This window comes from Schistocerca serialis, chromosome 4 (genome assembly GCF_023864345.2).
Source record: "Schistocerca serialis cubense isolate TAMUIC-IGC-003099 chromosome 4, iqSchSeri2.2, whole genome shotgun sequence".
NCBI lineage: Eukaryota > Metazoa > Arthropoda > Insecta > Orthoptera > Acrididae > Schistocerca > Schistocerca serialis.
The window spans coordinates 588,915,039-588,987,127 of record NC_064641.1 but is presented as its reverse complement, the minus strand read 5'-3'; the positions used below and the strand labels follow the sequence as shown (position 1 = coordinate 588,987,127).

General features: G+C 42.0%; 1 protein-coding gene across 3 annotated transcripts; it reads right to left on the bottom strand.

The window, feature by feature from the left end:
* Positions 1–45,150: 45,150 nt before the first annotated feature.
* Positions 45,151–58,628, bottom strand: LOC126475342 (uncharacterized). 3 transcript variants are annotated; one of them, XM_050103150.1, is made up of 2 exons: positions 58,459–58,628; positions 45,151–48,245 (listed from the first exon to the last, which is right to left on the bottom strand). In XM_050103150.1, the coding sequence occupies exons 1-2, from the start codon at positions 58,482–58,484 to the stop codon at positions 47,075–47,077; spliced, it is 1,197 nt and encodes a 398-aa protein (XP_049959107.1). In that variant the 5' UTR covers positions 58,485–58,628; the 3' UTR covers positions 45,151–47,074. The 3 variants fall into 3 exon arrangements, with proteins under 3 accessions (XP_049959107.1, XP_049959105.1, XP_049959104.1); XM_050103148.1 differs by lacking the exon at positions 58,459–58,628 and adding an exon at positions 53,315–53,591; XM_050103147.1 differs by lacking the exon at positions 45,151–48,245 and adding an exon at positions 50,295–53,392.
* Positions 58,629–72,089: the final 13,461 nt, after the last annotated feature.

Sequence of the window (72,089 nt, the reverse complement as noted above, 5' to 3'; positions counted from 1 at the left end):
GTCGTATGAGCTGCAACTTTAGTTGAACGTAGGACTTCATTTTCTACAGCAGAACTGCACAACAGAGTGGTGGTCGAAATACTGGAAACTGTTTGGTAAACTGCACGAGTGTGTTCGTGGTCTAAGCGAGCGAACGAGGCTATATTCCGGCCATTTATCGTTTGTGTGTGGGATCCTGAACGTACTTATAAGAGAGAGCACACAAAGTTCGAATCTAATTAGTTCTATGGATCACACTGTCTTGTACTTAGAGGACATGCACAGTCCCTAACATGGATCCACGTTTGTGTTCTGGGAGCCGGGAGGGTCACGGTTTGCTATCTGCGCTGCCCCTCCCCCTCCCCCCGCCCTCACTCTCTTCCCCCATGTCACCCTCCAACAAAACTGTATCGTCGCGAGAGATATCTAAAAATTTAACAATACCGATAATAACAATAAAATACATATTATGTTTTAATGCGATAAAATCATTTGTCTACGTCAGTACTTGGTACATGACTGGAATGTAACTTTCAAAAAACTGCAGTTCAGAAAAATGCATCATTTGAAAATCATTCATCACAAAAGTTGAGAAACTGTCATGGTATTCACTTATCAAATTTAATGGCGACAAATTCTCACAACTTTGGCAACGTCACAGTTTGCACGATATAAAACTGATGTGTACAGTTGAAGTACCAGAATTTCTCTAAGCACTACTTTGTGAGCACAGATCTGCAGACTATGTCGATGCGAACACGTAAATGGGACACTATATTTCTTTTTCTTTCGGTTGTTACCGCTTAAGACTAGCCGTGTCTGTCTTTTTGTCAATTTTTTTCTCAGCGGAGGGTCTTTTCTCTTCTGTCTGAGTCAATTTTATGTGGAAAGCAATTTGTACCTGTTGAGTACGAACCGTGTGTACTTATTGTTGACAACAGGTATACAGGGTGTTACAAAAAGGTACGGCCAAACTTTCAGGAAACATTCCTCACACACAAATAAAGAAAATATGTTATGTGGACATGTGTCCGGAAACGCTTAATTTCCATGTTAGAGCTCATTTTAGTTTGGTCAGTATGTACTGTACTTCCTCGATTCACCGCCAGTTGGCCCAATTGAAGGAAGGTAATGTTGACTTCGGTGCTTGTGTTGACATGCGACTCATTGCTCTACAGTACTAGCAACAAGCACATCAGTACGTAGCATCAACAGGTTAGTGTTCATCACGAACGTGGTTTTGCAGTCAGTGCGATGTTTACAAATGCGGAGTTGGCAGATGCCAATTTGATGTATGGATTAGCACAGGGCAATAGCCGTGGCGCGGTCCGTTTGTATCGAGACATTTCCAGAACGAAGGTGTCTCGACAGGAAGACGTTCGAAGCAATTGACCGGCGTCTTAGGGAGCACGGAACATTCCAGCCTATGACTCGCGACTGGGGAAGACCTAGAACGACGAGGACACCTGCAATGGACGAGGCAATTCTTCGTGCAGTTGACGATAACCCTAATGTCAGCGTCAGAGAAGTTGCTGCTGTACAAGGTAACGTTGACCACGTCACTGTATGGAGAGTGCTACGGGAGAACCAGTTGTTTCCGTACCATGCACAGCGTGTGCAGGCACTATCAGCAGCTGATTGGCCTCCACGGGTACACTTCTGCGAATGGTTCATCCAACAATGTGTCAATCCTCATTTCAGTGCAAATGTTCTCTTTACGGATGAGGCTTCATTCCAACGTGATCAAATTGTAAATTTTCACAATCAACACGTGTGGACTGACGAGAATCCGTGCGCAATTGTGCAATCACACCATCAACACAGATTTTCTGTGAACGTTTGGGAAGGCATTGTTGCTGATGTCTTAATTGGGCCCATGTTCTTCCACCTACGCTCAATGGAGCACGTTATCATGATTTCATACGGGATACTCTACCTGTGCTGCTAGAACATGTGCCTTTACAAGTATGACACAACATGTGGTTCATGCACGATGGAGCTCCTGCACATTTCAGTCGAAGTGTTCGTACGCTTCTCAACAACAGATTCGATGATCAATGGATCGGTAGAGGCGGACCAATTCCATGGCCTCCACGCTCTCCTGGCCCCAACCCTTTTGACTTTCATTTATGAGGGCATTTGAAAGCTTTTGTCTACGCAACCCCGGTACCAAATGTAGAGACTCTTCTTGCTCGTATTGTGGACAGCTGTGATACAATACGCCATTCTCCAGGGCTGCATCAGCGCATCAGGGATTCCATGCGACGGAGGGTGGATGCATGTATTCTCGCTAACGGAGGGCATTTTGAACATTTCCTGTAACAAAGTGTTTGAAGTCACCCTGGTACGTTCTGTTGCTGTGTGTTTCCATTCCATGATTAATGTGATTTGAAGAGAAGTAATAAAATGAGCTCTAACATGGAAAGTAAGCGTTTCCGGACACATGTCCACATAAAATATTTTCTTTCTTTGTGTGTGAGGAATGTTTCCTGAAAGTTTGGCCGTACCTTTTTGTAACACCCTGTATAAACCTGTGAACGAAATATTTTCTACAGGCAGCAAGTCCATTCACTGGGGCTAGTCTTCAGGGACGCAGCTGAAAAGTATCGTGGGCTGAAAAATTGCTTGTAATTTTTATAGAATTGGTTGCCATTTTCACGTTACTTCGTTCCCGAAATGTTAGCTGAACAATTTGGAGACGGATGTATGTATATAAGAATAACTAGTAAAGGTCTAACACGCAGTTTCTTTTCCTCCCTTTGGTGGTGACTGATTTCGGTTATCAACGCAGGTCAGGAGCCAATGCTTGGAGCCACTGTATACTACCAAAAGATAGCGGATGAAAATAAAGATGTTGCGATTTAGATTGTTAATACTTCTTTTCTTAGTCATCAGTCTTCTGACTGGTTTCATGCGGACCGCTACCAGTTCCTCTGCACTGCGAACCTCTTAATAGCTGAGTACCAACTGCACCTAGTGTACTGAATTATTTGTTGGATGGATTCTAATCTTTGTATTGTCCCACAGTTTTTACCACCTACAGATCCCTCTAGTACCATGAAAGATGGAAGTTATAACCTCGTGTCTCAACACATGTTCTGTTATTTTGTCCCTTCTTCTTGTCACTGTTTTCCATACGTTCCTTTCTTTGCCGACTCTGCGGAGAACCTCCTCATTCCTTGTCAGTCCACCTAATTTTCAATATTCTTCTGTAGCATGGCACAGTGTACCTCAAACCACTTGCCTTGTGGACACATATCACGCATCTCCATTGCAGTGGTTCCCATTGCCCGCTGCAGCCTTACACTGTTGATCATTGGTAATACTGCCGACTTTTAGGGGGAATTTTTCACGCGAAGGGCAAGAGACTACCCTAAACCTTTGTCCACTCCTCCGTCCTCTTTGACAAGGCCGTTGGCAGAGCAAGGATGATTTCTTAAGCCGAAAGTCTCTCGTCCGCCATTGCCCATGTATGATACTTATTCAAAATGAATGCAGTGTCTGGGCTGCAACCCGAGGCCCATGAGGTTTTTGTTTACCGTGAAAGACGCTGTCTTTGGATCCCCCTCGCTGCTTATTCTTATATAAAATAAAAGTTTAGATAGTTGTAGCATGTTGTCAAAATTTCTGATACACAAGGTGAACCAGAATCCAACGACGAAGTATGGACCAAAATAAGAAAAAGTACATAATAAATACGAGCTTTAAAATGCATACCTTAAGGGCTAACAGCACTTATTCACCTTCAATAGTGTAAAACTCATTTCTTCTGCTGTACGAATTTGCTTCTCTTATTTTGGAAGGAAATAGTATAGATCAACACAAGAAAAAAATGTCCAGTAATCATGGAAACTGAAATGCGTACGTTAAGAGCTATGAGCACTTGTTCAGTAGAAGAGATGTGGTTCACAGTAGCAGCCGGCCAGTGTGGCCTAGCGGTTCTAGGCGCTTCAGTCTGGAACCGCGCGACCGCTATGGTCGCAGGTTCGAATCCTGCCTCCGGCATGGATGCGTGTGATGTCCGTAGGTTAGTTAGGTTTAAGTAGTTCTAAGTTCTAGGGGACTGATGACCTCTGATGTAAAGTCGCATGGTGCTAAGAGCCATTTGATTTTTTTTTTCACAGTAGCGAAGATGACCAAGTGATCATAGCCCCTAAAGTGTGAACTTAGGGGCTCATGTTTACTGAAATGGTTATCTTGTTTTGGTCCATACTACCTCATCCCAAATATGGAAAACAAAGCAATTGCAGTAGAAGAGATGTGTCTCGGAGTAGTGAAGATGACTGTGGATAGTCCATCTTTACGAAAGTGCTTTCTTCTTTTGGTCTATACTATGACATTTAGAAGTTTGTCAGTGATGTTCTAGTAGACTTTGTAAGTATGTATGTATAAACGAGTTTAGTAAAATAGTCTTTTGGGGAGGAGTTACATCCCTCATGACTCCCTTCTGCCTCCACCCGGCCCCCTCTTTTTTGGATCCGCAACACGAAACAACAGCGGGACATTTAAATTCGTAGTTATGTCAGATACGGAACTGTGATCGGCAACCTTCAGTTTACGACGCGACATTTAGTCTGGCAGTAAGTCTACTGTCTGGGGTTGTGAGTGAGAACTCAACACTCGGCTGCCAGTGGCCGATAAGCAAGCACGACTTTAATCGGGGCGAACTGTACCGAGTAAATTATATCATCTGGTTCGCGGAGATACACCTCATAAGCAGACGCAGAGCATTCCTAACCGAAGGAAGGAACAAGAGCGCGACACAAAAGGCGCTGGCTGCCTGCTGCCTGGGGGTTCGCCCCGAGACAGATGTTGGAGGGCACTCATCATTAGAGCAGCGGCGGCGGCGGGCGCACCACTTGCTACCACACTCGAGCATAATAGCCGCGCGACTTCTCCGGCAAACACGACAGCTTTCTGTCAACTCCGTCTCGGCAAAATAAAAGCAGAGGACGGTCGGGGAGGGGGGAGCGCGCAAGGTGGGGAATAAGCAAGGAATCGACCCTCCTGGACGACAATGCCAGGCATAGCTGTGGAACTCATCAGCGGAGAGGCCGCAGGAAAAACGCACGCACGCACGCACTCGTGTGGTGTGTGCCCGGCGGGTCGCCAGCCTGACGGCTGCCCCTGGGAAAGGGCACCGGAGCATCCCGGGGCGCGGCCGCCCCTGTGTACGTCACGCGCCAACAAAAGCGCCCATTGTCATCCGGCCGGCTGTTTTCTTCATTTTCATATTTCCGCCCCGCACACGCGAACCTGCTGCGAGCCCGGCTCGGCGCGCGGATGTATTATTGATCATAATGACACATCTCGTTCCGCGCGCTCCTGCTCCTGCTCCTCCATCTCCACCTCCTCCGCTCGGGAGTCGGCACCGGCGCCGCTTGTGACAAAACATAATATCGCAGACCGGCAAGGCGAAGCGAGGCCCGCACAAAGATTTTCCGCTCCCCGCCGCAACGCCGCATCATCTGGGCGTCGGCGGCGCCACCTCATCCAGCGCCGCTGCTCCTTTCTTCCCATTCTTCTCCTCCGCCTTCTTCCTGTTCTGGGCGAGGTAGCGCTGCGCCGCGCCGCGCTGCGGCTCGCCCGCTTCTTATCGATTCGGAGCCCGCGGCCCGGCCCGCTGTCCCGGCGCATAGGCGTGGTTCTTGTGAGAGACACTTGCCGCCCAGCTTTGATGCTGCCGACACCCCACCGCCACTCGCCTACCAATGTCACTCTGCCCGCAAAGCGATAAGGCTCAGCCAGGCGGCGCGCGGCCGCCGGGGAGGCGAGGCGGAACAAAGGAGAGCGGGAGGCGGGTGTGAAGATTGTCATATGCCATTTGTATGTCGAAAGGATCGGGATGTCGTGTTACGCACTGGGTGTCTAATTTTTTGGCTTTCCACTGTTATTTTCTCGGATCCACTGAGATCAAAACCAAAAAAATACACTACTGGCCATTAAAATTGCTACACCACGAAGATGACGTGCTAGAGATGAGAAATTTAACCGACAATAAGAAGAGGCTGTGATATGCAAATGATTAGCTTTCCAGAGCATTCACACAAGGTTGGCGCCGGTGGCGACACCTACAACGTGCTGACATACACAAACAGCAGTTGACCGGCGTTGCCTGGTGCAACGTTGTTGTGATGCCTCGTGTAAGGAGGAGCAATGCGTACCATCACGTTTCCGACTTCGATAAAGGTCGGATTGTAGCCCGTCGCGATTGCGGTTTATCGTATCGCGACATTGCTGCTCGCATTGATCGACATCCAATGACCGTTAGCAGAATATGGAATCTGTGGGTTCAGGAGGATAATACGGAAAGCTGTGCTGGATCCCAACGGCCTCGTATTACTACCAGTCGAGATGACAGGCATCTTATCCGCATGGCTGTAACGGATCGTGCAGCCACGTCTCGATCCCTGAGTCAACAGATGGGGACGTTTGCAAGACAACAACCATCTGCACGAACAGTTCGACGACGTTTGCAGCAGCGTGGACTATCAGCTCGGAGACCATGACTGCCGTTACCCTCGACGCTGCATCACAGACAGGAGCGCCTGCGATGGTGTACTCAACGACGAACCTGGTTGCACGAATGGCAAAATGTCATTTTTTTTCGGATGAATCCAGGTTCTGTTTACAGCATCACGATGGTCGCATCTGTGTTTGACGACATCGCGGTGAACGCACATTGGAAGCGTGTATTCGTCATCGCCATACTCGCGTATCACCCGGCGTGATGGTATGGGGTGCCATTGGTCACCTCTTGTTCGCATTGACGGCACTTTGAACAGTGGACGTTCCATTTCAGATGTATTACGACCCGTGACTCTACCCTTCAATCGGTCCCTGCGAAACCTTACATTTCAGCAGGATAATGCACGAACCATGTTGCAGGTCCTGTACGGGCCTTTCTGGATACAGAAAATGTTCGACTGCTGCCCTGGCCAGCACTTTCTCCAGCTCTCACAAACTGAAAACGTCTGGTCAATGGTGGCCGAGCAACTGGCTCATCACAATACGCCAGTCACTACTCTTGATGAACTGTGGTATCATGTTGAAGCTGCATGGGCAGCTGTAACTGTACACGCCATCCAAGCTCTGTTTGAGTCAATGCCCAGGCGTATCAAGGCCGTTATTACGGCCAGAGGTGGTTGTTCTGGGTACTGATTTCTCAGGATCTATGCACCCAAATTGCGTGAAAATGTAATCACATGTCAGTTCTAGTATAATATATTTGTCCAATGAATACCCGTTTATCATCTTCAATTCTTCCTGGTGTAGCAATTTTAATGGGCAGTAGTGTATAAACATCCCTTTGGCCAAAGATAAACACACAGGATGATTCTTACTAACGTCTAAAACCTCCGAAGCGACGTAGATGACGCTGAGAAATGTAATTTAAGACACACGGGGTCGCAAATGTCGGGAAATACCCCAAAGCGGGTGAGAAATGTTCGACATGTGACGTGAGGAGATGATTTACTTCGCTGCATGTATACCGGTTGAGCCCATCGGTGTGTCACACCTGATCATAACAACCCAAGGATTCACATCGGTGTAGCTCTGGGCCTACGCGCGTGACTTTAGTGTGTGGAATTCACGGTTCGAATCTTACATCTGGTACGCAGGATTTTTTTCATTGCAAGAGACAGTTACGTATTTACATTGAGGTAGAATTTATCATTTCATTTACAGGTCACTCGGTTTCCGCTGGTTTATTGCAAAGCACGGTACAACGAGGCCTACTGTACTGAGACACAAGTAAATGACGTCATCTGATGACGTCACTTGTACAACATTTCCCATCCATCTTTCGGGTATTTCTCGCCATTTGCGACCGTATGCATTTACGTCGCCTTCGGTGTTCTTAAATGTTGGTAAGAACCGCCCGGTTTGACTTTTTAGCCGCGGCGCTGGGCTCGTCCAATTCTCTATTGTGGAAGCCACAGTCAGTTTCCAGTTGGCAGGGGAGGTTTTGTTCAACCTGGGATGACACGGTCTTTCCCTAATATTTCTAAACCGGTAGTGGTCTGAGCATACTTGGCTGAATTCGAGGGCGACTAATTTTGCGATGACCGTCCAATTGTTGCAGTATGTGTTGTAAGTAGGCTGTTTAGGTTTTTATGTTGATAACGCCACGTAGTGCTCTGTATGAAAATCACTGACCGTGCGGTGTGCAGTCTGTGGCTGATTGGACTCATTGTTGGAATATTCGCTTGTGTAGTGTTGGGCAGTTGGATGTGAACAGCGCGTAGCTTTGGGCAATTGGAGGTGAGCCGCCAGCAGTGGTGGATGTGGAGAGAGAGAGATGCCAGAGTTTTGAGAGGTTACTATAAGAGGACGATCTGTACGTGTGTTCGCCAGAAAAAGGAACTCTGTACAGATGGATGTCATGAATTGATATGACATTAAGGTAAATACATTGTTTGTTCTCTATCAAAATCTTTCATTTGGTAACTATGCCTATCAGTAGTTAGTGCCTTCAGTAGTTAAAATCTTTTATTTAGCGGGCAGTATTGGCGCTCGCTGTATTGCAGTAGTTCGAGTAACAAAGATTTTTGTGAGGTAAGTGATTCATGAAAGGTATAGGTTATTGTTAGTCAGGGCTATTCTTTTGTAAGGATTATTGAAAGTCAGATTGCGTTGCGCTAAAAATATTGTGTGTCAGTTTAGTGATGATCAGAATAATAAAGAGAAATCTGCTTGAGTACGTTGAGTTTTGTTCAGCTGTTTGAAAATCAAATAACGTATAAGTTTACCAGCACATAATTTTTCTAAGGGGACGTTACAGTGTTCGAAAAACACTTCTGAAGCACCTGACAGGGTGCGCACCTTCTACAGATCTGCTATTTTTCAGCTTCAGGAACTGACCGATAAAAGTGCCTACAAACTACTTTGAAAGCTCAATGGCTGAAAAACTTGGGATGTTCGTGAAGCAGCTTATGACTCCAGAAATCGAGGAGTCGGCCAGCAGCACTCGCGGGGTGTAACGGTTCGCAAGCCCTCAGGGTCGGGTGTACTGTTTTCGTAGCGCATTTCTGAAGTCTAGAGTAGGTGATCCTTCTTGATCAACAAAGTTATCTCTTGCAATTCGGAACACTGAGAGTACCAGAAAGTGAGTTCCCGTGCGACGGCATGGACACCGAGTGTCATATCTGCTCTTCTTAGGCTAGTGACATGCCAATTAGTGAATGTGCAGTCGATTAATAAACAAAGCCCTAAGGTTGTGGAATCAAGTGGGTACATGGTCAGTTGTATTTGGTGAATCAGATGTACCTGCGGGATTTAATAGGAACCAATAACATTTATTTGTTTCGGCAAAAACCTAACGATGGTGTTTTTAGGGTTCCATATCTTAACCGTTTATAAGACCAATTTGTTGTCTTTCTGCCTGTATGTCTGTCTGTCCGACTGTTAAATACCCTTTTTCATAGGAACGGATAGACGTATAAAGTCGAAATTTGTATCACATATTGAGTCAACGGCCCCTTGGCAATGTAGAAAAGTGTACCTTCTAAATCAGATACAGCCATCGAAGTCACATATTTTGATATTCGCGGGCTCATTAACAAAACTTATAGGGTACTTCGCTTTCGTCAAGAATCATGAAATTTGCCAAGCAGCAAGCCAAAGGAAAAAATCCGACAATTGTTAATTTTAAATTATATCACACGAAAAAACATTTCTTTTGTCATTTGTTATCCGATTTCAAACTTGAAATTAAATCTCTGGGACCTATATCCTCTTAGTATCGGGAGGACGACGGTTCAATCCCGCGTCCGGCCATCCTGATTTAGGTTTTCCGTGATTTCCCTAAATCGCTTCAGGCAAATGCCGGGATGGTTCCTTTGAAAGGGCACGGCCGATTTCCTTCCCCATCCTTCCCTCACCCGAGCTTGCGCTCCGTCTCTAATGACCTCGTTGTCGACGGGACGTTAAACACTAATCTCCTCCTCCTCCTCCGCCTCCTCTTAGTATCGATCTCGATGATAGACACAAATCGTCGATTCCTTGGTTCCCAGAATGGATGAACTAGACAGTTATAATTAAGTTTGTACGGAGCCCTCAGCGCCCGAGTCCTACTAACACCTGGTCACATTTTTGTGTGAGTCTTTTCTTGTTGCCTTTGAGCTGTATTCCTGTTTTGTTGTTAAGGAGATTATAGGCAGATGTTGCTAGGAGCTGGTTGGAGTCCGTGTGTGAATTGTTAGCGGTATGCACGTTCCAGTACATTACGCAGAACTCGGAATCTTCCTGAGGATAATTAGATAGATACAAGCCTTTTAATTGTTTATTTTAGAGCAGTGGGAAGTCTTAACTCGTTCTCGTGGATCAAAGCGAGGTTGGCGACTATTCTTTAGACTGATATTTAGTAGTGTAGTACTGCCGAGCATTAATTCAGCTCGTCCAATAAGCATTTCCAAATGAATGCGCGGTATAGTAGGTCGCGTAATTTGTTTGACGCGTGCCACTTGTCGCCAAGATGGTGTGGGTTCTGGCTATGGCCGCAAGTGTGATTCCGCGCTATCGCGGAAGCTCTGAGGCGAGGACGAAAGGAAGGTTTCAGTTGGCAATGCGTGACGCAGAGCGGCCGCTGTTCCATCCTCTCATTGGACGGCACTTTCACTGGTGCTATCCCGGCTGTTAATGCAGTTTTCGAAAACGGAACCACTACTTCTTCTCGTTCTTCTTTTTTCTTCAAATGTTAGTCGTTTTCCTGTTATGTCCTCTTATTCAGTGCTTCTGTTGTTAGTTGTTAGCTACTGTTTGATCTCTCCATCTCATTCGTGGCCTACCTATTGACCTTTTCCTGTTGCTCTACAGTTCATTACCATTTTAGGTATTCTATTTTCATTGATTTCCGTGACATGACCTCTCTATTCATTTCTATACTCGCTGGTCTGTTCATTCATGCCTCTAAGTTTCTCTCTGACCGTTGCCATCCTACAACCAGTTGCTCTTCTTACAAATTCTGTAATTTCTATTCTTCGTCCATTACCAGCTCATGTTGTCCATCTCCTACAGTCGTCAGGTGCAGATGGCAATGCCAGTGACATATATATGCAGACTGAAGCGACGAACGAAAATTTGTACCAACACCGAGATTCTAACCCAAATCTCCTGCTCTAACCACCGTGCTGCCCTATCACAGTGACTTTGCACAGCTGCACCGATTATCTTATCATGCATTCCCCAATAGAAATTCCCATTTATGCCTCAACGCACTGGTATTCCCCTTAAACTCGAACAACACAGTAGACCGCTACGGTCGCAGGTTCGAATTCTGCCTCGGACATGGATGTGTGTGATGTCCTTAGGTTAGTTAGGTTTAAGTAGTTCTAAGTTCTAGGGGACTGATGACCTCAGAAGTTAAGTCCCATAGTGCTCAGAGCCAGTTGAACCATTTGAACACAGTAGAGGCTCTCCAACTGTATTTGAATAACACCTCAGCGTCGAACTAAACGGAGGATCCTGCTTGAAACCCAGGCATAGGTGCTTTACACAAAGGAAGCTGTACGTTCCTTCGATGCTGAGTTGTTATTTCGGATGGTTCAAATGGCTCTGAGTACTATGGGACTTAACATCTGAGGTCATCAGTCCCCTAGACTTAGAACTACATAAACCTAACTAAACTAAAGACAACACAAACATCCATGACCGAGGCAAGATTCGAACCGGCGACCGTACCAGCAGCGCGGTTCCGGACTGAAGCGCCTAGAACCACTCACCACAGCGGCCGGCTGCTATTTCAATACAGTTGGACAACCTCTACAGTGTTGCTCGAGTTTAGAGGAATACCAGTGGACTGAGGCGCGATTGAATCCTGACCTTCAAAAGCCGTGACTCTTGATTTTTCGGTCGAGACTGTCGCCTTATGGCTCTTGGCTTTTATATTTAACTTATATATGGCTTGTTGAAGGATGTCCTCATTGTCAGTTATAAGAAGTTTCTCACCAGCAAAGAATGTGTGGTATTAGGTAATTTCGTCGTTTTAAGTTATCGTCATAAAATTATACACTCCTGGAAATTGAAATAAGAACACCGTGAATTCATTGTCCCAGGAAGGGGAAACTTTATTGACACATTCCTGGGGTCAGATACATCACATGATCACACTGACAGAACCACAGGCGCATAGACACAGGCAACAGAGCATGCACAATGTCGGCACTAGTACAGTGTATATCCACCTTTCGCAGCAATGCAGGCTGCTATTCTCCCATGGAGACGATCGTAGAGATGCTGGATGTAGTCCTGTGGAACGGCTTGCCATGCCATTTCCACCTGGCGCCTCAGTTGGACCAGCGTTCGTGCTGGACGTGCAGACCGCGTGAGACGACGCTTCATCCAGTCCCAAACATGCTCAATGGGGGACAGATCCGGAGATCTTGCTGGCCAGGGTAGTTGACATACACCTTCTAGAGTACGTTGGGTGGCACGGGATACATGCGGACGTGCATTGTCCTGTTGGAACAGCAAGTTCCCTTGCCGGTCTAGGAATGGTAGAACGATGGGTTCGATGACGGTTTGGATGTACCGTGCACTATTCAGTGTCCCCTCGACGATCACCAGTGGTGTACGGCCAGTGTAGGAGATCGCTCCCCACACCATGATGCCGGGTGTTGGCCCTGTGTGCCTCGGTCGTATGCAGTCCTGATTGTGGCGCTCACCTGCACGGCGCCAAACACGCATACGACCATCATTGGCACCAAGGCAGAAGCGACTCTCATCGCTGAAGACGACACGTCTCCATTCGACCCTCCATTCACGCCTGTCGCGACACCACTGGGGGCGGGCTGCACGATGTTGGGGCGTGAGCGGAAGACGGCCTAACGGTGTGCGGGACCGTAGCCCAGCTTCATGGAGACGGTTGCGAATGGTCCTCGCCGATACCCCAGGAGCAACAGTGTCCCTAATTTGCTAGGAAGTGGCGGTGCGGTCCCCTACGGCATTGCGTAGGATCCTACGGTCTTGGCGTGCATACGTGCGTCGCTGCGGTCCGGTCCCAGGTCGACGGGCACGTGCACCTTCCGCCGACCACTGGCGACAACATCGATGTACTGTGGAGACCTCACGCCCCACGTGTTGAGCAATTCGGCGGTACGTCCACCCGGCCTCCCGCATGCCCACTATACGCCCTCGCTCAAGGTCCGTCAACTGCACATACGGTTCACGTCCACGCTGTCGCGGCATGCTGCCAGTGTTAAAGACTGCGATGGAGCTCCGTATGCCACGGCAAACTGGCTGACACTGACGGCGGCGGTGCACAAATGCTGCGCAGCTAGCGCCATTCGACGGCCAACACCGCGGTTCCTGGTGTGTCCGCTGTGCCGTGCGTGTGATCATTGCTTGTACAGCCCTCTCGCAGTGTCCGGAGCAAGTATGGTGGGTCTGACACACCGGTGTCAATGTGTTCTTTTTTCCATTTCCAGGAGTGTATTTGTTTTAGCCACTGTCTCAATATATTGTATTGTATTGAATGGAACTGGGGACCCAGAAACGACGGAGAGGCTTCGTCCCCGCCGTAGCCCTCAGTGGTGCACAACCCCACAACAGAATACAGCAGTCCACTCACCCCACCGTCGCCCCACACCTAACCCAGGGTTATTGTGCGGTTCAGCACCCAGTCGACCCCCCGGGAACGTCTCACACCAGATGAGTGTAACCCCAATGTTTGCGTAGTAGGGTAATTATGGTGTACGCGTACGTGGTGATAGTGTTTGCACAACAATCGCCGACGTAGAGCAACTGAGGCGTAATAAGGGGAACCAACCCGCATTCGCCGAGGCAGATGGAAAACCGCCTTAAAAACCATCCACAGACTTGCCGGCACACTGGACCTCGACACTAACCTGCTGGGCGAATTCGTGCCGGGGACCGACACGGCTGTCTCAATAGATCATCGACATTGGTATCAAATAATATCGTAGACAAAATGAATCCTCGTCGTAATCTTCATTTTAGTTGTATTAATACTGTAACTTACGGCAATGTTCTGTTTTCCATAATATTCTCCTGACTATATTCTCAAAAGATTTTAGGTAATAAATAAATAGCAGTAGCTACTCCGTTATATTCTACGTCCTTTTCAATTATTTTTCTGACGATAAATGTCTTGTCTGGACGGTAACTACTCTTACTGAACCTAGTTTGCTCATCCAACAAGATTTTTCTCAAATTACGGTAACTGTGTCATTATCTTCGAAAATGTTTTATGTCAAGTTTTAAGTAAATGCCCCTATAATTCTCCTGCGTCCTTTCTTACACATGACTTTTAATGTTGTTAATTTCTAGCTGTGCGGAATTTCTTGCATTGTCCAACATTTGTTGGCGATGAAACGGAACCTAGATTGAATAAGAGGAGATACAAACTTGATCAATTCTGTGTCTTTGCTTCCTGTTGTCTTCCTGCTTTTAATTTTTCATGCGTCCTCTTATTCTGTCATTTCTATTTTGTCTATACTTACTTAATGCTTATCTTCTTCTTCTTCGTTTCCTTCACAATCTTTTTTTCATAGCTTCATTGTAACTCACCAACTACTTCAATGTTCATGTTACCTTTTGTGACCTCATTCAAGTAATGCTTAATTTTATATGCAAATTCTTGCCTGCCACGAGTATCGCTTTCTACCTCTCAATTTAATCTGTCTTATTTCTCCCGCTTAATTTACCTGAAAAATTGGTTCAGCTCTTTTGTTAAGTTTCTTGTGATCACCTTTGCTTTGGTTTGTATTGTTTTGTAGACATTCAAGACATACCACATTTCTCACTTTAATCAGTCTCCCTATATCATCATTACCGTAACTAGTCGCATTCTAATACCCATTCAGACGTCCACATCAGGCAGAGTAAATCCTATTCTACTCTTATCGCAGTGTTGGTGACCGACAGGAAAAAAGCCCTACAGTTCATGTGCCCAGGTAGACAATGTCAGTGAAACTTTACTGAGTCTCATAAACAAAATACAATAATAGTTACCTGCAGTGTGAGTCGTAACTTGGTTCAGTCTGATAGTCAATCACTGATGCACTGGAATGTCCCGCCAAGTATGCACTGTCGTTCGACTCTGATGTCGTAGTTGTTAATCTCTGATGTTGCAATGAGATGTTCATGGGTGGACATAATGATAGTGTCACGTGAGACAGAGAGCTTGGAAGTGAGTCGGAGACAATGTCCCGCGAAATCGTGAGATGTCTTGGACTTTGATTTGGGGATCACTAGACGCGGCCAGCGTAGAGCACGGAGCGTAGAGTGCACTCATAATAATAATAAAAAAAAGAAAACCTCCGATTGATGGACTGCTGGGCGTAGCCGGCATAGAGTCTGGAGCGCAGGGTGCACTCGGCAAAAGAAGTCCATCCAACTGAGGAACTGCTAGGTGCAGTTGGTATAAAGCGAGGAAGAGGCTGCAGAATTTAATGTGTAGCCGGAAGCATAGAAATTGTCGGTGTAAGTACTGCAAGGGTCCTGCAAGTGTACACAGGGTAGGGTAGCAAGGTCTGCGCCTGAGATACGGAACTGAAGAATGTGATAGGTATGAACATAAACAAGGGGAAACTGAAAAGAAACAGCTGATGCTGAGAGCACACAATGAGCAACAGTCCAGAGTAGTGCACATGTATGCAAGGCTACTCTCGGATAGCGCAAAAACGCATTAAGACTGAAAGTCTGGACGCTAATTGCTGTGGCTACGTAATTCCTAAGCCAAGCACCCATGTCGCTACTATAGTGGATCAGAGGAAGTTGGATCTTCAAACCTGGAGGCTGACAAAAGCAGCAACTTTGATTCCATTGCCACTGTGGGGACGAAAAGAACAAAATGTTGACCCTCGTCGCCAATGTAATGTGGGACAAGGAGGGAGCAAGTGGTGATTCTCGTCACCACTGAAGCACGGGATGAGGGCAGAGCAAATGTGATCCTTGTCACCAGTACAGTGTTTGTGACGGAAGGGAAAAAACATTATGCTCGATATGCCCAGTAATGTGAGTCGGCATTACCCCGTTCCTTCTGACAACCACTATAGCACTAGAACGCACTAGCATGTGAGCACAGACGTTGCACTGGAAGGTCAGGCAGGCAATTCCCCATATTGAACGGGGATGTGCGTCGGTAGATGAAGTCGACGATGGTAGTGTCCCGGAAAGTGGTGAGCTAGAAGACAAAGTCCTGCACAGTGGTGAGTTTTGGTGGACTCCAATGGGGGAGACTGCTAGATACTGCCAGCGCTGAGCATGGATCGTAAAGCGTAAGCAGCGAAAGAAGTCCGATTGATGGACTGCTAGGCCCAGCCAGCGTAGAGTATGGAGCGCAGAGTGCACTCAGAAAAAGAACTCCGATTGATGATCCGCTAGGGACGGTCAGAATAAAGCCAGAGTGTGAAGTGACTGCCGGGAAGTGACTTAAATACTCGTCCGACGGAAGTATAGCGGGGAGGGGCACGTGCCTAGTGGAAACTACGTAATGACACGATGGCAGCGGTGTTTGTGTCGATGCTTTTGCCTCTTGCAGGGAGGCTGGATGTTCAGCTGTAAACAACCAGGTGTATAGGTTAGATATAACTACACTTCCGCTGCGTGAGTCATTGTAGACGGAAAACAATTTACCGTATGGGTATCCAACTTCATAGGACGTTCATACTGTGTGCTGCAGGATTTGCGTTCTTACAAGGGAACCTCCCCATCGCACCCCCCTCAGATTTAGTTATAAGTTGGCACAGTGGATAGGCCTTGAAAAACTGAACACAGATCAATCGAGAAAACAGGAAGAAGTTGTGTGGAACTATGAAAATAATAAGCAAAATATACAAAGTGAGTAGTCCATGTTGAAGATAAGCAACAACAAGGACTATGTGAGTTCAGGAGTGCCGTGGTCCCGTGGTTAGCGTGAGCAGCTGCGGAACGAGAGGTCCTTGGTTCAAACCTTCCTTCGAGTGAAAAATTTTGTTGTTGTTGTTGATGGCGTCCTCTTGGGTAAAATATTCCGGAGGTAAAATAGTCCCCCATTCGGATCTCCGGGCGGGGACTACTCAAGAGGACGTCGTTATCAGGAGAAAGAAAACTGGCGTTCTACGGATCGGAGCGTGGAATGTCAGATCCCTTAATCGGGCAGGTAGGTTAGAAAATTTAAAAAGGGAAATGGATAGGTTGAAGTTAGATATAGTGGGAATTAGTGAAGTTCGGTGGCAGGAGGAACAAGACTTCTGGTCAGGTGACTACAGGGTTATAAACACAAAATCAAATAGGGGTAATGCAGGAGTAGGTTTAATAATGAATAGGAAAATAGGAATGCGGGTAAGCTACTACAAACAGCATAGTGAACGCATTATTGTGGCCAAGATAGATACGAAGCCCACACCTACTACAGTAGTACAAGTTTATATGCCAACTAGCTCTGCAGATGACGAAGAAATTGAAGAAATGTATGATGAAATAAAAGAAATTATTCAGATTGTGAAGGGAGACGAAAATTTAATAGTCATGGGTGACTGGAATTCGAGTGTAGGAAAAGGGAGAGAAGGAAACATAGTAGGTGAATATGGATTGGGGGACAGAAATGAAAGAGGAAGCCGCCTGGTAGAATTTTGCACAGAGCACAACATAATCATAACTAACACTTGGTTTAAGAATCATGAAAGAAGGTTGTATACATGGAAGAACCCTGGAGATACTAAAAGGTATCAGATAGATTATATAATGGTAAGACAGAGATTTAGGAACCAGGTTTTAAATTGTAAGACATTTCCAGGGGCAGATGTGGACTCTGACCACAATCTATTGGTTATGACCTGTAGATTAAAACTGAAGAAACTGCAAAAAGGTGGGAATTTAAGGAGATGGGACCTGGATAAACTAAAAGAACCAGAGGTTGTACAGAGATTCAGGGAGAGCATAAGGGAGCAATTGACAGGAATGGGGGAAATAAATACAGTAGAAGAAGAATGGGTAGCTTTGAGGGATGAAGTAGTGAAGGCAGCAGAGGATCAAGTAGGTAAAAAGACGAGGGCTAGTAGAAATCCTTGGGTAACAGAAGAAATATTGAATTTAATTGATGAAAGGAGAAAATATAAAAATGCAGTAAGTGAAACAGGCAAAAAGGAATACAAACGTCTCAAAAATGATATCGACAGGAAGTGCAAAATGGCTAAGCAGGGATGGCTAGAGGACAAATGTAAGGATGTAGAGGCCTATCTCACTAGGGGTAAGATAGATACCGCCTACAGGAAAATTAAAGAGACCTTTGGAGATAAGAGAACGACTTGTATGAATATCAAGAGCTCAGATGGAAACCCAGTTCTAAGCAAAGAAGGGAAAGCAGAAAGGTGGAAGGAGTATATAGAGGGTCTATACAAGGGCGATGTACTTGAGGACAATATTATGGAAATGGAAGAGGATGTAGATGAAGATGAAATCGGAGATACGATACTGCGTGAAGAGTTTGACAGAGCACTGAAAGACCTGAGTCGAAACAAGGCCCCCGGAGTAGACAATATTCCATTGGAACTACTGACGGCCGTGGGAGAGCCAGTCCTGACAAAACTCTACCATCTGGTGAGCAAGATGTATGAAACAGGTGAAATACCCTCAGACTTCAAGAAGAATATAATAATTCCAATCCCAAAGAAAGCAGGTGTTGACAGATGTGAAAATTACCGAACTATCAGCTTAATAAGTCACAGCTGCAAAATACTAACACGAATTCTTTACAGACGAATGGAAAAACTAGTAGAAGCCAACCTCGGGGAAGATCAGTTTGGATTCCGTAGAAACACCGGAACACGTGAGGCAATACTGACCTTACGACTTATCTTAGAGGAAAGATTAAGGAAAGGCAAACCTACGTTTCTAGCATTTGTAGACTTAGAGAAAGCTTTTGACAATGTTGACTGGAATACTCTCTTTCAAATTCTAAAGGTGGCAGGGGTAAAATACAGGGAGCGAAAGGCTATTTACAATTTGTACAGAAACCAGATGGCAGTTATAAGAGTTGAGGGACATGAAAGGGAAGCAGTGGTTGGGAAGGGAGTAAGACAGGGTTGTAGCCTCTCCCCGATGTTGTTCAATCTGTATATTGAGCAAGCAGTAAAGGAAACAAAAGAAAAATTCGGAGTAGGTATTAAAATTCATGGAGAAGAAATAAAAACTTTGAGGTTCGCCGATGACATTGTAATTCTGTCAGAGACAGTTAAGGACTTGGAAGAGCAGTTGAATGGAATGGACAGTGTCTTGAAAGGAGGATATAAGATGAACATCAACAAAAGCAAAACAAGGATAATGGAATGTAGTCTAATTAAGTCGGGTGATGCTGAGGGAATTAGATTAGGAAATGAGGCACTTAAAGTAGTAAAGGAGTTTTGCTATTTGGGGAGCAAAATAACTGATGATGGTCGAAGTAGAGAGGATATAAAATGTAGGCTGGCAATGGCAAGGAAAGCGTTTCTGAAGAAGAGAAATTTGTTAACATCCAGTATTGATTTAAGTGTCAGGAAGTCCTTTCTGAAAGTATTTGTATGGAGTGTAGCCATGTATGGAAGTGAAACATGGACGATAAATAGTTTGGACAAGAAGAGAATAGAAGCTTTCGAAATGTGGTGCTACAGAAGAATGCTGAAGATTAGATGGGTAGATCACATAACTAATGAGGAAGTATTGAATAGGATTGGGGAGAAGAGAAGTTTGTGGCACAACTTGACCAGAAGAAGGGACCGGTTGGTAGGACATGTTCTGAGGCATAAAGGGATCACCAATTTAGTATTGGAGGGCAGCGTGGAGGGTAAAAATCGTAGAGGGAGACCAAGAGATGAATACACTAAGCAGATTCAGAAGGATGTAGGTTGCAGTAGGTACTGGGAGGTGAAAAAGCTTGCACAGGATAGAGTAGCATGGAGAGCTGCATCAAACCAGTCTCAGGACTGAAGACCACAACAACAACAACATATTATCTGTCCGTCCGTCCGTCCGATGCGAGGTAATTGCGCCGTAGTATGGGGACGCTACACTTTAACAAACATCGAAACACTCGACGTCAGTCGACTACAGCGCACGGAAGAGGGAGTATTCTTGCTAACGAGGCTCCCTGGCTGGCAGTTGACTGTTCGCTACTTTGGACGAGAGTGCATTAAATACGTGAGATGTATTTCGTGGGCAATATGTTTTCGGTTGCCATTGGAGAGGCACGTCCTTTCATCTACTAATCACACGGTTTTGCGGTGCGGTCGCAAAACACAGACACTAAACTTATTACAGTGAACAGAGCCATCAATGAACGAACGGACAGATCATAACTTTGCGAAAATAAAAAAAGTTAACTTTTCACTCGAAGGAAGACTTGAACCAAGGACCTCTGTCTTCGCAGCTGCTCACGCTAACCACGGGACCACGGCGCTCCTGACCTCAGATTATACTTGATGTTACATATCTTGCACATGGACTACTCAGTTTGTATATTTTACTTATTTTTTTCGTAGTTCCACACAACTTCTTCCTGTTTTCTCGATTGATCTGTGTTCAGTTTTTCGAGGCCTATCCACTGTGCCAACTTATAACTAAATCTGAGGGGGGTGCGATGGGGAGGTTCCCTTGTTAGTAGTGTTGGTGTCCTGACTTGCCATTAAGCGCCGGTACTGGTACGGCGACGGAGGGTTGAAACTCAAGCATCAGTGTGCATTAGAGTTGCAGACAGACACATGGGTCTGGGCACGGTTAGCACAAGTTTAATCGTAAAGCAGTTTTATCGAAACAGCAGCAATATTGATGCTGCTCTTCTTGAGAATCGATGCATTAAAGGAATACGGAGAGATTCCCTTCCACACCAGAACAACCTGATTCGGAATTTCGAATTAGCTGGCCATGTAGGAATTGCTCCTGGGAGAGGCCTACGGCCAATTGCGCAACGAACTGTTGAACCTACTGTTGTTATGGATGTAAACGCTGGACGCAAAGTGAGATCTTTAAGCAGTGCACAACCCGTTTCACGACAGCTCAATATCCCATGGTCCGCCGTTCTAAAAGTGCTGCGGACAACAGTGAAGTGGTATCGGTACAGACTTCCAGCCTGTCGTGGTTGCAGATGGTCGTCACAATGCGCAACGTTTGTTACAGTATTTTGGCTCGTGTGTAGGTAAAGAAATTTGATATTTTCGGATTGATTTGTTGCTTCGAAGGTATAAAGGCGTAAGTACGCTGAAATTTACTCTTTCGTATGGCTATTATGTAGCGTTTCACTGCCAGGTGAAGTATATGGTAGTCACAAGAAATGACGGGAAAAGACACTGGTCGAGGGCTAATGAAAGAATTTGAAACACATTCCTCCTAAATACACATGCCTTAATAAATACGTCAGTTCGCTTCGTATTAGTTTTTAGTCAAAGTATTCATAGTCATTGTTCAGATCAGTTGTTATGTAACCACAGACCGAATATTGATACCAGATGTGACAATCGTTAATACAAATGTGAGAATCACCACAAGAAAGGAATAGAAAAGATATTTTTCTTACCACAGTGTTTATCGTTCAGACTTATGCGTCTTGAATGTTACTTGAGCTGCAGTTGTGTCAGGAGCAGCAATAATACATAGCTTAGCAATCCGTCCCAGCTTCGCAATGGTAGTATTGACAAGTAAGTACAGCCAGACGAGTAGTCTCGCGGAGCGGTAATACACTGAGGTGACAAAAATCATGTAATGCGGTAGTATCGCGTACACAAGGTATAAAAGGGCAGTGCATTGGCGGAGTTATTATTTGTACTCAGGTGATTTATGTGATAAGGTTTCTGACGTGGATGTGGACGTACGACGGGACGTAACAGACTTTGATCGCAGAATGGTCGTTGGAGCTAGACGCATGGGACGTTCCATTTCGGGAATCGTTAGGGAATTCACAGTGTCAAGACTGTGGCGAGAATACCAAATTTCGGGCCTTACTTCTCACCACCGACAATGCAGAGGCCGAAGGTCTTCAGTACACTGAGGTGACAAGAATCATGTAATACTGTAGTATCGCGTACACAAGGTATAAAAGGGCAGTGCATTGGCGGAGTTATTACTTGTACTCAGATGATTTATGTGATAAGGTTTCTGGCGTGGATATGGACGTACGACGGGACGTAACAGACTTTGATCGCAGAATGGTCGTTGGAGCTAGACGCATGGGACGTTCCATTTCGGGAATCGTTAGGGAATTCACAGTGTCAAGACTGTGGCGAGAATACCAAATTTCGGGCCTTACTTCTCACCACCGACAATGCAGAGGCCGAAGGTCTTCAGTTAACGGCCGACAGCAGCGGCGTTTGTGTAGTGCTAACAGTCAAACAACAGTGCGTGAAATAACTGCAGAAATCAATGTGGGACTTGCGAGGAAAGTATCCGTTAGCACAGTGCGGCGAAGTCTGGCGTTAGTAGGCTTGGGCAGCAGACGATCTACGCGAGTGCCTGTACTAACAGCAGGACACCGCCTGCAGCGCGTCTCCTGCTCTCGTGATCACACTGGTTGGACACTAGACGACTGGATAGCCGTGGCCTGGTCATATGATTCCCCATTTCAGTTGCGATTCGAGTTTGGCGCAGACCTCACCAAGCCATGGGCCCAAGTTGTGAACAAGGCACTATGCAAGCTGGTGGTTGCCCCATAATGGTGTGGGGTGTGTTTACATGGAATGGATTGGTACCTCTGGTCCAACAGAAGCGATCATTGATTGAAAATGGTTATGTTCGACTACTTGGAAACGATTTGCAGCCATTCATGGACTTCATGTTCCTTGACAATGATGGGATTTTCGTGGATGACGATGTGCCATGTCACTGGGCCACAATTGTTCGTAATTGGTTTGATGAACGTTCTGGACAATTCGAGTGAATGATTTGCCCACCCAGTTCGCCCGACATGAATTATATCGAACATAATCGAGAAGACAGTCTGTGCCCAAAATCCTGCACTTTTGCAATTACGGATGGTTCTAGCGGTAGCATAGCTCAGGATTTCTGCCGGGGACTTCCAACGACTTCCTGAGTTCACGCTACGTCGAACTACTGCACTACGCTGGGCAAAAGGAGGCCCGACACAATATGACTTTTGTCATCTTACTGTAAATTGTATACACAAAACTTCCTCCTGAATCATTCCGTCAGTGAAAATCGTATCAAAATCCCTACGTTAGCTATTGAGATTACTTTTCACCTACAGACAGAGAAACGTCGCATGGGAATTAAATATATAATAGGTTAAATAATTTATCTTGCGTTACAGTATTCACTTAGATGCATGCTGAACAGTATGCGGTCGTCACGTCTTCCTTAGTAGCGGACTGAATAACCATGTGAAAATCTATTAATCGCGTTTCATAAATGCAACTTGCAGTTGCTATTTCTTACGTTCCTCACTCCGCGCTGTTGCAGACCAGGCACACAGAGTTGGAATATACCGTATTATACAAAGCATGCAGTAAATTTCTTACAATACACTCAGTAACAAATTAAAAGGAAGAGTGGCAGAATCAATTTTTACCTTATAAACAATGGCAATAACGGGGCAATGTATACTCCAACAGCATTATAGTAGACTGAATAAAAAGTTCATAGCCGGCCGGTGTGGCCGAGCGGTTCTAGGCGCTTCAGTCTGGAACCGCGCGACCGTTGCAGTCACAGATTCGAATCCTGCCTCGGGCATGGATGTGTGTGATGTCCTTAGGTTAGTTAGGTTTAAGTAGTTCTAAGTTCTAGGGGACTGATGACCTCAGATGTTAAGTCCCATAGTGCTCAGAGCCATTTGAACCATTTGAAAAAGTTCATATCAAGGAAAATTAGCTGAATTATTCACAGTGTCAAAAATGCTTATTAGGTCACAACAAAATTTTCGAGACAATCTTACATCGAAAATGCAACGTTGTGGAACTGATCTAAGGCTGCTCGCGTTTCTAGTGGTCTTGTGACATTTCATAAGTAATTGTTGACTGTCAACTTTAAACCATCGGCAACAAGTTTAATATAGCACAAGCCAACACCACAGCACAACAGTAGCTTTGTCAAACTGAAAAGCACTGCCGGGCACACACAGACATATCAGCTTAACGGTCAAAAATGTGAACGTTACAACTTAATTGTTCTGAAATCAATATTAAGGTCTATTTCTGCACCAGATTTGTGGTTTCTTCTTATAGTGCTTGTTGTTTCTGTTGTGCACTTTGTGTGATGTGAAGTAAAGCTGTTCTACTACTAAAAAAAGTTTTCAGAAATTTTACGCTCTTCTTGTTTCATTTCTGTGCAAGGTATCGAATACTTTCAGAAACGACTTCGTAAGACTTAAATTTACTCTCTACGTCGACAGTCATTAGTTATCTTGCAGCTCAAATACCAAAACGTATCTACAACTTTTGGTGTCTCAATTCCTAATCGTAATGTCCCAGCATTGCCTGATTAAATTCGACTATTTCGTTTAAGTAATGTTCCAAGTCTTCTGTTGTTCCTGACAGAATGACAATGTCATCAGTAAATCTAGGGGTCTTTATGTCTTCACGATGAACTTTTATTCCCTTCCCAAATTTCTCATTGGTTTCATTTACTGCTCGATTAATTATAGATTAAACAGCGTCAGTGATCGGCTACAACCTTGTCTTAATCCTTTCTCTGTTAGTTAGTTAGGTTCATGTTCTATGGGTCATTTTTTGCGATTGATTGTAATGACGTTAAACGATGCGTTTTACAGTCACATCGCGAAATGGTTTCATACTGAACATTTATAAGATTTTTTTTTTAATATACAGATGTGAGTTGGCAATCCCAACCCACCACCATTTACACATTACAACAACAGAAATTTTTCCGCGGTATAGAAGGATTTGTCAAGGAGAAACTTTCTCAGATCATTTTCAAATTTTACTTTGTTGTCTATCAGACGTTCTATATCACTGGATAAATTATCACAATTTTAGTTTCAGTACTGTTCACCCCTTTTTTTGCTAAAGACAATCTTAATGTGGAGTAATGAATGTTATTTTTTCTTCTGGTATTTTAATTATGGATGTCATTGCCCCTTTTGAGCTACAAATGATCGTTGGCAACAGACTTAATGAAGGAATAAATGTACTGACAATCAGTAGTCAGAAGCCCAATTCCTTAAACAGATGTACAAGGTGATCATGGGTGAGCACCATATATCATTCTTACAGAACGTTTTTGAACAATGACGACTTTTTTCCTTGAAGATGAGTTAGCTCAGGACTTTATTCCATGTGATATTATCCAATGAAAGTAAGTAAAATATGTCAACTTAATGATTTGTCTCTCCCAAGATTTGCAATGATTCTAAGTGCAAATCTGGCTGAACTAAATTGTTTCAAAATGTGCTTCTCCCAGTTTAAAGTTTCATCAGTATGAGCACCTAAGAATTTTCAAGCTTCCACAATATTTATTATTTCCCTACCAAGTGTTACCCTTATCACTGCTGTAGTACCCCTAGATATCGAGACTGAATATGTTGTGTCTTTTTAAAAATTGAGGCTGAAACCACTCACAGAAAACCAATCCATGATACTTTTAAGAATATTGTTAACCGTTTATTCTGTTTTTGTATGTGTGCTCAGACTCATTACAATAGTTGCGTCATCTGTAAAAAGGACTAATTCTGTTTGTTGTATGTTGGACGGAACATCATTTCAGACATATGAAGAACAATAGTGAACCTAAGATTAAGCCTTGCGGAACCCCATACGTGATTTTTTTTTTTGTTCCCTATCAGAATACTGTCCTTGGGCCACTCTGTTTGTCTTACCAAGTACAATTTCCTGCATTCTTTTGGACAGACATGACGTTATCCACTGGTTGGCTATACCGTCAATCCCATAACACGAGGGTGAATACTGTAATTTACGGAATCAAATTCTTTAGATAATAGAACCAACGCTACTTTATTATTCAATGCTTGTATAATTTGGCGGGTGAACAGTGAACGGCATTCTCAGTTGATCAACTCTTCTGAAATCCAAACTGTGATTTCCTGAGGATATTATTGTTGCTCAGGTGGGATATTATTGTAGAAAATATCACCTTCTCAAAAATTTTGGAAAATGATGTCAGCCTCCTGCCTTTGTTTTGCATCCTTCGACTCTTATTACCACAGTTTGGTTCCTGGTTGTAGACCAACGTCCGTTCCTGGATTTTATCCCCTGCTACCTGCAGAACTGATTTTCAGTCAATATTATTCAAAGCTTTCTTTAATCTTCGAGCAGGTGCGCGCCGATTTTTTTTTTATTAGTAGGCCTGTGACGTATTCAGTACCACTCCTATGATAAGTTATAATTTCTTTAGGAATCAGTTAAATATGTATAATTTGCAGTAATATTATTATGTCTTTGGTTCAGAAGCTTTAATCAGCACCTGAATGAACGAATTCATGATACAAATACATAACAAAGGGAACAAATACATTATTTAATTCATGTATGTCAGACAATTAAATCATAAAAAAATTGGCTATACTCTTAATTTTAGTTATTTTATGTTAACTCCTTACATATACATTGTACCTACAATAAATGTTTCACAAATATAAAAAAGGATGTATTAGTCAGTCTTCTCTTGATGACATGTGCCGCACGCAGGCTCTGTAATCAGATGTGCTTGACGAGTAAACTTATTGCACACCATACAAACTTTCGTCAAGCGGTTTCTGTTTTTCTTCCACCACGTGGTAACGCCTCTTCTTCCTCTTCACTGTCGGCCCTGCTGTGTCAGTGACTTCTTCTGAAGGACACTTCCTGCTTAGCAATTTTCGATCTATTTTTCAAGTAATCGTACATCAACGCAAATGCTAAATTCTTTACGTAAATACGTCGAATTTTGACAGTTCCTTCTGAATCGAAAGTGAATGTAAAATTTAGCGATTTATCCTTGGTATATTTAGTATCGCATAAAATAACATCATAGGTCATCTCCTTGTAATTCTGGGAACAGGATATCCTGCTACCATTTTGTTCAGAGTACCCACTCCTCCCTTAGTGCAATTATAATCAATATGATGGTTGGCTTTCCTGTTTCAGGGTTGACATCATCTTTATCGTGCATTGTGAATAGCAGTATCACAGAGCGATTCCTTCCAGTCAACATTTCATCGATCGTCAGATATTCAGTGAGATTACAGGATCATTTCAGGTTGATTGTAAAGGAATGTAAATGCTTTCTGACAACAGCTAATTTGTTAAGCTTCTTGCTTTAGATTCTAGTGGAAACGTCAACAATCCTCATATAATGCATTATAAATAGAAATATTTTATACCTCATTGTGGCCTTCAGTATATCTACGCCTTTAACGACTGACTCCCAAAGGTATTTTACATTTACCTGTTGACCTTCCTTTATACTTATCACAAATAAAGCGCCTAACAGTGCCACAATTTCATATCCATCCGTAATTTTAGAATGTCTTGAAAGTTTATAGTTTGTTCTATGGGTCTCAATAAATTTTTTGGGGTGGGATACTATCACAAATACTGCATCAGTTCCAAAAAGCTTTAAAAACGCGCCAATTTCAATATAAATATTGCCTGAATAGCTTGCGAGACCAGGTGGTATTTTTATATTTTCTGGCGCATTTTTTTTATTTTTTATTTTAGATGCCAATTTTTCCTCCATTTTGATAGTTTGTCTTTGCTAAGGATAATCCGATTTCTGAACTTCTCTCTTCCTCACTGTCAGTTTCTTCTCCCTGTTAAGAGTTAGATTCATGGTCTTGGTCGCTAAAATTAACTACTTAGTCAGATCATCTTCGCTTTCAGCGGGCACAAGATTTATTAAATGGACACCCTAGCTGCAAACAGGCTTTGATGTACTACATTGGGGACATACTGAAAATGTGTGCCTCGACCAGGACTCGAACCCGGGATCTCCTGCTTACATGGCAGACGCTCTATCCATCTGACCCACCGAGGGCATAGAGGATAGTGCGCCTGCAGGGACTTATCTCTTGCACGCTCCCCGTGAGACCCACACTCCCAACATGTCCACACCACTACATTCGTAGTGCGCCTAACAGATGTTTGCCCATCATACTCATTACTCGTGGCAGATTAATCTACCAAGTCCCGTACGAGTTCGGGCACAGCGTGTGCGTTCGCACAAGAAGGTCAATGGCCGGGAAGCCATATTTTAACTATGTAAGCAGGAGATTCCGGGTTAGAGTCCCGGTCGGGGCACACATTTTCATGTCCCCAATGTAGTACATCAACGCCTGTTTGCAGCTAGGGTGTCCATTTAATTATTTCATTTCTAGCAAAGCTGGATGGTCATCAACGGTAACTGTTCTTTCGGGAACAGATACTACCGTCATATATAGACAAGATTTATTGCAAGTCCCTTGGCTCTGTCGAATTCTTGAAGGTATGCAGGTATATCTTCAAGCTTTATTAGATGTTTGGATCTATAAATCAATCGACAAAAAAATATTAATTGTTGGCCAACGACTCTTACATCACGGAAAAAATTGAAAAACAAACTACCAACATATTTTTCGATCCTTGTAACAGATACTGTCGTGAAAAGGTACTGTTATAGTTCTATTCTTTGCTTGCATAAAGTGCAAATGGCACACACGGTCAAAATTGTCAGAAAAAAAGACAAGAAAAACGCGAGCGGACATGCGGGATAGTGAGTGTCCCACTACCGCTTCCCTTGCGAAGGAAGGCAATACTGAGGGCACGGAGTCTAGGGGGCGGGTACAGGAAAGGAGAGGGATGGTGGAGGGCTGGGGGAGCAGCAGGATGATCAACTAAACAAATACTTTGAGCCGCTACGTTGCAGAGCTCTGCGTTGCATTGCAGCATTACGAAATTCCGCAGAGGGGTAATCAGTATACAAGCGCGCCCGCTCTTCTCTTAGCGTACAGATACTGAAACAGAAGTTGTGCCTTTCTTTACTATATCTTCTAAGATAAGTCGTAGTGTCACTAACGCCTCTCGTGTTCCTACAGCGTTATGACGCCGGGACTGAACCTTCTAACAATTAGAACATTGTAGTTATTCAGTATCCATAACAGTGTTTTTGTTTTATAATGTGAATACGTGTTTCTAACAATCGTGACAAGTAATTAATTGCGACTGCTGTTACCAGCACATGTGCTGTAAAGAACGAAAGCAGCGTAAACGGCATCTTTTGCTAGGAAGCGCGAAGAAAGCAGCGGTGGCTCTGCCGGCTGACAATACAGGCAAGTTCAAATGGCTCTGAGCACTATGGGACGTAACATCTATGTTCATCAGTCCCCTAGAATTTAGAACTACTTAAACCTAACTAACCTAAGGACATCACACAACAGCCAGTCATCACGAGGCAGAGAAAATGCCTGACCCCGCTGGGAATCGAACCCGGGAACCCGGGCGTGGGAAGCGAGAACGCTACCGCACGACCACAGGCAAGTTCTTCTGAAAGAGTTTAGTACGTCTAAATTATACCCTCAAAAGAGGGAGCCCGGGCACTGGGAGGTGGTTTTACGCGCGGCCAGGACGCAAAGCAGGCGCCGCAAGGCGACGCGTCAGTCCGAGCGCGGCCGCGGCCGCAGGAGCGGTTTCGGGCGTCGCCGACGAATTACGGCCATTACGAGGGTTCCGCGCAGCGCAGCGAGCGCGGCGCGGCGCGGCGCTGGCTGCCGCCGCCGCAGCTACACAAAACGGCCGGGCGAGCCAGCTGAGCTGAGACAAAGGCACCCTCGCCGTTTCTTTGTTCCAGGCGACGCGCATTAAAGTCCTCAGCGCCCGCGACCGGCTGGAGCACATTCATTGTTCGGGGCTGCACGTGTTTTGCCTGCGCCGAGAGCCCGCCCCGCCACTCGCGTAATATCTTTTGTGATGCTGCAGCGGCCGACACCCCGTCCGTGCTAACAGTTCCCCGCGGGAGAATTTTAGGTACAGTTTCAATCTGAAAGCCTCGCGCCGCGGCTCCGCTCGTAGGGCCTCGCTAAAAGGACGTGAAACGCGAGAGAGAACAATAGCGATGCTGAATAACAGATGGAACATTTTCAGAGAAAAGGCCTCCGTAGCATTTCATTCAGTTTCTCACACATAATTCTGTTGGCGGTATCATTCTACTCCTCTACAATGGTAGCACAATTAGTGAAGTGAAGGATGTAGGTGCTGAAACTTAGTACAGCAGATAGGAGCAAAAACATTAAAATTCGCATTAGAAATTGATTTGAGGACGAGGATCCTACCACCTCAGCGTTTGACCGACACACAGGCTCACAAATAAGAGACGGTGGAGCAAGTGCCCAAATATCGAGAAACAACTGTTATTTTTATTGTGGTCTTCAGTTCGCATTCCAACACAGGTTTGAAGCAGTTCTCCACGCTGCTCTACCCTGCACAAGCCTCTTTATCTCTACATAACTATCTCAGCACCAAGGAAGTGTGTTTGGGACTCTTGCTGTTCGTGTTGTAAATTAATGACCTTGCAGACAATATTAATAGTAAAATCAAGTTTCCTGCAGGCGATGCAGTTATCTATAATACAGTGCTGTCTCAAAGAAACTGCATAAGTAATGATAAGATTTCAAAGTGATGCAGAGATTGGCAACTTCTTTTAAAGGTTCTGAAATGTAAAATACGGCTCTTCCTTAAAAATATAGTATCCTACGGCTATAATATCGATGAGTCAGTGTTGAAGTCGTCCGCAGCTCGTGGTCTAGTGGCGAGCGTTGCTGCCTCTGGATCTCTGGGTCCCGGGTTCGATTCCCGGGCCGGGTTGGGGATTTTCTCTTCCCGGGGACTGGGTGTTTGTGTTGTCCTCATCATTTCATCATCATCATTCGTGACAGGGGCTAGATTGTATTGGGTAAAAAAATTTGGGACTTTGAACGGGCGGTGATAACCACGCAGTTGAGCGCCCCACAAGCCAAACATCATCATCACTGTTGCAGGCGGCCATCTCATTCAAATACCTGGGTGTAACACTTTGTAGGGATGTCAAATGGAATGGTCATATAGCTTCAGTCGTGGGCAAAGCAGGCGGTAGACTACGGTTTATTCGTAAAATACTGTGCAAGTGCAATCAGTCTACACAGGAGACTGCTTAAAAATTACTCGTGTGACCGGTTCTGTAGTATTGCTCAAGGTTTCTTTAATCCGTAGGAGGGTGACACAGAGATACTGAAGGAACTGAATTGGAAGACGCTTGAAGACTGACGTAAACTATTTCGAGAAATTCTGTTAACAAAGTTTCAAGAACCGGCTTTAAACGATTACTCTAGGGATATACTGCAACCCCTACGTATCTCTCACACGGGGTTCAAATGGTTCTGAGCACTATGGGACTCAACTGCTGAGGTCATTAGTCCCCTAGAACTTAGAACTAGTTAAACCTAACTAACCGAAGGACATCACAAACACCCATGCCCGAGGCAGGATTCGAACCTGCGACCGTAGCGGTCTCGCGGTTCCAGACTGCAGCGCCTTTAACCGCACGGCCACTTCGGGCGGCTCTCTCACACGGGGATCGTGAGGAGAAGATTAGAATAATTACTGCACGCACAAAGGTATTCATACAATCATTCCTTCCGCGCTCCATACATGAACGGAACACAAAGAAACCCCAATAACTGGTACAATGGGACGCACCCTCTGCCATGCATCTCACGGTGGTTTCCAAAGTATAGATGTAGATCCATTTGAATCTTCTTACTGTAGTCCATCCTTGATCTCACTTCCCTCCATTTCCAAATGGACGATTTCTCGACGCCTCGGAATGTGTCCTACCAGCCGATCGGCTTCTTATACTGTAGTCAAGTTATGCCATAAATTTCGTTCCTCCGCATTTCGATTCAGTAATCGCTAATTAGTTATCCCGGTCTGGCAGTCTAAGTTTCAGCATTTTATGTAGCCAAAAATTTCAATAATTACCATTTTCTTCCTGTATGAACCATTTATCATTCAATTCCCGGTCGGGTCGGAGACGTTCTCAAAATTAAAAAGAAAATTAAAAAAGTTTATTATTTTCATTTCAATTCCATACAACAATACAGAGACCAACAGCGAGAAAAATTCATTTTATGATGTTTATATTGTAGTAGGGCACCGTCAGTATTTTACAGAGTCTGGACATGCATGCATCTGTGAAGTAACATTGCATCGAAGTATACAAAGGAACAAACAATGCTGTCAATTGACAGCCATATTAAATTATGAAATGTATTCGCAAATTGCAAATACGATTGTACAACGACTACACGAATTACTGGTAACACGAAAACTTGTGCCGGACGAGCAGTCTAACCACAGCAAGGCACTCTGACGAGCAAAACAATATCTCGTCTTGTGCGGTAAACATACGATTTGTAGGCAGACACTACTAGGACATACTGAGAGGCGTGCTCGGACGGCCGGTGCAGTTTACGGAACCACTCGCGAAAAGCAGGATATCTGGGTTCGAGTTCCGGTCCGGCACAAATTTTCGTACGTCACTAGTAACTCGTATAATCGTTGTACAATCGTATTCGCAATTTGCGAACATATTTTTTAATATTTACGTTACTTTGGCATAGTAGAGTCCACAGTATAACCTTATACTCTTATACTCTGTCAATGCTTGTCGGGCATTTGCATGTGGCTTATCTCAAGTTCAGGACTATCTCCCCCACCCCCACCCCCCACACCCACCCCATCTCATCCCTGCTCAACCATCTCGAGCACTTGTGAAATTGCTTGAGGAACTTTCTACGTGGCAATGTAGCCTGGTACCAACGACGTAGCCAGGAGAAGAGGTTCCGAATTATTAAAAAGGACCTATGTTTTTCATATTATTCTGAAACATATTTACTTATTTGATAATTTTATGTACATAATTGCCTTTCGGGAAGCCTTCATGCAAATAGCATTTGCTCTATAAAACTGAGCAAGAAAAGCTGCTATTGTGTGTGTGTGTGTGTGTGTGTGTGTGTGTGTGTGTGTGTGTGTGTGTGTGTGTGAGGTACCCAAATGTGCAATTAATATTTCTATATTTCCTTTATTTGCAAATATGGTAACTTCTCTCTATTGCCAATCAAATTAAAATTCACTACCGCAGATCACAGGAATCTTAAAGTTGGGTTGAATAAATTATGAAGTTAAATGGGTTCCAATTTGTTTTCATGGTAGTTATCTTTCTCCTACCTAAATCTTGTATTTAAATTTACGACTTATCTGAAAAAAGTCAGACTTTCTTCAGTGTATTAAAACAACCCAAGTTCGTCAATTCAGTCTCAAATTTTATTAATGTACCTTTCTTTACGTTAAAATTATTCAGTTTGCTTAAGTGATCAACATATTATTTACTAGTCAACCTGAAACTATTACAGCCAAATCTATTTACAAAAGAATACGGTACACACAAATACTATGAGCTACAGTTTTCAGATCTTAACATTGATTGTGTTGTGTGATGTCCTTAGGTTAGTTAGGTTTAAGTAGTTCTAAGTTCTAGGGGACTGATGACCATAGATGTTAAGTCCCATATTGCTCAGAGCCATTTTCTTAACATTGATTAACGCTCTACTATCAACTAGACTTCTTTATGCGACATCATAAATGAGTCTCTATTTATTCATGATAATATGTTTACACGGTCTTTGATGCTAATAAACTCCTCTATGATATATACAACATACGTTGCCGTTTATACACTCTATAATAATTAACGTTGGACTACTCAGGAATTATCCGGATGGGACAAACGTTGGTAGACGTGATGTACATGTTCAGTCAAACAAACGATTACCCTTTCAGAAAAATTTGACGATTTATTAAGGAGAAAAAACTTCACAAATCGAATAACTCAATAACGCAATGTTCCATCTCTGGCACTTATTCAAGCAGTTATTCGGCTTGGCATTGATTGACAGAGTTGTTGGATGTCCTCCTGAAGGTTATTTTACCAAATTCTGTCAAACTGGCAGAAGGGCAACAAAACGAGGAGTAAGTAGAACATCGTCAGCGTACCGCTGTGCTGTCTGCGTTCCGTGGATAACAATCAAAGGGGTCCTGCAATGAAAAGAAATGGCATCACACATCATCACACGTTTTTGTCGGCTCGTATGGCGGGTGACATTAAGGTTGGAAACACACAACTGTCTGGGGCGTCTCCAGACACGTCATCAGCTGTCAGTATGGTTGAATGGAGTATAATTGTCTTCTGTGTGAGTCCCGCTCCGAACTGAGCCCCGATGACCAGCGAAAACGTGTCTAGAAAAGCGACGCCGGCCGCCGTGGCCAAGCGGTTCTAGGCGCTTCAGTCTGGAACCGCGCTGCTGCTACGGTCGCAGGTTCGAATCCTGCCTCGGGCATGGATGTGTGTGATGTCCTTAGGTTAGCTAGGTTTAGATAGTTGTAAGTCTAGGGGACTGATGACTTCAGATGTTAAGTCCCATAGTGCTCAGAGCCATTGGAACCATTGGAAAAGCGACGTATAGCAATGCGATACCAACCTTACAGCCCGACAACCAGGAGTGATGGTCTGGGGTGTCATTTCTTTTCATACCAGGACCCGTTTGGTTGTCATCTGCGGCAGCCTTCTTACAGCACAGCGGTACGTCGACGATATTCTGAGTCCCGGTTTGTTTCCCTTCATGGGAAGCCATCCTGGTCTTACATTTCAACAAGATAATGGCCGCTCGTACACGGCGAGGGCTCCTACTGCTTGTCTTCGTGCTTCCCAAACCCTACATTGGCCAGCAAGGTCCCCAGATCTCTTCCTAACTACGTTTGGAGCCTTGCACAGAATCTTGCACGGTGTACCTCAGGAGGACATCCATCAATTCTATCAATCCATGCCAAGCTGAATATCTGCTTGGTTAAGGACCAGAGGTGGACCAAAGCATTATTGACTTGCTGAGTTTGTGAAGCTCTTTCTCTTGAATAAATCGTACAACTGTTCTGTAATAATTCGTTTGTCCATATATAAACATCACATCTACCGATTTCCGTTCCACATGAATTTGCATCTTTAAGGAAACTGTATTTTGTCAGGAAAGAAAGGATTTCGGAACGAATTTTATGTGGCCCACAGTAAGGGACCAACCCCAGCAACTGCCTAAATTGATAAAGGAAACCACAGAAAACAATTTGCAAGGTTGCCATTGGAGGGATTCGAGCCACTTCCCCTTTCAAAACCGTTGACTGCTAGCTTATCGCCTCAAGACGCAGAGCTACCCCAGTCAGTGGAAAATTTGGTTCAAAATGGTTCAAATGGCTCTAAGCACTATGGGACTTAACGTATGAGATCGTCAGTCCCCGAGACTTAGAACTACTTAAACCTAACTAACCTAAGGGCATCGCACACATCCAGACCCGAGGCGGGATTCGAACTTGCGACCGTAGCAGCAGCGCGGTTTCGGACTGAAGCGCTTAGAACTGGTCGGCCACAGCGGCCGGCGGAAAATTTGGAAAAAAGTGGTTGCTGTATATTGTTTTCAAATAAAATAAACTGCATCACAACAAAAGATGTAATTCTGATATTGCATGTTCTTCCTTTTATTGTGCATGTTTCATTATATGATGGCGCATGGATGCATGCATGAATTCGTGGCTTCAGTTACTATAGTATTAGGTGCAACAGCGAAAATAGTTTTTGGATGAAAGGGGGGAGGGGGGAATGCAGGGGGCAGTCAGTTGGGACGAGTTCAAGCAGCCGAAAAAATATATTAGAATGTGTTGTCACCACATGTTCCTTCCGCTTCCCGCAAAGTCCTCACAATCTTTTTGTATCGCAACCGAGTTTCATAACTGAAGTTTACCTAGGTGACCAGATAGGGCGGTATTTTGTCACTTGGGCTAGCAAGGATAGAATTTTGAGCTATTTTTTTAAAAGAAATGAAATCGCCGTTTGGGAGACATTTTAGTCGATCAGCGCGGTTGCTGGGTGACACAGGCAAATCCAAGTGTGTTTTTTTGCACTGATTTTAATTCAATCTTACTTATAATTATTTTTCACGGCGCCCCCACCCCAATCGCAGTTTCGAGTCGTCCCTCGGGCATGGGTGTGTGGTTCAAATGGCTCTGAGCACTATGCGACTTAACTTCTGAGGTCATCAGTCCCCTAGAACTTAGAACTACTTAAACCTAACTAACCTAAGGACATCACACACATCCATGCTCGAGGCAGGATTCGAACCTGCGACCGTAGCGTTCGCGCGGTTCCAGACTAAAGCGCCTAGAACCACTCGGCCACACTGACCGGCATGGGTGTGTGTGTGTTGTCCTTAGCGTAAGTTAGTTTAAGTTAAAGTAAGTAGTGTGCAAGCCTAGGGACCGATGACCTCAGCAGCTTGGTCCCATAGGAACTTACCACAAATTTCCAAAAATTATGTTTACCGCTCCACTGCGTTGTGAAATACCGAAATATTGCAACCCCAATGTTATACTTGTCTCCAAGTAACGACTGCAGTGCTAACATTAATACATGTACAATAGTTGGCCTAGGCTAAAGTAGGAACAGGCGATAGCCGATAGTACTATTATACTATAGTGATAGTTTAAATCTATCAATAGCCTTGCTGATTATCGATAGTGGTGCCCTTTTTCGTCGTATGACTGATCGTCAAAACGCAATGGGGAATCTAAAATTTTCCGTTCAAAGGTCGTACAGTCCAATATCGGTACGTCGCTCATGCAAAATCGCCGTGGGCACTAAGACAGTCATCCTACTTACGCACCAGGTTGAAGACACTCGTTCGATAAAACATCGTGCGGCGTGATAAAGTCCGTAACTGCCAACTGTACCTCCTCGTCTGACGCGAATCGTCTACCCTTCAAGGCTATTTTTGAGGGATCGAAGGCGTAACGATCGCGTGGGGAGAGATCAGGTATATAGGGCGGGTGCTCCCACTTCAGTTGGCGTAACTTCCGCGTTGCGACATTTGCGATAGGGGGCGTGCGTTATCGTGAAGCAGCAGTAATTCGACAGACATTCTGCCCCATACACATTCTTCGTTCTTCGATGGATGTCTTCCAATGTTTGTCCTACGGCAGCCATGTTGATCCTGTTTGGTCGCATTCAGTAATAACGTCGCCATAGTCCCCGTTTCCGTATTCACTGCAAGTACACCGGAAAGACTCCCTGGTCTCCCCCCCCCCTCCCTCTTTGGCTACGCCCGTGCTGGTATCAGTCACGTGTCAAGACAAGCCCACCTCCAAGGTCAGCCATGTATTTTGGGCGACTGTGTGAGCAAAATGGCGGGAATATGAAGAACAGCAATCCACTGCGTCAGTTCTGGTGCAGATAATGAATGATCTAAAACGTAGTCACCCTTCCGTCACTGACCTTGGCCAACAGGATGGCAGCAAACGATTCCACTCCCCTCTTATACCTCTAGGTCAAAGGATGGCTTAAAGTGGTGGGTTTCCCGTCTCCGCTCCCCATTTTCTCTCTAGTTCAATTGCATGAGACTCATCATTCTTGTTCTCTCCACCGTATTGAGAGAAACAGATTTGTTTGGGATCTAGGTATGGTTAATTCTGTGTAAATAATAATAGTTAACAACAAACAAATTTCATGTTTATTAATTTTTTAATAATACATTTGTGTTTTATTAACAATATTTCTCAATGTTATTTTAAAATTCATAATTTTTTGTACTTTAATAGAAGAAACTTCCATAAATATAGCGTGTAGTGGGTAAAAGCGCCAACACTTTTATATGTGGTACCTTAATATGTGCACACATAAGCGTGTTGGTTATTTTTTCTCTGCGTTGAACATGCTTCCCCCAAACATGTCACCAGCTTTACGAACTGATGTTTTCTCCATTCTGAGAATGAAGTATATATAGATGTAATGTTGTTCAGCACACCATCCTCATTCACCAACAGATAAATCTGCACTTATACCCATTACACCCTGCATGTAAAATTTTATACTAGTACTATCAGGTACAGTGATACTTGTTACGTGCTCAGAGAGTTACTATTTAAACTGATTTTGTGTGTGTGTGTGTGCGTGTGTGTGTGTGTGTGTGTGTGTGTGTGTGTGTGTTTGGGGCTTACTGGCGCTCAACACCGAGGTTATCACCGCCCGAAACTAATACTAATAAAGATAAAATCTATAAGCTATGCCTCCAGTGACAAAATATTGTAATAATTCTTTACTGATAGGGTATTTAAATTATAGATACTTTTTTTAAAAAACTCAATTTACTTTTTACAACAATAATTACTTTATACAATTGTCATTCTTTTATGTAATATGTACAGAGGCTTTTTCATGTTAAACGAGACTGATACGACTAGGAACAAGCCAACAAAAAACTACACACACATAGACCTGCACACACACAGGTGTATACACACAAAAATATACAAACACAATATGCAGTTAATTAACTCAGGCTCTCGTGCGTGTACACACCTACGACAAATGGTACAAACCACTATTCTGCACAAGCTCGCGAACACATACACTATTTACTTGTAAATACCCACCGACTCGCAGTCACTCAAGTGAATAATGTGAGAACGGGAGGGAATCAATCCCGTCCCCACAAATGAACCATCTGTTCTCATGGAGAGACAGACCGACTTTCAGTTGCAATACCGTACGTAAATGTTCACACGATTTAATGCAGCATATGTCCAGGTCCAGATGAAAAACCGCTAATACCACTGAGCATGCACTGCTTGCAGCTATCGATTGACAGAGCCACTGAGGCCGCATGATGCATACCCTTAGCCCGTCTTTGGATGGCGCTTGAATCCGTACGGTAGGCGCACACTTTCGATCTCTGTCCTACAAATCTACAAATTCCATAACCTGCGACCCATTCGCAACGACCTCCATCAGGCCAATAACCTCTTTGTTTTGAGGTGTAATTCATAAAGATTATCGGACGCACATACAGTCACGTCGAATATGTCGGGGTGGAACCTTATTACTTCACATGGATCGCAGCCTCTTGCCCAATAGAGGAAATTGTCTGTATCTATGTTGAGCAACTTTATGTCAGTGAAGTTACGTTTCACAAACTCATACTAAAATTGGTAGATGTGAAGTTTGTAAAGGTACAGTATACATACTGGCACAGACCACTTTCGTACCGAAACTTTCGCCATCTCCAGAGCTACTTATCCTTGATTGGAGATAGTGGCCCGCTTAAAATGTGGTCTGACGACATAATAACTTGCACTATAACACCCATCCCAGTGGTAAACTAAGTGAACCTCCCAGTGGTCTCTTAAATTTTCCATAGTTTTTCGCCGGCCGTAGTGGCCGTGCGTTTCTAGGGGCTACAGTCTGGAGCCGAGCGACCGCTACGGTCGCAGGTTCGAATCCTGCCTCGGGCATGGATGTGTGTGATGTCCTTAGGTTAGTTAGGTTTAAGTAGTTCTAAGTTCTAGGCGACTGATGACCTCAGAAGTTAAGTCGCATAGTGCTCAGAGCCCTTTGAACCCCCCACAGTTTTTCTGGAAACTTAAATACAAATTAATTTTGGAAAATTATATTCAAAATCATATTTCATGAGAGCTCTCTTTTCGGAATTGACATCTGTACACTACTTCAGCCAGCGTGACTGGTTGAAGGAGATGGCACAGGTGACTCTATTAAGTTTTATACGCAAACTGAAACATTAGTGGAGGTTTCTGTGATGCATAATATATTTCTCTTTATACGCTAGCATCCTCATCAACCTGGGGACGGAACCATTGTGTTTGTGTGTGTGTGTGTGTGTGTGTGTGTGTGTGTGTGTGTGTGTGTGTGTGTGTGTGTGTGTGTGTGTGTGAGCGTCTGTGTGTGTGTGTGTGTGATGTGAGATGCAAATTACTAGGTACAGTAGTTCTGCTTCAGCGATATCTCCTACATCAGAATGCGCAGCCACATCTTTGAACTCATTCAGCCTGATGATTTCCTTATCAGACAGCCAGTGAAACTCTCCAATCGTCATAGATGCTGGATGGCATGCCCGTATAAGTTGTTTATATCCAAGAACACGATGTAACTCAAATCGCCAGATGCGCTGTACTTCTCTTAACTCGTTCACGTGTTATCTGCCTCTGTTTGCCTGTGCACACACTGGGAAAGTCCTCCACAAATCCCGCATTAAAAACATAGTAGCACCATAACATCAGTCAATAGCTCGATGCTGACACATACTCTAACACTGCATACCAAGGTATAGAAGGCAGGATCCAGATGTGTATGTGATACGTGCATACATTCCACAATTTCTCAAAAGTATCCGAAAACAGGCAAACATCTGTGTCCATGTATAATCTAGCGTCTTCGGACCCGGGTTCGATCCCCGCGAGTGCCTAAATTTTGATAAATAATCAGCATTGGCGGCCGAAGACTTCCGGCATAAGAAGTCAGCCTCATTCTGCCAACGGCCTTGTCAAAGAGGGCGGAGGAGCGGATAGAGGTTCAGGGTACTCTCTTGTCCTAGGGGTGGGAAGTTGCCCCTAAAGGCGGAAGAATCAGCAATGATCAACGACATGAGGATGGAGAAGGCAATGGAAACCACTGCATTAAAGACACGTAACGTGTATCCACAGGACATGTGGCCTGTAATTGAAGAAGTGTCATGATGATTTCTCCATTGGCAAAAGATTCCGGAATAGTCCCCCATTCGGATTTCCGGGAGGAGACTGCCAAGGGGGAGGTTACCATGAGAAAAAGATTGAATAATCTACGAAAGGATAACGTTCTACGAGTCGGGGCGTGGAATGTCAGAAGCTTGAACGTGGTAGGGAAACTAGAAAATCTGAAAAGGGAAATGCAAAGGCTCAATCTAGATATAGTAGGGGTCAGTGAAGTGAAGTGGAAGGAAGACAAGGATTTCTGATCAGATGAGTATCGGGTAATATCAACAGCAGCAGAAAATGGTATAACAGGTGTAGGATTCGTTATGAATAGGAAGGTAGGGCAGAGGGAGTGTTACTGTGAACAGTTCAGTGACCGGGTTGTTCTAATCAGAATCGACAGCAGACCAACACCGACAACGATAGTTCAGGTGTACATGCCGACGTCGCAAGCTGAAGATGAACAGATAGAGAAAGTGTATGAGGATATTGAAAGGGTAATGAAGTATATAAAGGGGGACGAAAATCTAATAGTCATGGGCGACTGGAATGCAATTGTAGGGGAAGAAGTAGAAGAAAAGGTTACAGGAGAATATGGGCTTGGGACAAGGAATGAAACAGGAGAAAGACTAATTGAGTTCTGTAACAAGTTTCAGCTAGTAATAGCGAATACCCTGTTCAAGAATCACAAGAGGAGGAGGTATACTTGTAAAAGGCAGGGAGATACGGGAAGATTTCAATTAGATTACATCATGGTCAGACAGAGATTCCGAAATCAGATACTGGATTGTAAGGCGTACCCAGGAGAAGATATAGACTCAGATCACAATATAGTAGTGATGAAGAGTAGGCTGAAGTTCAAGACAGTCAGGAAGAATCAATACTCAAAGAAGTGGGATACGGATGTATTAAGGAATGACGAGATACGTTTGAAGTTCTATAACGCTATAGATACAGCAATAAGGAATTGCGCAGTAGGCAGTACAGTTGAAGAGGAATGGACATCTTTAAAAAGGGCCATCACAAAAGTTTGGTAGGAAAACATAGGTACAAAGAAGGTAGATGCGAAGAAACCATGGCTAACAGAAGAAATACTTCAGTTGATTGATGAAAGGAGGAAGTACAGACATGTTTCGGGAAAATCAGGAATACAGAAATACAAGTCGCTGAGGGATGAAATAAATAGGAAGTGCAGGGAAGCTAAGGCGAAATGGCTGCAGGAAAAATGTGAAGATATCGGAAAAGATATGATTGTCGGAAGGACAGACTCAGCATACAGGAAAGTCAAAACAACCTTTGGTGACATTAAAAGCAACGGTGGTAACATTAAGAGTACAACGGGAATTCCACTGTTAAATGCAGAGGAGAGAGCAGATAGGTGGAAAGAATACATTGAAAGCCTCTATGAGGGTGAAGATTTGTCTGATGTGATAGAAGAAGAAACAGGAGTCGATTTAGAAGAGATAGGGGATCCAGTATTAGAATCGTAATTTAAAAGAGCTTTGGAGGACTTGCGGTCAAATAAGGCAGAAGGGATAGATGACATTCCATCAGAATTTCTAAAATCATTGGGGGAAGTGGCAACAAAACGACTATTCACGTTGATGTGTAGAATATATGACTCTGGCGATATACCATCTGACTTTCGGAAAAGCATCATCCACACAATTCCGAAGATGGCAAGAGCTGACAAGTGCGAGAATTATCGCACAATCAGCTTAACAGCTCATGCATCGAAGCTGCTTACAAGAATAATATACAGAAGAATGGAAAAAAAAATTTAGAATGCGCTAGGTGACGATCAGTTTGGCTTTAGGAAAAGTAAAGGGACGAGAGAGGCAATTCTGACGTTGCGGCTAATAATGGAAGCAAGGCTAAAGAAAAATCAAGACACTTTCATAGGATTTGTCGACCTGGAAAAAGCGTTCGACAATATAAAATGGTGCAAGCTGTTCGAGATTCTGAAAAAAGTAGGGGTAAGCTATAGGGAGAGACGGGTCATATAAAATATGTACAACAACCAAGAGGGAATAATAAGAGTGGACGATCAAGAACGAAGTGCTCGTATTAAGAAGGGTGTAGGACAAGGCTGTAGCCTTTCGCCCCTGCTCTTCAATCTGTACATCGAGGAAGCAATGATGGAAATAAAAGAAAGGTTCAGGAGTGGAATTGAAATACAAGGTGAAAGGATATCAATGATACGATTCGCTGATGACATTGCTATCGTGAGTGAAAGTGAAGAAGAATTAAATGATCTGCTGAACGGAATGAACAGTCTAATGAGTACACAGTATGGTTTGAGAGTAAATCGGAGAAAGACGAAGGTAATGAGAAGTAGTAGAAATGAGAACATCGAGAAACTTAACATCAGGATTGATGGTCACGAAGTCAATGAAGTTAAGGAATTCTGCTACCTAGGCAGTAAAATAACCAATGACGGACGGAGCAAGGAGGACATCAAAAGCAGACTCGCTATGGCAAAAAAGGCATTTCTGGCCAAGATAAGTCTACTAATATCAAATACCGGCCTTAATTTGAGGAAGAAATTTCTGAGGATGTACGTCTGGAGTACAGCATTGTATGGTAGTGAAACATGGACTGTGGGAAAACAGGAACTGAAGAGAACCGAAGCATTTGAGATGTGGTGCTATAGACGAATGTTGAAAATTAGCTGGACTGATAAGGTAAGGAATGAGGAGGTCCTACGCAGAATCGGAGAGGAAAGGAATATGTGGAAAACACTGGTAAGGAGAAGGGACAGGATGATAGGACATCCGCTAAGACATGAGGGAATGACTTCCATGGTACTAGAGGGAGCTGTAGAGGGCAAAAACTGTAGAGGAAGACAGAGATTGGAATACGTCAAGCAAATAATTGAGGACGTAGGTTGCAAGTGCTACTCTGAGATGAAGAGGTTAGCACAGGAAAGGAATCCGTGGCGGGCCGCATCAAACCAGTCAGTAGACTGATGACCAAAAGAAAAAAAAAAACTAGCATGTGTCCTAAATCAGAGATGTTGAGCTGTTGGCCATATTTCGAATTTTATGCCAGGTCTGCAAGTTTACTGTTAAAGAGGCTGTGCTGATAAATATGCTTTCATTAAGTCTCTCCACTGAATCGGGGTATTCGTATGGAAAGACCTCCTCCTTCGTCACAAGCTGCAATTTTGATCATTGGAATACGCATCTCTAGTGACACGATGTCGTCCTGAAACATAGTCATAAAACGTGATGATTCCAAAAAGCGGAACGAAATTTTTGACGTGATTTGCTTGGAAAATGAAATGTCGTTTTCAGTAGTGTCAGGTAGAACTCTGATCGTATCTTCTTTCAAGCCGAAATCTCCTAAGTGCTAAACAACGAAATAAGCATCAGCCCGCTCAAATTATGGAAGAAAATGGATATGTGTCGCAGTAGCTGATATTTCAAGTTGCATGCACTGTGTGCTTTGTCATGAAACTTTCCCATTAGATAACGGTGGTCTATACGTGGAGTTTTCACTTTCCTATCCAACGACAGCCGACAAATATGAAAATCAAATGCCTTCTTGTACAAGACATCACATTCCTGCGATTCAGTGATAGGAATGACGTTGTGATAAATCACACCAACATGCCATGCAAGTTATTAGAGTACATAGATCTACCATCTTACAGCATTATCCCCTCATACGAATCAAAAAGTGTTAAGACTGGAATAGTATGAGTTTACAGCTTGATATGTGGCAACATATAGTACACGCCATTCTGTGAAGATTGCACGAGAGGCTACCACGGGAGGTAGAAGGCAGTCGAAATCTATGTACGCAACAAAGGGGTAGTGCTCTTGGTGGTGGCTGCTCTTAGACTTCTGTACTTGGAAACGCTGCTAAGAGGCACTGACTGATGATGAGATAAGAGCCTTTATTTCAACAATACGGATACTGATGAAATACTACGTAAGTACTCGAAATTATTGTTATACAAATGTCTGTATATGTACATGTGATACTTATCAATATCGTTTCTCCTCTGAAGGAGTACTGGAACCGTCCATAGGCAGGTTTGTACCAACAACAGCACGGGCAGACCTGTCGACAAAGCGCTCCCCTCAGCCACGGCTGTCAACGTCACTCCAGCCCGAGCTGTCAACGATCCATTCACGCACCCTGGACTATCTTGACATCAGTTATCAGATATGTGGCTGAGCGGTTCTAGGCGCTTCAGCTGCTACGGTCGCAGGTTTGAATCCTGCCTCGGGCATGGATGTGTTTGATGTCCTCAGGTTAGTTAGGTGTAAGTAGTTCTAAGTCTAGGGGACAGATGTTAAGTCCCATAGTGCTTAGAGCCATTTGAACCATTTTTTTCAGTTATCAGATAGGCATCGACTATCACCTTGTAATGGTCGCCTAGTCGTTGATATAGCTAATTGCTGTAATCGCACTATTTCACTCCCATTTACGGAGCTTGTTAGCACTTGATGTTAGGTTGGCACCATTAAAATGCGTTGTAGTAATCGCTGCTGCTTGCTGGATCGCTGCTGTGTCTCGATGCTGATGCTGGCTCTAAATCTGGTTGTCTAGGGTTAAAAACATGAGGTCCCGTGTTTTTTATGTGCTTTTGATGATAAAGAACGAGCGAAACCAACAAATATGTAACCTTCAAATATTTATTATGGTGGCCATCTTAATTCCACTGTCTACCAAAGACCATGACACAACACAAAGTAGTACTTCCATTACATGATCTTTGCATTGTTTATCCACCTCAAACAATAACACACAAACACACTTTACCAGAGTGACATTCCGACTGCCTCCTCGACCCTTCTTGCTGCTTGTATTTATAACATTGTCAAAGAACTACTAAAAAGAGATATAGTTTATAAGTCACATGTACATCTGTTATCATAATTTGTGCAGATAAGTTATTAATTTGCATCGAGTGACATAATTTAACATGTTATGAAAATGACAGACAGATTTGTTGACTTGACAGAATAATTCTCTGTTACAAAAAGGCCATTTTTTTGAAGTTTGTCAATTGACTTCTCTAATTTGCATAAATAAGTAAGTAACATGAATTATTAAGAATTACATTGGTTTTCGTCTAAAATAGGATTGATTACGTGAATACTGAGTGAAAACACTCCTAGTGAACAAATAGGTTTCACTGGGTGATTTTTATTTAAGGAGATCCAAAATACCTAAGTTGGCTACTATTTTTCGTACTTCATATTAATTATTTAAGATAAACTTAGTGTTTTTACATGATGACATTTGCTGTATCAGTGATCAAGTGATATTAACTTTTGTGTGGGTCAGTTATTCAGTATGATTTAATGGGTTGACTGTTTATGGAGACATGTTGTGCAATCATTGTTAACATACACAATAACTTTTCTATAATCATAAATACTCGTTAAACTGGTTGAATTTGGCGGGTATCACATACTTCGGTAAAGTAAAGCCTTTAATATGTTCTATTACAATACCCCCCTCGGGTAATATCATTTACAGAATGTTAATGATATTAGCCGACTAGGACAAATGTGTCAAATGCTTAAAATTTGGAAAAGTACTACTTTAATAATTTTTTTTTGTTTTACTATGCATAATGTGTATGTATACCATGACCGTTACACCGTTTCAAAATGACTTTTTCCTGCAAATATTTTAGTTATGTTCTTTCAAATGCACTTTGTGTTATGGCTCTCAGTACGACAGCATAATAAAAATATTCAGTAATATATGAAAGTAAAAAAAAAACTTAATCTTTGCTCCCAGTGAGCCACATGGAAAATGATCAAAAACAGACACAAATATATCACATGCGATCTTAAGATATATAAAAAAATATATGTAAATTATTTCAAAGCCAGCTCTCATTGAGTCACAGAATAATCAAGATAATAGAAGGAACATAAATATATTACATAGATGGACAGGTCAGATGTCCATAGGAAAATATTGCAACTGTCTGCTCTTTTTGAGCCACATAAAGGAAATGAAAACAAAAAACATAATTAGAAGTATGGACATGATATATAAACACAAACACTAGAGAAGTCACATGTATGAATATAATATGCATTTTAAAAAAAGAAAATATTTAAAAAACTTGTCTCCCATTGAGACAGTCAAGATAGTACAAGAACATATTAATACTAAAATTGGACACTTAAATTGGTCACAACATAACACAAACATCAAACTTGGTGAACATCTGATTAGCTGTAGAAAATTGTACACAAATCTTATGCTTAAGAAAATAGTAACAAAATGATGGGTCTTGCACAACAATTTTTACATTGTCTTTTATATTTGGTGCAAGTATGTCCCATATTCAACAATACAAACAGAAAGTAATAAATGTTTGTCACCTCTTTGGGTGCATGTTTAAACTTGCCCCTTGCAAGTAAAGAAGATGTCTCCAAATTTAATATTCAATAGTGACAATAAAAATATAAAAACATTGTCTCAGAGATCTGGAACTTTTCCAGGGTCTGTAGGATGAGTGGTAGTTGCTATTTGACACACCCAGTAAAAATCTTTGCTGATAAAATGCTTTACGGAAAATGGGTAAGTAACTGTATTCAAACAGGGAAATGTGCTTAATCATGTTTATATGGTTTCAATTCAGTGATGTTTCTTAATCCAAATAACCTTCTTGATCTGGGAAAGATAAGTCTATACGCATTAGGATGTGGGCTTTCTTTTATTTCAAATGGACCAATGTAAATGTTTACTTTAACATATGGACAACCTAGCTCAACATCTTTGTCTATTTCAGTATTTTCAAACAATAGATCATTTTCAATTTCTTTAGTTCCTAAGTCTAATGTCTCTTTCCTACACTTAGACACATCCCTCTCTGTTTGCAAAGCATTGACATTTAAACATAAACCTTTGTTTTTTTCTGTCCCTCTTAACACTGTGTTGCCACTTAACAAACTACTGTTTTCACCCCATTTTTTATGAAATCCACTACGGATTCTTGTCCACCATGTAGGATACAAGGTTGCACTTACCTTTGCTAATTCTTTCCAAAAGGCATCTTTGTTTATACAGTTTCCATAGTTGTTCCACAAAACTTCTAAAAACTTTTCCCCTTTTTCTTGAAAACACACATTTACATTCCATCCCTTTATATTTTCTTTATTATTATTATTATTATTACCATTCTCATAGATTAGTGTTTCATAGTTCCCAATAGGCAATAGCTTGTCCTCAGATACACATTCCCTAGTCTGCATTTCACTTAAATTAACCTCATTATTACCCATGTTTGTCACATCACTTACCTTTACTACATCACCACTTTTCAATTCTACAAATACTTTTATTTCTTCCTCCACACTCTCATCAATAACATCACTTGATTTAGGATCATTATTTAAATGTCCCTCTATTACTTCTTCCTCCTCCTCCACAACAACCCCATCTTCAGTTTCTCCCCTATGTATCTGAATCTCAGCAATTGGGCCTTTGGCTCCATTAAACACTTCGGCATCCCCCTTCTTATCAAATAAACCCCCCAAAATAGATTCTATTTGTGGTGTGTCTGACTTGTTATTAACACCAGTATCTTTTTCAGCCCAACTAAGGAACTCTGCAATACCTTCAACTTCTGCACTTTCACTAACTACCTGTGCTTGAACACTGTTTTTATTAACTGTATCACTTTTACTCATAGTATCCCAAAACCTTTTATTAAATTCTAATTTATTCATTCTAACAACATCAGTATTTTCATGGTATTTACTCTTTACATTGTATCCTCTCCTTTTCCAGTTTCGGTTATGTGTTGTCCTATCATAATATTGTCTAGCCCCAAAACTACGGACATCTAGTGGGACTGTCCACCGTTTCCCGGCTGGTTCCCTCGGTCTGTCCGTTCGTAGTTGTTGTTTTGTTCACTAGTTTCAACAAACCCCCTTCTATCTTGTTCTCTTCCCCAATACCTATTTCTATCATTCCTGTTATCTCTCCCCCATCCTCCCTCCTGTGTATTGTTTCTGAAATCATTTTCATATCTCCTATCTCCCCTATTTGGAGCATTATTTCCAGAATTTTCAAAGTCTCTCCTCCCATAATAATCTCTATTTACATTCCTGTTCCACCCCCCATACTGATTGTTGCCAGAGCCAAAACTTTGGTTATTCTCTCTTTCCAAGGCCCTATCTAATCTATCTACAAATTTCAGGAACTCTTCCATTGAATCGTCTGGTCCATGGACCAATTCCCACTGCAGTCTCTCTGGTAACCTTCTTTTTAAAACATCAATTTGTGTCATAATATCAAAAGAGTTATTCAAGTGAGCAAGTTTTTTCAATTGATCTCTGCAAAATTTTTGCATTCCCCCTACTTTCCCTCTATACACTGGTCCATTTAGAAATTCTGACTTTAATCTGGCTTGTATGGATTGTGACCAAAATTTGCAAATAAATTTAGCTTCAAACTCTTCAAAAGTATTCCAAGAATCATTATTCTCATTTGCCCAGGATAGGGCCTCCCCTTCTAGAAACCGTTTTACTAACTTAATTTTTATGTTATCTGTCATTCCTACAACAAACATATCCTTACATTGATGAATAAAGTCAATAGGGTGCAGATTTTCACCAGGAAAGCATTTCACTTGGATGTGCCCATACATTGTATTTTGATTGTAAAACATTTGTTTTGACATCAATGCATCTTCCAATTGTGTATATTTAGTGTGTATCTTTTCTACTTTTGTATCTACATTAGTGGTATACAGGTTGTACTCTTGTTTAAGGTTTTCTGATGTTTTGTCTATTCTCTGATCTAATCTTTCAACTTCAGTATCTACTCTGTTGTAGATGACAGCAATACTGTCTGTGTTAGCTTGTATATTTTCATTTAAACTTTCAACTTTAATTTGAAATTCTTTTCTGAAGTGTATCAGCTGTTCGCTAGTGTCCTTACTGAGGGTAGTTTTAATTTCCTCACACTTCTCATTGAGATGAGTAGTTAATAGATCAAAATTCAAACTTAACTTACCCAGTCTATCTGTGTTTTCTTTAAGTTTCAAACTTACTTGTTCACTCGATTGTTTAAGTTGCGAGCTTATTTGAGTTGCAAACTCTGCTAGCCACTCTGTTAAGTTTAATTGTTCACCATCCCCTGGTTCAATTTTTACATTTCCTACGGTCTCAGGTAGAGACATGTTAACTATAAAAATTTTTTTTTTTTTAATGACAACAACAAAATACCTTGCTTTATGTAGCTATACTCTGATGTGATCGGTGTTCTTGTTGGCTTTTTTCACATCTATTCGGTTTTATCTTGATTGATGAATTCCATTGACAATCCAGACGTTAATCTTCCGAGCGGTGTGATGATAGTTTTTCGTAATCTCACATACACACGTTTTTTTGTTTTTCGCTTTGACATATCTTCACTGTTGCCACACTGCACAAATAAACCTTTTTTTTTTTTGAAGTGCTAAGCACTTACGAAATTTATCGCTGCACTATTATCATCGATGCACTTAAAGATCCCGGACGAGCCCCCACTTTTGTAATGGTCGCCTAGTCGTTGATATAGCTAATTGCTGTAATCGCACTATTTCACTCCCATTTACGGAGCTTGTTAGCACTTGATGTTAGGTTGGCACCATTAAAATGCGTTGTAGTAATCGCTGCTGCTTGCTGGATCGCTGCTGTGTCTCGATGCTGATGCTGGCTCTAAATCTGGTTGTCTAGGGTTAAAAACATGAGGTCCCGTGTTTTTTATGTGCTTTTGATGATAAAGAATGAGCGAAACCAACAAATATGTAACCTTCAAATATTTATTATGGTGGCCATCTTAATTCCACTGTCTACCAAAGACCATGACACAACACAAAGTAGTACTTCCATTACATGATCTTTGCATTGTTTATCCACCTCAAACAATAACACACAAACACACTTTACCAGAGTGACATTCCGACTGCCTCCTCGACCCTTCTTGCTGCTTGTATTTATAACATTGTCAAAGAACTACTAAAAAGAGATATAGTTTATAAGTCACATGTACATCTGTTATCATAATTTGTGCAGATAAGTTATTAATTTGCATCGAGTGACATAATTTAACATGTTATGAAAATGACAGACAGATTTGTTGACTTGACAGAATAATTCTCTGTTACAAAAAGGCCATTTTTTTGAAGTTTGTCAATTGACTTCTCTAATTTGCATAAATAAGTAAGTAACATGAATTATTAAGAATTACATTGGTTTTCGTCTAAAATAGGATTGATTACGTGAATACTGAGTGAAAACACTCCTAGTGAACAAATAGGTTTCACTGGGTGATTTTTATTTAAGGAGATCCAAAATACCTAAGTTGGCTACTATTTTTCGTACTTCATATTAATTATTTAAGATAAACTTAGTGTTTTTACATGATGACATTTGCTGTATCAGTGATCAAGTGATATTAACTTTTGTGTGGGTCAGTTATTCAGTATGATTTAATGGGTTGACTGTTTATGGAGACATGTTGTGCAATCATTGTTAACATACACAATAACTTTTCTATAATCATAAATACTCGTTAAACTGGTTGAATTTGGCGGGTATCACATACTTCGGTAAAGTAAAGCCTTTAATATGTTCTATTACAATACCCCCCTCGGGTAATATCATTTACAGAATGTTAATGATATTAGCCGACTAGGACAAATGTGTCAAATGCTTAAAATTTGGAAAAGTACTACTTTAATAATTTTTTTTTGTTTTACTATGCATAATGTGTATGTATACCATGACCGTTACACCGTTTCAAAATGACTTTTTCCTGCAAATATTTTAGTTATGTTCTTTCAAATGCACTTTGTGTTATGGCTCTCAGTACGACAGCATAATAAAAATATTCAGTAATATATGAAAGTAAAAAAAAAACTTAATCTTTGCTCCCAGTGAGCCACATGGAAAATGATCAAAAACAGACACAAATATATCACATGCGATCTTAAGATATATAAAAAAATATATGTAAATTATTTCAAAGCCAGCTCTCATTGAGTCACAGAATAATCAAGATAATAGAAGGAACATAAATATATTACATAGATGGACAGGTCAGATGTCCATAGGAAAATATTGCAACTGTCTGCTCTTTTTGAGCCACATAAAGGAAATGAAAACAAAAAACATAATTAGAAGTATGGACATGATATATAAACACAAACACTAGAGAAGTCACATGTATGAATATAATATGCATTTTAAAAAAAGAAAATATTTAAAAAACTTGTCTCCCATTGAGACAGTCAAGATAGTACAAGAACATATTAATACTAAAATTGGACACTTAAATTGGTCACAACATAACACAAACATCAAACTTGGTGAACATCTGATTAGCTGTAGAAAATTGTACACAAATCTTATGCTTAAGAAAATAGTAACAAAATGATGGGTCTTGCACAACAATTTTTACATTGTCTTTTATATTTGGTGCAAGTATGTCCCATATTCAACAATACAAACAGAAAGTAATAAATGTTTGTCACCTCTTTGGGTGCATGTTTAAACTTGCCCCTTGCAAGTAAAGAAGATGTCTCCAAATTTAATATTCAATAGTGACAATAAAAATATAAAAACATTGTCTCAGAGATCTGGAACTTTTCCAGGGTCTGTAGGATGAGTGGTAGTTGCTATTTGACACACCCAGTAAAAATCTTTGCTGATAAAATGCTTTACGGAAAATGGGTAAGTAACTGTATTCAAACAGGGAAATGTGCTTAATCATGTTTATATGGTTTCAATTCAGTGATGTTTCTTAATCCAAATAACCTTCTTGATCTGGGAAAGATAAGTCTATACGCATTAGGATGTGGGCTTTCTTTTATTTCAAATGGACCAATGTAAATGTTTACTTTAACATATGGACAACCTAGCTCAACATCTTTGTCTATTTCAGTATTTTCAAACAATAGATCATTTTCAATTTCTTTAGTTCCTAAGTCTAATGTCTCTTTCCTACACTTAGACACATCCCTCTCTGTTTGCAAAGCATTGACATTTAAACATAAACCTTTGTTTTTTTCTGTCCCTCTTAACACTGTGTTGCCACTTAACAAACTACTGTTTTCACCCCATTTTTTATGAAATCCACTACGGATTCTTGTCCACCATGTAGGATACAAGGTTGCACTTACCTTTGCTAATTCTTTCCAAAAGGCATCTTTGTTTATACAGTTTCCATAGTTGTTCCACAAAACTTCTAAAAACTTTTCCCCTTTTTCTTGAAAACACACATTTACATTCCATCCCTTTATATTTTCTTTATTATTATTATTATTATTATTACCATTCTCATAGATTAGTGTTTCATAGTTCCCAATAGGCAATAGCTTGTCCTCAGATACACATTCCCTAGTCTGCATTTCACTTAAATTAACCTCATTATTACCCATGTTTGTCACATCACTTACCTTTACTACATCACCACTTTTCAATTCTACAAATACTTTTATTTCTTCCTCCACACTCTCATCAATAACATCACTTGATTTAGGATCATTATTTAAATGTCCCTCTATTACTTCTTCCTCCTCCTCCACAACAACCCCATCTTCAGTTTCTCCCCTATGTATCTGAATCTCAGCAATTGGGCCTTTGGCTCCATTAAACACTTCGGCATCCCCCTTCTTATCAAATAAACCCCCCAAAATAGATTCTATTTGTGGTGTGTCTGACTTGTTATTAACACCAGTATCTTTTTCAGCCCAACTAAGGAACTCTGCAATACCTTCAACTTCTGCACTTTCACTAACTACCTGTGCTTGAACACTGTTTTTATTAACTGTATCACTTTTACTCATAGTATCCCAAAACCTTTTATTAAATTCTAATTTATTCATTCTAACAACATCAGTATTTTCATGGTATTTACTCTTTACATTGTATCCTCTCCTTTTCCAGTTTCGGTTATGTGTTGTCCTATCATAATATTGTCTAGCCCCAAAACTACGGACATCTAGTGGGACTGTCCACCGTTTCCCGGCTGGTTCCCTCGGTCTGTCCGTTTGTAGTTGTCGTTTTGTTCACTAGTTTCAACAAACCCCCTTCTATCTTGTTCTCTTCCCCAATACCTATTTCTATCATTCCTGTTATCTCTCCCCCATCCTCCCTCCTGTGTATTGTTTCTGAAATCATTTTCATATCTCCTATCTCCCCTATTTGGAGCATTATTTCCAGAATTTTCAAAGTCTCTCCTCCCATAATAATCTCTATTTACATTCCTGTTCCACCCCCCATACTGATTGTTGCCAGAGCCAAAACTTTGGTTATTCTCTCTTTCCAAGGCCCTATCTAATCTATCTACAAATTTCAGGAACTCTTCCATTGAATCGTCTGGTCCATGGACCAATTCCCACTGCAGTCTCTCTGGTAACCTTCTTTTTAAAACATCAATTTGTGTCATAATATCAAAAGAGTTATTCAAGTGAGCAAGTTTTTTCAATTGATCTCTGCAAAATTTTTGCATTCCCCCTACTTTCCCTCTATACACTGGTCCATTTAGAAATTCTGACTTTAATCTGGCTTGTATGGATTGTGACCAAAATTTGCAAATAAATTTAGCTTCAAACTCTTCAAAAGTATTCCAAGAATCATTATTCTCATTTGCCCAGGATAGGGCCTCCCCTTCTAGAAACCGTTTTACTAACTTAATTTTTATGTTATCTGTCATTCCTACAACAAACATATCCTTACATTGATGAATAAAGTCAATAGGGTGCAGATTTTCACCAGGAAAGCATTTCACTTGGATGTGCCCATACATTGTATTTTGATTGTAAAACATTTGTTTTGACATCAATGCATCTTCCAATTGTGTATATTTAGTGTGTATCTTTTCTACTTTTGTATCTACATTAGTGGTATACAGGTTGTACTCTTGTTTAAGGTTTTCTGATGTTTTGTCTATTCTCTGATCTAATCTTTCAACTTCAGTATCTACTCTGTTGTAGATGACAGCAATACTGTCTGTGTTAGCTTGTATATTTTCATTTAAACTTTCAACTTTAATTTGAAATTCTTTTCTGAAGTGTATCAGCTGTTCGCTAGTGTCCTTACTGAGGGTAGTTTTAATTTCCTCACACTTCTCATTGAGATGAGTAGTTAATAGATCAAAATTCAAACTTAACTTACCCAGTCTATCTGTGTTTTCTTTAAGTTTCAAACTTACTTGTTCACTCGATTGTTTAAGTTGCGAGCTTATTTGAGTTGCAAACTCTGCTAGCCACTCTGTTAAGTTTAATTGTTCACCATCCCCTGGTTCAATTTTTACATTTCCTACGGTCTCAGGTAGAGACATGTTAACTATAAAAATTTTTTTTTTTTTAATGACAACAACAAAATACCTTGCTTTATGTAGCTATACTCTGATGTGATCGGTGTTCTTGTTGGCTTTTTTCACATCTATTCGGTTTTATCTTGATTGATGAATTCCATTGACAATCCAGACGTTAATCTTCCGAGCGGTGTGATGATAGTTTTTCGTAATCTCACATACACACGTTTTTTTGTTTTTCGCTTTGACATATCTTCACTGTTGCCACACTGCACAAATAAACCTTTTTTTTTTTTGAAGTGCTAAGCACTTACGAAATTTATCGCTGCACTATTATCATCGATGCACTTAAAGATCCCGGACGAGCCCCCACTTTTGTAATGGTCGCCTAGTCGTTGATATAGCTAATTGCTGTAATCGCACTATTTCACTCCCATTTACGGAGCTTGTTAGCACTTGATGTTAGGTTGGCACCATTAAAATGCGTTGTAGTAATCGCTGCTGCTTGCTGGATCGCTGCTGTGTCTCGATGCTGATGCTGGCTCTAAATCTGGTTGTCTAGGGTTAAAAACATGAGGTCCCGTGTTTTTTATGTGCTTTTGATGATAAAGAATGAGCGAAACCAACAAATATGTAACCTTCAAATATTTATTATGGTGGCCATCTTAATTCCACTGTCTACCAAAGACCATGACACAACACAAAGTAGTACTTCCATTACATGATCTTTGCATTGTTTATCCACCTCAAACAATAACACACAAACACACTTTACCAGAGTGACATTCCGACTGCCTCCTCGACCCTTCTTGCTGCTTGTATTTATAACATTGTCAAAGAACTACTAAAAAGAGATATAGTTTATAAGTCACATGTACATCTGTTATCATAATTTGTGCAGATAAGTTATTAATTTGCATCGAGTGACATAATTTAACATGTTATGAAAATGACAGACAGATTTGTTGACTTGACAGAATAATTCTCTGTTACAAAAAGGCCATTTTTTTGAAGTTTGTCAATTGACTTCTCTAATTTGCATAAATAAGTAAGTAACATGAATTATTAAGAATTACATTGGTTTTCGTCTAAAATAGGATTGATTACGTGAATACTGAGTGAAAACACTCCTAGTGAACAAATAGGTTTCACTGGGTGATTTTTATTTAAGGAGATCCAAAATACCTAAGTTGGCTACTATTTTTCGTACTTCATATTAATTATTTAAGATAAACTTAGTGTTTTTACATGATGACATTTGCTGTATCAGTGATCAAGTGATATTAACTTTTGTGTGGGTCAGTTATTCAGTATGATTTAATGGGTTGACTGTTTATGGAGACATGTTGTGCAATCATTGTTAACATACACAATAACTTTTCTATAATCATAAATACTCGTTAAACTGGTTGAATTTGGCGGGTATCACATACTTCGGTAAAGTAAAGCCTTTAATATGTTCTATTACAATACCCCCCTCGGGTAATATCATTTACAGAATGTTAATGATATTAGCCGACTAGGACAAATGTGTCAAATGCTTAAAATTTGGAAAAGTACTACTTTAATAATTTTTTTTTGTTTTACTATGCATAATGTGTATGTATACCATGACCGTTACACCGTTTCAAAATGACTTTTTCCTGCAAATATTTTAGTTATGTTCTTTCAAATGCACTTTGTGTTATGGCTCTCAGTACGACAGCATAATAAAAATATTCAGTAATATATGAAAGTAAAAAAAAAACTTAATCTTTGCTCCCAGTGAGCCACATGGAAAATGATCAAAAACAGACACAAATATATCACATGCGATCTTAAGATATATAAAAAAATATATGTAAATTATTTCAAAGCCAGCTCTCATTGAGTCACAGAATAATCAAGATAATAGAAGGAACATAAATATATTACATAGATGGACAGGTCAGATGTCCATAGGAAAATATTGCAACTGTCTGCTCTTTTTGAGCCACATAAAGGAAATGAAAACAAAAAACATAATTAGAAGTATGGACATGATATATAAACACAAACACTAGAGAAGTCACATGTATGAATATAATATGCATTTTAAAAAAAGAAAATATTTAAAAAACTTGTCTCCCATTGAGACAGTCAAGATAGTACAAGAACATATTAATACTAAAATTGGACACTTAAATTGGTCACAACATAACACAAACATCAAACTTGGTGAACATCTGATTAGCTGTAGAAAATTGTACACAAATCTTATGCTTAAGAAAATAGTAACAAAATGATGGGTCTTGCACAACAATTTTTACATTGTCTTTTATATTTGGTGCAAGTATGTCCCATATTCAACAATACAAACAGAAAGTAATAAATGTTTGTCACCTCTTTGGGTGCATGTTTAAACTTGCCCCTTGCAAGTAAAGAAGATGTCTCCAAATTTAATATTCAATAGTGACAATAAAAATATAAAAACATTGTCTCAGAGATCTGGAACTTTTCCAGGGTCTGTAGGATGAGTGGTAGTTGCTATTTGACACACCCAGTAAAAATCTTTGCTGATAAAATGCTTTACGGAAAATGGGTAAGTAACTGTATTCAAACAGGGAAATGTGCTTAATCATGTTTATATGGTTTCAATTCAGTGATGTTTCTTAATCCAAATAACCTTCTTGATCTGGGAAAGATAAGTCTATACGCATTAGGATGTGGGCTTTCTTTTATTTCAAATGGACCAATGTAAATGTTTACTTTAACATATGGACAACCTAGCTCAACATCTTTGTCTATTTCAGTATTTTCAAACAATAGATCATTTTCAATTTCTTTAGTTCCTAAGTCTAATGTCTCTTTCCTACACTTAGACACATCCCTCTCTGTTTGCAAAGCATTGACATTTAAACATAAACCTTTGTTTTTTTCTGTCCCTCTTAACACTGTGTTGCCACTTAACAAACTACTGTTTTCACCCCATTTTTTATGAAATCCACTACGGATTCTTGTCCACCATGTAGGATACAAGGTTGCACTTACCTTTGCTAATTCTTTCCAAAAGGCATCTTTGTTTATACAGTTTCCATAGTTGTTCCACAAAACTTCTAAAAACTTTTCCCCTTTTTCTTGAAAACACACATTTACATTCCATCCCTTTATATTTTCTTTATTATTATTATTATTATTACCATTCTCATAGATTAGTGTTTCATAGTTCCCAATAGGCAATAGCTTGTCCTCAGATACACATTCCCTAGTCTGCATTTCACTTAAATTAACCTCATTATTACCCATGTTTGTCACATCACTTACCTTTACTACATCACCACTTTTCAATTCTACAAATACTTTTATTTCTTCCTCCACACTCTCATCAATAACATCACTTGATTTAGGATCATTATTTAAATGTCCCTCTATTACTTCTTCCTCCTCCTCCACAACAACCCCATCTTCAGTTTCTCCCCTATGTATCTGAATCTCAGCAATTGGGCCTTTGGCTCCATTAAACACTTCGGCATCCCCCTTCTTATCAAATAAACCCCCCAAAATAGATTCTATTTGTGGTGTGTCTGACTTGTTATTAACACCAGTATCTTTTTCAGCCCAACTAAGGAACTCTGCAATACCTTCAACTTCTGCACTTTCACTAACTACCTGTGCTTGAACACTGTTTTTATTAACTGTATCACTTTTACTCATAGTATCCCAAAACCTTTTATTAAATTCTAATTTATTCATTCTAACAACATCAGTATTTTCATGGTATTTACTCTTTACATTGTATCCTCTCCTTTTCCAGTTTCGGTTATGTGTTGTCCTATCATAATATTGTCTAGCCCCAAAACTACGGACATCTAGTGGGACTGTCCACCGTTTCCCGGCTGGTTCCCTCGGTCTGTCCGTTCGTAGTTGTTGTTTTGTTCACTAGTTTCAACAAACCCCCTTCTATCTTGTTCTCTTCCCCAATACCTATTTCTATCATTCCTGTTATCTCTCCCCCATCCTCCCTCCTGTGTATTGTTTCTGAAATCATTTTCATATCTCCTATCTCCCCTATTTGGAGCATTATTTCCAGAATTTTCAAAGTCTCTCCTCCCATAATAATCTCTATTTACATTCCTGTTCCACCCCCCATACTGATTGTTGCCAGAGCCAAAACTTTGGTTATTCTCTCTTTCCAAGGCCCTATCTAATCTATCTACAAATTTCAGGAACTCTTCCATTGAATCGTCTGGTCCATGGACCAATTCCCACTGCAGTCTCTCTGGTAACCTTCTTTTTAAAACATCAATTTGTGTCATAATATCAAAAGAGTTATTCAAGTGAGCAAGTTTTTTCAATTGATCTCTGCAAAATTTTTGCATTCCCCCTACTTTCCCTCTATACACTGGTCCATTTAGAAATTCTGACTTTAATCTGGCTTGTATGGATTGTGACCAAAATTTGCAAATAAATTTAGCTTCAAACTCTTCAAAAGTATTCCAAGAATCATTATTCTCATTTGCCCAGGATAGGGCCTCCCCTTCTAGAAACCGTTTTACTAACTTAATTTTTATGTTATCTGTCATTCCTACAACAAACATATCCTTACATTGATGAATAAAGTCAATAGGGTGCAGATTTTCACCAGGAAAGCATTTCACTTGGATGTGCCCATACATTGTATTTTGATTGTAAAACATTTGTTTTGACATCAATGCATCTTCCAATTGTGTATATTTAGTGTGTATCTTTTCTACTTTTGTATCTACATTAGTGGTATACAGGTTGTACTCTTGTTTAAGGTTTTCTGATGTTTTGTCTATTCTCTGATCTAATCTTTCAACTTCAGTATCTACTCTGTTGTAGATGACAGCAATACTGTCTGTGTTAGCTTGTATATTTTCATTTAAACTTTCAACTTTAATTTGAAATTCTTTTCTGAAGTGTATCAGCTGTTCGCTAGTGTCCTTACTGAGGGTAGTTTTAATTTCCTCACACTTCTCATTGAGATGAGTAGTTAATAGATCAAAATTCAAACTTAACTTACCCAGTCTATCTGTGTTTTCTTTAAGTTTCAAACTTACTTGTTCACTCGATTGTTTAAGTTGCGAGCTTATTTGAGTTGCAAACTCTGCTAGCCACTCTGTTAAGTTTAATTGTTCACCATCCCCTGGTTCAATTTTTACATTTCCTACGGTCTCAGGTAGAGACATGTTAACTATAAAAATTTTTTTTTTTTAATGACAACAACAAAATACCTTGCTTTATGTAGCTATACTCTGATGTGATCGGTGTTCTTGTTGGCTTTTTTCACATCTATTCGGTTTTATCTTGATTGATGAATTCCATTGACAATCCAGACGTTAATCTTCCGAGCGGTGTGATGATAGTTTTTCGTAATCTCACATACACACGTTTTTTTGTTTTTCGCTTTGACATATCTTCACTGTTGCCACACTGCACAAATAAACCTTTTTTTTTTTTGAAGTGCTAAGCACTTACGAAATTTATCGCTGCACTATTATCATCGATGCACTTAAAGATCCCGGACGAGCCCCCACTTTTGTAATGGTCGCCTAGTCGTTGATATAGCTAATTGCTGTAATCGCACTATTTCACTCCCATTTACGGAGCTTGTTAGCACTTGATGTTAGGTTGGCACCATTAAAATGCGTTGTAGTAATCGCTGCTGCTCGCTGGATCGCTGCTGTGTCTCGATGCTGATGCTGGCTCTAAATCTGGTTGTCTAGGGTTAAAAACATGAGGTCCCGTGTTTTTTATGTGCTTTTGATGATAAAGAACGAGCGAAACCAACAAATATGTAACCTTCAAATATTTATTATGGTGGCCATCTTAATTCCACTGTCTACCAAAGACCATGACACAACACAAAGTAGTACTTCCATTACATGATCTTTGCATTGTTTATCCACCTCAAACAATAACACACAAACACACTTTACCAGAGTGACATTCCGACTGCCTCCTCGACCCTTCTTGCTGCTTGTATTTATAACATTGTCAAAGAACTACTAAAAAGAGATATAGTTTATAAGTCACATGTACATCTGTTATCATAATTTGTGCAGATAAGTTATTAATTTGCATCGAGTGACATAATTTAACATGTTATGAAAATGACAGACAGATTTGTTGACTTGACAGAATAATTCTCTGTTACAAAAAGGCCATTTTTTTGAAGTTTGTCAATTGACTTCTCTAATTTGCATAAATAAGTAAGTAACATGAATTATTAAGAATTACATTGGTTTTCGTCTAAAATAGGATTGATTACGTGAATACTGAGTGAAAACACTCCTAGTGAACAAATAGGTTTCACTGGGTGATTTTTATTTAAGGAGATCCAAAATACCTAAGTTGGCTACTATTTTTCGTACTTCATATTAATTATTTAAGATAAACTTAGTGTTTTTACATGATGACATTTGCTGTATCAGTGATCAAGTGATATTAACTTTTGTGTGGGTCAGTTATTCAGTATGATTTAATGGGTTGACTGTTTATGGAGACATGTTGTGCAATCATTGTTAACATACGCAATAACTTTTCTATAATCATAAATACTCGTTAAACTGGTTGAATTTGGCGGGTATCACATACTTCGGTAAAGTAAAGCCTTTAATATGTTCTATTACAACCTCATCCTTGACCAAGAGGGAGCTCCCTGACCCATTCTGTTAAAGCACACTAGGCTATATTGTGGTTGCAAGCACTTTTGGGGACCTGATGTCGTACCCCCACTTAGATAACCCAACTGCAGTCTACCAAGACCATTCCTCTTCCCATAACGTTCGTCATCCTGTTTTGGCAAGGGAGCTTCCCACAACTGTTAATAAACCAAAGAATACAACCATTAAATGCAGCGCAGTTCTATGCTGCGAACCCATGCACCGCTGAAAGAAGATAGTAATGGTGCTGAGAAAAATAACATTGTCTCCACTTATGGTCGTAGTGGTGCCGTACCATTGAGTAGTTTTGCTGCAAAGTGGTTCAGAACTTTTACCATGAGTGTCGCACTGGACAGTTCTTTCGAAAAGCAGGGAAGAGGGTTTGGTGAGTCTCACAGCCAAGTACTCCACCTCGCAAGTCTGTGATACAGTATATGGAGTGGGGGGGTCTCTTTTTATCCCTTTTGCAAGGGATATTGTCTTTAAACAGACTCGTATTAATGTCCAAAATACTGCTGAGCATGATGAATTTTGCTTTGCTTGGTGACTTACGGCTTGTGACAAAAATTACAAATGAAATGCAACATACCATAGTCTAAAGTGTGGGTGAATTATACTTTTAATTTTGCCCCATTCCCCAATAAACTCCAGGACATAACAAAATCTAGCACGCAGAAACTGTTTTATTGAATTCGTGTTTATAGCCTGGCAGTAGATGAAAGGCAGTTCTAAGGAGACAGAAGGTACAATTTACAGTAAACCAAAGATGTAAGGTATAAAGTGGTCAGATCCGTCAAAATTTGGAAATTACTGATTAACACACGACATTTTCGTTCTAGATGCCATTTACTTTAAGTAAAACATCTAACTGATTTCTCTAGATAGGAATCAGTACGTGTGAAAATGCACACCGAGGCAAACAAGATCCCAAAGTTTAAGAATGCCCACCTCTGGGAGCACTGCCCCTTTATTGTAAACGCAGGTTTCGAGTGGCTCCTACCTCCCATTGTGCCCCCTGGAGGTGATCCCGTTACCTCTCATACAGTCTTCACAGAATGCCGCATATCATACTCGTACATGGTGGTGTGTCAACAGCTCGTGGTCTTGCGGTAGCGTTCTCGCTTCCCACGCACAGGGTCCCGGGATCGATTCCCGGCGGGGTCAGAGATTTTCCCTCGAGATGAATACGTGTTGTTGAGTCGTCTTCGTCATCATCATTCATCGGCATTACGGACGGAGGTAGGCAATGGCACACCACCTCCGCTAGGACCTTGCTTAGTCGGCGGTGCGGGTCTCCCGCATCGTTCCGTATGCTCCTCGGAGTATGGGACGTCATCATCATCACATGGTGGTGTATCAAGTTGTATGCTCATATGATCCCAATCTTAACCACTTTGATTCATATGTATGGAACAGTGCTCCAAGAAGGTTGCTCTATGAACTCTAACAACTTACATGGTGTGCTGATGTGATTGGGGAATGGCCCCCATCCACCACCCCTCTGCCAAGTATCTCAAACATTTGCTTGAGGTACTTTCAAAGTTAGGATGTAACCTGATACCAGCAACATACCAAGATAAAGCCACCTCTGTGCAACTCATTCATCTTTGCCAACTGTGAGAGTAAAAAATGACAGGAAAATGACCGTCACCTACCGTCTTGAGACAGGCCACACGCAGCTGCCCGACAGGCATTGGTGGGGTATCAGATTACACTGTGACCTTGAAAAAAGTGAAAGAAGTTCCCATAGCTCCTCTACTTTCGATGAGTATACTGGAGGAAATCAGTCACAGCCTTGTGATTTACATAGAATACGTCCATTTGGGTCGTCGAACGGTCATTTGAAGGCCACTGTCAAATCACTGACTCACATTGTGCAGTGAGTAAACAATGCGGCATGAAAGCATCCAGTGACCTGGAAGCTCAGCGCCCTAGAGCCTCTTTCTCATGGTCCATGTGGGAGAATGCAACTGAAGGAGCAATTATTCCATAGTTCCTCGCCGGAACACCATCTGACAATGAGGGGGCCAAACTGTGTATCGAGAAAGTGAAATCTATTTTTCATGATTACAGTGTGATCGTAAAGGCAAACGAAATACACTAACCGATCAAAAGTGTCCGGACACCTATTAGTGGGCATTATTATGGATAGCATCCACCCTTCGCTTTCGTGAAAGCTTGAACTCTGCTGGGAATATTTTCAGTGAGATGTCTGATGCCAGGGGAGGAATGGCAGCTCATTCTTCCACAAGAGCGGAAATTAAAGAAGGTAGTTATGTTGAACGCTGGGGCCTGGAGCTGAGTTGACGTTCTAACTCATGCCAAAGATGTTACATTGAGTTCAAGACAGGAGTCTGGTCTGGCCAGTTCATTTCAGTACTGTCACTGTCTACAAACTACCACCTGACGGATGCTGATTTATGATAGAATGGATTGTCAAGGTGATACAAACAATCATGGTCTCCAAACTGTTTCTCAACTGTCTGCAGTTCATAACACTAAAAATCTGTTCTTATAGTCCCGCACTTCGTATTTCCTTAAGGGCAATAAAGGGCCAAGTCCTAACCACGAAAAGCGCTCCATATCATAAAACCACCTCCTCTGCACCTCTGCACTACATTTTTGGTTCTATACACATGACGGCAGTTAACATTCTCCAGGCATGTGCCAAACTCTAACCCTCCCATCGGATTAGCACAGGTCATAACGTCATTCGACACCCCAAATCACTCGTTTCCAGTGATCCACTGTCCATTGGAGTAGTCCTTTATGCCACCTCAAGAGTCACTTACCACTGACTACAGAAATGTGTGGGCAATAAGGAGCTGCTGGACGGGTGTAATTTATTCTTTTTAACCCCCCACGCAAAGTCATTGTCCTGCCTGGACTGCTGGTAGAACTTTGAAACTGACAAATTATTCCTTCCGATGATTTCCCCGTGCGCCAGTACGAGGGAAATCCCAAAAGTAAGGTCTCCTATTTTTTTTTAAGTACATAGACCTGTTTATTTCCACAATGGTTTACATCAGTTTACAGCTTGAACATTTAGCTATTTTTCTGCATAATCACCGTTTCTGTCGATGCATTTTTGTAGACGCTGTGGCAGTTTTTGTATGCCCATGTCATACCAGCTCGCCGCCATGCTGTTCAGAAAGTTATGAACCCCTTCTTCCACCTCTTCGTCTGAGATTAATCGCTTTCCGGCCAAATTTTTTCGTCACCCGTGACAACTGAGTTCAGAAAGTCGACCCGTTCAGTTGCAGGGCGGTGAAGAAATGCACGGGAAGCATCAACTCGTTGCCGCATGTGGTCTTCAGGCAGCATGCGTGGCACCCATCTTGGGCACACCTTCCGGTAGTTCAATGTTTCCGTTAAAATTCAGTGACCGGTGCTTCGGGAAACCTCAGGAACCAACGTGCAGAGATCATACAGGGTGGTCCGCCGATCTTCACGCATGCTTTGCTCAACCTTCAACGCTGTCTCCTCAGAAATTGACGGTCTCCCGCTTCTTTGATCGTCGTGAATTTCGGTCCGACCAGCTGCAAACTATCTACACCTCTTACAAACATTTTTGACATTCATGCACGACTCACCATACACTTCCGTCAATTGGCGACGGATTTCAATCGGCGCAGTGCCATTTCCGTTCAAAAACCGAATAACTGCGCGCAATTCGCACTTGGCGGTAACATCCAAGTAGAACTCCATTCTCAAAGGTTGCCAACCAAGACTGAGCGCCGCAGAGCGTAGTGCTCATCTTTACACACAGCGCGTGAAGCACTCTTCATCACAGTGTGACCAACTGCCACACAAACAGAGTTCTGTACTTATAAAAAAATATGAGACCTTACTTTTGGAATTACCCTCCTACATGACGTCTGCCGCGTCTCGGTTTAGCTGCGGTTACTCCTTCGCGTTTCCACTTCACAATCACGTCACCAATTTGGGAAACTTTAAAAGGGTCCTCCTATTCTGGCGGGTTCGACTCTGGCAACATAGGCGTGTCCAGATACTTTTTCAGATAATGTATTTCTTGGGCCACTAAATTTCGCGCCCTCTAGTAACATATTTTACACCAGTATTAGATGTTCAAAAATAGAAAAGAGGGTCAGGGGGGCTACATAAACCTCCACCCGCAGGCGGAGAGGCGGAAGGAACCTGACGGGCGGCGAATGGGCTCCCGGCCGCGTCGCGTCTCCGCTATCCGCCGTTCCAAGTCTCCACCTACAGATGGAGCGATTGGAGCTAAGAGCAGGAGTCTCTCGCAGCAGCGAATTTTACTACTAACGGGTGAGAAACAGCTCTAACGTTCGGTTCCTGTAACGATCATGCTTTCCTTATACTGATAACTACGCGCGTAAGAGGGCAGTATTCAGTAAAGGCTGCATTTCCTAGGATTGTAGTTTACTGCTGAAACTAGCCAAATCAGCATGTTAGCAACTCAGTAACAGGAATCTTTTTCTTTTCGTAACCACAGTGGTACGAGCTCCAGCACTGGTAAAATTTATACCACTAATATTCCGTCCAAACAGGCCTCGGAAGGGCCAATGGTACCATTTTTTTTATTTAATTTTTTCCATATTTCAAAAACTGCAGCCTATATTAAAAGGAATTCGCACTTTTTACACTTTTCCATGTAATGTTGTTCCATATTTATAACAAAATTTGTTTTGAGCAAAATCAAGACTAACAATAATAAGTTTATACTAGTATAAATTGAACATAATTTGCGGAAAAGAAAGCAAAAACAATCTTTTTATTTCAGAAAAGCTAACAGATGAGAGGAGAGGTTCGTGTTCCCGAGTCGCTACTTCCCAGCCAAGTAGCTCCTCAGTTGGCCTCACAAGGGCTAAGTGCATCCCGCTTGCCAACAGCACTCGACATACCCAAGGGTCACCCACTCAAGTGCTAGTGGACCCCGACAGCGCTTAACTTCGGTGATCTGACAGGTACCGTTGTTACCACTGCGGCAAAGCCGTTTGCTGTATCAGTAGTGGCTGCTGAAAACTCACTGTGATGGTCTCCGACAGAGAACCACGTTTAAACAGTCAAACCAATTTGTAATCTCTTCTGCATTTTGTTTGGGAGGGGTTTGGGGAGAGGGGGGGGGCGATATGGTCATCAGGCTTGTGACTGAGTGCAATCCGCGACAGTTTCATCTCATGTGACAAAAACCTCTTTATCTCAGATTACCAACTGCACCGAACGTCCCCAGTTATTTGTTGGAAAGATTGCAATCTCTGTCTTCCCCAACTCTGTAAAACTTCATCAAGTACCGTGGAAATTATTCCTTGTTGTCTTTACATATCTCCTACCATCCTGTTTCTTCTTCTTTTTTTTTTTTTTCAAAGTTTTCACATGCTTCTCTCTTCGCAGATTCTGTGCAGAACCTCATTCCTTACCAGAACTCGCAGTTTTCAACATCCTTCCGTAGAACCACATCTCAAACACTTCGATTCTCTTCTCTTCCGATTTTCCAACAGTCCATCATTCGCTTCCAGCCAGTGGTCTGGTACACACATACATTTTCGAAAAGTTCTTCCTCAAATTGAGGTCGATGTTTGATACTATTATACTTATTTTGACCAGGAATAGCATCTTTCCCTGTGCTAATCCGCCTTTCAAGTCCTTCTTGATTCCATAGTCATGTGTTACTTGCTTTCAAAGTATCATAATTTGTTCACGTCATTTGCGTCATTCTGATATTCAGTTTATCGCCTATCTCTTTTCTACTGCCCGTCATTACTCTCGTCTTTCTGCGGTTTACTCACAATCGATAGTGTGTGCTCATTAGATCGTTCATTCCGTTGAAGTGATCCTTCAATTCCTCCTTACCCTCTTTGAGCTGCGAATCTTATCACTGATATCTCATCACCCTCATATTTAAACCTACTGTCCCACTTTTGAAACTACCTTTTATTTCCGTCATTAATTCTTCGATGGGTGTTATTCCTGTCTTAACACTGTTTCTTATCCGAGACGCGACAGCCTTACGATATTCCGCCGGTGCAAGTCCAGATGAGAGCAGTGTCGACCTGCAGAACTGTTAACATTTGATATTCCGCCAACTGGCTCACGCAGCACGCGTCTTACAGTCTTCCGAGAGGGTGATAAGCGGAGGAATACATCGCACACTCTTGGTTTGATAACCAAAAAGACTCTGGGTACCCCTTTGCTGCGTACGCGGACAAGAATTTCCCAAGGTGATGACGTATCAGTCAAACAATCCAGCCTGTCAGGCGGTACAACACGGAGTTGCTGTTGCGCTTGCTAGAAATCGCAGGCCGCACGTACCTCGCGCACGTGTGCGCCAACGGGCCGCGTGCTGCCCCCTGCCCCCGCCCCCAGATAAGCACCCGCCACCACCCACATCGATCCAAGATGGCTGGCTGCTCCCCGCAGCAGCCCTTCCTTTCTTTCTTTTCCCCTTTCTCACGCCGGCGAGCGGGGGCGGTGGCGGCGGCGCACTTGGCGGCGTGCCCTGCCTCCCAGCCTCCGAGGCTGCTCCTGGCATCAGGGCAGCGCTACGCTCCACACAGGCCGCTGTGGAGCTCTCCTGCCTCTTCTTTTTCAGACGTAGATTCCCATTCTCCTTCTAGCTGTCGTCTATGTACATCTAAGGGGGTCGTTCTATAAGAAATACAATACTTCCTTTTCTGAAAGCAGGTTGGTGTTATTCAAGTCTCCAATACATCATATTTCACACTCTTTTGGGTACACAAACAAATTTTTAAATGTAACCTCGGTTGAGTTCGACGATCTAAGGCTACGTTACTTGCGAGGAGGGGTAGCAGCCTTTTCAGTAGTTGCAGGGGCAACAGTCTGCATGATTGACTCATCTGGCCTAGTAACACTAACCAAAACGGCCTTGCTGTGCTGGTACTGCGAACGGCTGAAAGCAAGGGGAAACTACAGCCGTAATTTTTCCCGAGGGCATGCAGCTTTACTGTATGGTTAAATGATGATGGCGTCCTCTTGGGTAAAATAGTCCCCCATTCGGATCTCCGCGCGGGGACTACTCAAGAGGACGTCGTTATCAGGAGAAAGAAACTGGCGTTCTACGGATCGGAGCGTGGAATGTCAGATCTCTTAATCGGGCAGGTAGGTTAGAATATTTAAAAAGGGAAATGGATAGGTTGAAGTTAGATATAGTGGGAATTAGTGAAGTTCCGCGGCAGAAGGTGCAAGACTTTTGGTCAGGTGAATTGTAGCGTTGATCTTGGGGGGCGAAAAGAAAAAGAATTATTTTATATTTTTTGAAAAATGTCGAAAAAGTGAATATTATGGTGGGCCACTTGGCAACAAAATCAAGGATTGATTACACTGTTTTTATAACAATGTTGACATACGTTGACATACATATTATAACATACGTTGAGCATTAAATACCTGGTTGGATTATTTTGAACAAGAGCAGCAGATTGATTTATTTGAGATCGTTCGGTAGAAACATTATCATTTCTGTGCATTTTTATAGTCGCGAGGTAGTCATACCCGGAACAACACTAAGGGACCAGAAGATTTATAGACTTTAAAAGAAATGCAACACTATACAATTAAGTGTTGCAGAGTGCACGAGGAACAATACCCCAATGAAATTTTGTGAACTCTAAGATGCACGGACTTGTGTGAGGTCTTGCATTGTCATGGAGGAGAAATTTTTTTGCATTTTTGTGGCGACGAATACGCTGAAGTTGTTTCTTCAATTTTATGACGGTAGCACAGCCATGTGCGGCTGGGCGGTACGCAAGAGATTAGAAAGGCTTGCGCGACCTTGTTACGATGGTGTGAGAAGCCTCGCCCAACGACTCACCGTGCTTTTGCTCACTCCCTGGTCTCCGTAGTCATAATCCAAGCGGCTGTGAATATCTATGGGCTGTCGCTTTCCACCAGAAGAAACTCAATTACAGCTCTCTGCTTGGAACGCATCTCCATTACAGATGCCATTTTGAAGGCTAATTATAGCTCCGCCACCTATCAGAGCTCCTTGAAACTAGAGAGGCTGATGCGGGAATATCCCAAGACGTCCCACAACAAAACCCACATTTTTTAAACCGAAACTGGTTAAGAAAAAAATTTGTTGCATTACTTATTGAACGCTCCTCGAACGTCTATACTCCGCAAAGAACTGAGACATGCCCATTGTACCACATATTAGGGCTTCTACCGGTCTCATTCGTGCACGGAGCCCTGAAAGAATGATTCCTAAAATGTCATCGTGTGCACTGTAAATAGTTCACTCTTCTCTTCGCGGTTCCTACAGAAGTGATGTACAAGAATGTTGTAATACGGGGAGTGAACAAAAATATGGAAACGCCATAGTAACACATTACCTTGCCTAAGAAGGCGTAGAAAACGTGTTGGCGTTCGAAACAGTTTCCAGTCATCTCAGAGCGGATAAACACAGGTCCTGAACGGTTTCAAGGGAATCTTATTTAGTTCTTCCTGTACAGTAGTGGCAAGTTCAGGTATCTATGATGCAGGCGGATAGCGACCACACACCCTTCTCTCCAAAGCAGACCTCAAAGGTCTGGTGTTTGTGGTGGCTACGAGAAGCGGTAGTTCATCATCACTCTCACAAAACCAGTCCTCGACGATGGGAACTGTGTGAACCACAGCTCTCCCGTCACCGAACACACCACCATCACCACCACCACTATCACTATCACCATTGGAGAAGAAACACTCTACCATGGAATCGAACTGATCAGCCAAAATGGTCACATAACTCCCTAAAAGTAATGCTCCTTTGTGGGGCAACCATGGGGCTCACGGAATACCGGAATATAGCTGCCGAAATCATCACCGAATCTCTGCCACCTCTCAGTCTTGGGAAGTAAACTCGGCAAGAAGTTCGAAACAGTGTGAAACAAGACCCATCCGACCCAACGACTTTCTTCCATTGCCCCATAGTCCAGAATTTATGGCTTCTGTTCCAAGTTTTGCTGTGAAGGGCATTTTTATCACTGATTAGTAGTACTGAGATTGCAGATCGCTCTGCAATTCCTTGCTTTTAGAGCTGCCTTCTTATTTTGGTGCTGATAGGGTTCGCGACAGCGACACTCAGTTCTGCAGTGACTTTCAGAGCTGTCGTCCACTCCTCTTCAATGACCGTCTGCCACAGTCACTCAAGACACACTTTCGTCCGCGTTGTGGCTTTGCGGTTGACGGTTTTCCGCTTTCCCTGTAAGCGGTGTATATCTTCGATACTGTGCCTCTTGAAACACCAAACACTTCGGCCATCTTGGTTACGGAAGCACCCTCCATCCAAGTACCAGCAATTTTCCTAGGTTCGAATTCACTCAGCTTCGACATAATGCAGCCAAAACTGTGCAGAACACTGTTCCGGCCATAGCTGACATTTGCAACGTATTGAGGACATTGCGAAAATGCCGTTCGTGGTGAAACACAACAGTGCAACGTGCAGCGTTGGAGAGCATCTGCATTTATGTTGAGGCATGCATTTCTCGCGGTGTTTCCAATTGCTGCATATTTCTACATTCTTTACTTAAGAATGGTTCTTCAAACTTTCTATGTAGACCAAAATTCCTAATGTTCTACAGAAACTCGAGAAAACTCACAAATTTGTGCTTTCCATTTACATTTGTGTCGTTCTAGCAAGAAGCGACGGAAGAGACAGTAAACATTTCCAAGTAGGCTTTCGCGCGATATTAGGCGAGTAGTGTCAAGCGTGTGCCAGATCAGGTTCTTCAGCATCTCAGTGACGCTACACTCCCGTGGGTCGAACGAATCTGTCGCGATTTTTGCTGCCCCTCTGTGTTTGCTCAGTATATACCGTTAGCTTTATCTGGCACCGACTCTACACACTTGAGCAACATTCTACGATCGGTCGTACGAGTATTTGTAAGCAATCTCCTTTGGAGAGGGTTGGGTTGTTTGGGGGAAGAGACCAAACAGCGAGGCATCGGTCTCATCGGATTAGGGAAGGACGGGGAAGGAAGTCGGGCGTGCCCTTTCAAAGAAACCATCCCGGAATTTGCCAGCAGCGATTTAGGAAAATCACTTTGGAGACACACTGCATTACCCCAGTATCCTACAAAAGACCCGAAGTCAACCACGTGCTTTGCCTACAATTGAGCCTATCAGCCCATTCCTACAAATTGATTCCTTCCGGTAATTGTACGAGTTGACTGATTCCAGTAGTCACTGACTGACCTGTATTACAGTCATATCGTTCTACGTTTGTTACTTTTTGTAAAGTGCAAAATTTTACGTTTCTGACCACTGCCAATTCACCACTTCCAAATCTTGTCAAGATCTGACTGAATGTTTCTTTAGTTATATCTGACACTACTTCATGATAGGCAACTGCATAATCCGAAAAAGTTGGAGGTGTCTATCAGTGTTATCTGGCAGATCATTAATAGACAACATGAACAGCAATGGACCCTAACACACTTCTCTGAGCCATAATTTAAGTCACTTCTACAGCTAATTTTACATCTGTCAATAACTCTCCATTCACGATCATATGCTGCGTCGTACCTATCAACAAAACATCAAATGTTGTTTGATACCCTATAACAATCGTACTGGTCTAGCCATCATCATCATCATCATCATCGTCCCTGCATAAGATTAAGCTGTTGCCTATTCAGAATTCACAAATAAGATTATTACCATTTTTTTCCAATATCTCTTTTCCTATTCG

What these genes read in the sequence shown, in the direction of transcription:
- LOC126475342 (XM_050103147.1), bottom strand. Translation starts at nt 58,484, where the DNA reads ATGAATAAATTAGAATTTAATAAAAG. An exon ending in AAATTAGAATTTAATAAAAG is followed by an intron (nt 53,393 to 58,458) that starts GTTTTGGGATAC and finishes AAACTGGAAAAG; the next exon opens with GAGAGGATACAATGTAAAGA.